This window comes from Silurus meridionalis, chromosome 7 (assembly GCF_014805685.1).
Source record: "Silurus meridionalis isolate SWU-2019-XX chromosome 7, ASM1480568v1, whole genome shotgun sequence".
NCBI lineage: Eukaryota > Metazoa > Chordata > Actinopteri > Siluriformes > Siluridae > Silurus > Silurus meridionalis.
The window spans coordinates 13,567,582-13,639,670 of NC_060890.1; the positions used below are offsets into that span (position 1 = coordinate 13,567,582).

Here is a 72,089-nt window from a genome sequence, read left to right on the forward strand (position 1 = left end):
TGGAAATCATTGGTGCTATGTCTGGAGCGCCCCTGCAAAGAAACTTGCCAGGGATGAGTTCCAGGTTTCGCTTTCCTTCCACCAAAGATTCTAGGAGCGACCCTTCCTGGCCATAGCTTTCCACACACTGAGAACTCTTCTTCTGGAGCAGATGTGGTGAATTCATTGTTTGTTGCTTCAGTTGGTGTTACATCTATAAGAAAATTAAGAATGTTGTTATAACTGGGTGTGTGGTTAGTAGAAGAGGGTGGACAGAAGGAAAAAAAAGGATGTGTACCTGGTTCAGGGCAGCGTGTGACATTACAGATGTCCCAGCTTAATGTGTTATTGTATCTGATGAAACACCAAGGCTGGCTCTCTCCATCTGGGTTTCTTTATTAAAGAATGTCCAATTATATAATTTAATGTCCAATTCATATACATTTACAGTGACAATGTACTCATCCACTAGAAATTTTCCACATTGTTTAAGGTTACAACCTGGTGCACATTTTTTTGCCATGGATCTACACCAAATACAGCATACTATTATATTAAAAAAGATATAAGTATAATCTAATAGTACATTAGCAGGGGGGGGTTGACTTTTAAAAATTAGATAAAATAAATTAATCTTTGTGATTGCATATGGATTAACTCACATGCTTTAAAAACCGCTAAATTAGATCTGGTGTAGCCATTTTCCTTTACAAGTCACATAATTACTTAAATAGAGTCAATTTGTTTGTAATTAAAGTGGCATCTATTCCTACATTAACTAAAATGTAAATTGACCAGGAAAGGAAAAGTTTAATAGATTTAATACTACCATAACTATAAAATAGTTGCCATTTAAAATTGCATTTGGAGTTTGCCCAAAGGATAAACAATGAGCCTCACTCTCTTTGTAAGGTCCTGCACGAATTGCAAGATGCACAAGCTAAATCCTGCAACGAATGAAAGGACTTCTAAAAAAGTAAATGTAAACTTCTATCATCACCTGCAGGTTTTCTCAAGGTAAGTTACATAATTGTGTAGAGGTGTAACTGGTGTAGAGCTGTCAGTGGCAGTTTTTGTTACTGTAATGTAGCCAGTGTTGGTCATTATGATTTGTGTAAGGGTTGGAGTTTTCTATGTTTCGTTTTGATTTATAATGCCATAATTATGACATGATGTTATAGCTTGTGCCATGTTTAATTTTTTATTATTAAATCACAACAAGTATGTTGACAAACAATATAGATTTTCTCCTTGTGTTTATACATGGATTATTCTGTTTAGATATAGCTTCCTATTAATGCTAGGAAGGAAATGTATCAGATTTACTACTTTTTTTTTTTCTTTTTTCTTATTTACACACATGCACATGCGCACACACACACACACACACACACACACACACACACACACACACACACATGCACATGCGCACACACACACACACACACACACACACACACACACACACACACATATCTGACCTGCAATAGTTATGTTGTCCTACTCCATCATCCTCCTCTTCTTCTTCTTCTTCTTCTTGCTCTGTATTAGCACTATCCTCAGAAATACCAGCTGCAATGAGGTGAGAGTTCCAATGCAGACAATCGTGTCCATCTTCTGTTTCACTGACAAAACCTCTGTAGGATGCCCCATCTCCCTCATAGCAATCATCAGGACCTTAGGCAAATACTGTTAATCAGCAGTGTATTGATAAAAAATATAGTAAATCAATTTTAAGAGCAATGAAATGTAAATAATAATATGATACATTACCAACTTGGCAGAACTTTCCTCTGTAGTTATCAGGACAACTGCAGTAGAAACTAGCCCTTGTACGACCCTTTACACATGTTCCACCATTCAAACAGGGATTAGGATTACATGCTGAGGCTGAAACAGAACAACATAAAGACTTTTACAAAACCAGAAAATAAACACAATTGTAAGCAGCAAAATTAATTTAGCTTTTTAGTTAAATATTTTAATGAATAAAAGTGAATTTAAAAAATATTAAATTAACTGTGTAAGCACTGTTATAAAAACTGCTTGTTTCCTGTCATTGAGGAACATTGTTCACACTTACGTCTCCTGCAGTTGGGAGGCTGGAAGGGGGCAAAACACTTGCACTCAAAAAATGGCTTATCGTCAATAATAACACATTCGCCACGGCCACATTTGGCATGCTTACACGCATTTATAACTAAAAAACAGAGAAACCCATAATAAACGAATGCACCAAGAACTTATAAAAAATGTTAATAGTAAGAAAATAGCCTCTAACCAGTTTGACAGCGTTTTCCCTTAAAAGGAAGGGGACATTCGCATTTGAAATCGCCTTCACCATCATTTGTACATACACCATTGTTGTAACAGGGATTTGGATCACATTCATCTGAATGACAGCAAGAGGGTGGGAGAAAAAGAGATAAAATACCATTATATTCTATATATCTTAATAAATAAGTGTTTTGCAGTGCATCATACGGTAGCCGAGAAGTGCAAAACACATTAACAATTCAGAAAACAAATTAACAAATTGGAAAACACTAACAAACCCGAAAACAAAATAACAAATGCAAACGCAAAATAACAAATCCAAAAACAAAATAACAAATCCGCAAACACATTAACATATCTGAAAACACAACGACAATTCAGACAAACCGGAAAAGGTAAGTACAGTTTGTGAATGGAACACTTACTGATCATTGGACAAGACACCTGTCATTCAAGATATACAGGAAATACAACAGCCTTTTTTGTTATATATATATTTTTATTAAGCAATTAGCCATATACAAACATCGTGTAATAACATTACAATACACAGAACAGGTGCATGAAAATACAAATATATACAGATAAATTTAGGGCAAAGAGGAAAAAATAGATAAATAAATACAATTAATAATAATTATTATTATTATAATTATAATAATAATAAATTAAAAATAATATAGAAATAAATAGGGCTATGGTTTATTCGATAAATTATACTTTTCTATAAAGGACAAAAGATTCATTGCATGTTTCTTTTGAATCACTTTAAGGGCTTTTGTGAAAGTAATAAACTCATTATTAAATTCTCATCAGAAGTATATTTTTAACAAGAAAATCGTCTTTGTTATTGTTCATTACGAGTTTTCCATTCACAAACTGTACCTACCTTTTCTGATTTGTCTGAATTGTCGTTACAAATGGCACAATAAGATCCTGCATATTTGTTACCTGTCTCTTCAATGAATTGATACAACCATTCGGAATTGTTATCAGTTTGATTATTAGTAGAAGTTTCTTCATAGTAGTCATCTAATGTATCATTAGCTGCTGGTGTTGGATCTAAAACAATTTCCAAAAAAGGTTTAGGTAAGAAAGGTACATAAGGACAATGGAATTAGATATAAAATAAATTAATAATAAACCTCACCTTCAGCTATAACATCTACAATCTTCAATACATGTCCCTGAAAGAATACATAATTTCAATATTCAACAGTTTCTTCTTTATTCATTAATTCATATTCAATTTATGTGTGAATAATTTTGGCTGATCCAAAGAAATACCAAAAGACTAAACCCAATATCGTATAGTGAGTGGTGTGGGTCAGTGTGTGATATAGCTGTAAGTGTCCTTTATATACATTAGTTAGCAATCCCTTAGTCAATTCTCAGAATTAGTTTTCTTCATTCTTTATTAACATCTGTTTAATGTACACTTACATTTTAGGAAAGTGTTTTAATATTTGCTACGTACCTCACTTTCTTCTGCTGCTGCCTGGGTAAGGGTTTGCAGGCTCAGCATTAGCAACAATATTCGAAGCATGGCACTGCCAGCACTGTCACCGGATTACAGGAGAGAGTTCACCACAGTCATGAAACAGTAGGCAAAAATCATTCAGACTCCTGGATGGAGGAATCATGCATACAGGTCTCTCCTCCCCACCTGGTAAACATTAGCTTAATGCATTGATTTTTTCATGGATTCATGTCCAACCTTGTGCCCCTTTACCATCACACACTCTTTTTAGTATGATTGTAGTCTTTAATGTACACTTGTACTTGTATATAGATAATATAAATCAGGTGTACATTTAGACATGGGTATTTTCTTATATTGTTCCCCTTGTGAGTTTACCCGATAATTTTTGGAAATCAATATAATATGTGCTATGAGAGACTTCTCTCTTGTAGGTCAACAGTCAGGACTACAGCTGTTTTAACTAATATTTGCTTTTTACATTAGATGCTATAGAACCCTCAATATCATTAATAAAACGTTGGTCAAAAAAATGAAGCTTAGTGATTAAAGAGGGTCTGTGTCTTATTATAATAAGATAATAATAAACATATCCTTCATAGTTATCACATCTAACCTTCAATAAAACTCCCTGAAAGACTGCACAACATTTGTTTCTACATTTATTCCAAATGGGCCTTAAGAAAAGACATTGAAAATAGCATGACAAAAACTGGATGATTTTTGGAAATATAACGGACTTCTATCCTGTAGGTCAAAGGCCAGGTTTACATTTGTGCATGTTTACTTAAAATCAGCCCTTTGAACTCTATTTTGCTTTTTACATCGACATGCTTAATAAATGCTTAAGTGCAAATGAAAAAAGAAGCTTGTGTATGAGTATCAGTGTTTAATGAGTTTTTTTTTTTTTTTAAATACGACAAGAAAACAATATATGTAAAAGTGTGATGTGGGGTAAAACTATATAATAACTACAATTTATTGAGCACTTTAAGCATTGGTCCTCTATTATTTGGCAATCTCAAAATAGACAAACTGCAAAATACATTTCCCAGAGGCATAAATAAATTCATTATGGAAAGCGATGAAAAGAGAAATGAAAAGAGAAGCTTGTGTTTAATGTTGCAGGCTGATACTACAATCATTCAAATTGAATTCGGTACCGTTCGTACGCTCTCTGACTCTGTGTTGTGCTCTGTTTACCTTAAAAAACATGATAGAGCTACTCCCGCTTCCGATTTGTGGTCCGTAGACTGACAGAAGGTCCAACCAATAACGAAAACGCAATCGCCTACCGCAATAGATCTGCAACCGAACTCCGCTTCGGATTTTACCTGGAAGCTTGCTGCCGCTTCTCGCGGATCATGCTCGCCGGCTCCGGAGCATGCAAGCGTGGCTGCGCTACGCCCCTCCGAGAGCCCAGTGGAATTCCTAGCTCGCGTCTCCGGTGAGATGGCCGAGTGGCGGAGATTCCTACGGAGTGTCGGCAGATACGTGGATGTGCAGTCATCCCAATTCCCCACCGAACAGGCCAAAATCGCCTTTTGTATTTCCCTCCTGTCTGGAGATGCTCTCTCTAGAGCCAGCAGGCCGTGGAGCGCTGAGGGAGGCAATTTTGGTTCTTACGCCGATTCCATCAGGCAACTCCTGGGGATGTTCGGGATGACAATGGCAGATCTCTGCGTCTGCACCTTCAGTTCCTCTGAGCGCTCCGCTCCGCTCCAGAGTCCCTCCAAGCACTCCTCTTAGTTTCAGTGTTCCTACGAGCGCTTCGCTCCGTGCCAGAGTTCCTACAAGCGCCGCTCTGTTTCAGAGTTCCGCCAAGGGCGCCGTTCAACTCCAGTGTTCCTCCGAGGGCGCCTCTCCTTTCCAGAGTTCCTACAAGCTCGCCGCTCGGTTCCAGAATTCCTCCGAGCGCGCCGCTCCAGTGTTCCGCCGAAAGCGCAGCTCCTCTTCAGAGTTCCACCAAGGGTGCCGCTCCGCTTCAGTGTTCCGCAGAGCGCGCCACTCCACTTCAGTGTTCCGCCGAGGGTGCCGCTCCGCTTCAGTGTTCCACTGAGGGTGCCGCGCTGCTTCAGTGTTCCGCCGAGGGTGCCGCTCAGCTCAAGTGTTCTGCCGAGGGTGCCACTCAGCTGCGAAAAAGGCTGCGAAAGGGACTTTGTACCGCCGTCTGGCTGCGAAGGGGACTTTGTACCGCCGCCTGGCCACGAAAAGGAACGCGTACTGCCGCCAAACCCCTCCGGATGGCCCGTCTCGCCTCCAAACCCCTCCGGATGGCCCGTCTCGCCTCCAAGTTCCCCAGAAGACGACGTCTTGCCTCCAAGTTCCCCAGAAGGCGACTTCACTTCCCCAAGTCCCTCTGACAGCAAAGTGTTGCCCCCAAGTCTCTCTGACAGCAACGTCTCGCCTCCAAGTCCCTATGATAGCGACGTCTTGCTTCCAAGTCTCTATGACGGCGATGTCTCGCCTCTAAGTCCCTCTGACGGCGACGTCTCACCTCCAAACTCCTCAAAGCGCGATGTCTCGCCTTCTAGTTATCTCTGAAGACGGAGTCACGTCTCCAAGTTCCCCTGAAGACAGAGTCACGTCTCCAAGTGCCTCGGAAGGCGATGTCACGTCCCCAAGTTCCTCTCAGGGCGACGTCACACCTCCAAGTTCCTCCGAGAGTGACAACGCAGTCCAAAGTACCCCCAGAAGCGCCGTCGCGCCTCAAAACTCCCTCCAAGGTGCCGAAGCACTCCAGAGTCCCGCTGTGGATGTCGTCACCCCCCTGAGTTTCTCTGAGGGCGTCGTTATGCCTCGAAGCCCTGCCGAAGACATCACTGTGTTCCTAAATCCGGCCGTCGGCGCAATAATACCCCAGGATATGCTTCAAACACCCACAGAGGACGTTGCTCTGCACCTGTCCTCCACAGAGGGCATCGCTCAGCTTCCGATCCACGCCGAGGGCTTCATCCTGCCCCAGACCTCTGCCGAGGGCGCCGCTCGGCCTCTGACCTCCGCCGAAGACGTTGCTCGGCCACTGACCTCCGCCGAGGATGTCGCTCGGCCTCTGAACTCCGCCGTGGGCATTGCATGCCCTCTGAACCTCGCCGTGGCTGTCGCACGGTCTCTGAACCTCGCAGTGGGCGTCTCTCGGCCTCTGGACCCGCTGTAGGCATTGCTCAGCCCCCGATTTCTGCCTCCGATCTCCGCCCATTCCGATTCGTGGTCCGTACCCTGACAAATATATATTATATATATATATATATATATATATATATATATATATATATATATATATATATATATATATACACAGTGGAACCCGGTTATGTCTATGTCCTAGGGGGTCGCCAAAAAGCATTGAGATAACCGATGATCAAGATAAACGAAAATCAATATGGCGGCGATATATTAACGTGCTTAAAATTTCTTTATGTACATGATAAATGAGAAAAAATAATAAATGAGAATGTGCATGCACGTGTTTTTGAAGGGGTTTTTACACAACAGCGTTGCCACGATTTGTTTGATGAAGGCATGCTATAAAAATCTACATACATGTTTGTTAACTGTCAGGAATCCACCTGCCACGCCCACTTTCTCTGAAGCTCCCGGTTTCAATCGCGCACATATGGTGGTCGTTTAGCAGCATCACCAGCTCCTATTTAAACTTTCACACTCTCACCGTCCGTTATTGTTGGTATATGTTGGTTCACGGCGGTCGTTGTTATCGCTCATGCGTATCCCGGTACGTGCCTTCCCACCGGCACTCTCTCAACGGCTGCGCTTTTCTTCCCAAAGCGCATCACGGATTCCCCCGATCCTGCCGTTGTTCATTCTATGCTTTTGCATCCCACGTTCTGCACCACGCTCCTACCAAGCACAGCTTTTGCATAACATTTAACAACAAAAGGCATATGTGCACTAACTAACAGCAGAGATTCACCAGTATACAATACATCACCTGTAGCATCTGTAAGGCATGATTTTTCCGCCACTTTCGCGAGTTCTTCTGCGGCTGCACCGAGATAACCGACATTAAATGGCAAATTTTTCCCCCCTTGTGCTCGAGATATTAGGGTTCGGCGACATAAAAAAGTCAACATAACCGATAAAAAATGCTTAGACAAAGCGAGAATTTGGCAGTTCCACTCCAAAAACGTCGACTTAATAGGGTTGTCGAGTTAACCAAGGTTGAGATAAGTGGGTTCCAGTGTATATATATTGTCACAGTGCGAATGAAACGGAGGCGGAAGGCGAAGTACAGCTCCACAAGCACACACGCACACGCACGCACGCACGCACGCACGCACGCACGCACGCACGCACGCACGCACGCACGCACGCACGCACGCACGCACGCACGCACATGGCAGTCCTTGGGTTGAGAGAGTCCGAGGTGTGCTTGGGGAGAAGTGTAGCTGATCTGAGATGCGCTGAAAGGAAAGTCCTGCATGAAACCATGAACCCATACAATAACGAACAAGGGAGTGAGTGTGAGTGAGGAGCTTATGTAGAAGCGGGGTGGAGTGATGATGAGCCCCAGGTGAGCGTGATTAAGCCTGGAGCTCCAGAGAGAGTGGAGGCATGAATGATGATGAGCACCAGGTGTGCGTGGTTAAGCCTGGAGCTCTAGGGAGAGCGGAGGCATAGAGAGCCACCAAAGGGGGCGTGGCAGGTGGATCCCTCCTATTTATACGTATATACGTGTATATATATATATATATATACATGTATATATATATATATATATATATATATATATATATATATATATATATATATATATATATTCTCTGTGCGTATATACATACATACATATACAGGGAGTGCAGAATTATTAGGCAAATGAGTATTTTGACCACATCATCCTCGTTATGCATGTTGTCTTACTCCAAGCTGTATAGGCTGGAAAGCCTACTACCAATTAAGCATATTAGGTGATGTGCATCTCTGTAATGAGAAGGGTGTGGTCTAATGACATCAACACCCTATATCAGGTGTGCATAATTATTAGGCAACTTCCTTTCCTTTGGCAAAATGGGTCAAAAGAAGGACTTGACAGGCTCAGAAAAGTCAAAAATAGTGAGATATATTGCAGAGGGATGCAGCAGTCTTAAAATAGCCAAGCTTCTGAAGCGTGATCATCGAACAATCAAGCGTTTCATTCAAAATAGTCGACAGGGTCGCAAGAAGCGTGTGGAAAAACCAAGGCGCAAAATAACTGCCCGTGAACTGAGAAAAGTCAAGCGTGCAGCTGCCAAGATGCCACTTGCCACCAGTTTGGCCATATTTCAGAGCTGCAACATCACTGAGTGCCCAAAAGCACAAGGTGTGCAATACTCAGAGACATGGCCAAGGTAAGAAAGGCAGAAAGTCGACCACCACTGAACAAGACACACAAGCTGAAACGTCAAGACTGGGCCAAGAAATATCTCAAGACTGATTTTTCTAAGGTTTTATGGACTGATGAAATGAGAGTGAGTCTTGATGGGCCAGATGGATGGGCCCGTGGCTGGATTGGTAAAGGGCAGAGAGCTCCAGTCCGACTCAGACGCCAGCAAGGTGGAGGTGGAGTACTGGTTTGGGCTGGTATCATCAAAGATGAGCTTGTGGGGCCTTTTCGGGTTGAGGATGGAGTCAAGCTGAACTCCCAGTCCTACTGCCAGTTTCTGGAAGACACCTTCTTCAAGCAGTGGTACAGGAAGAAGTCTGCATCCTTCAAGAAAAACATGATTTTCATGCAGGACAATGCTCCATCACACACGCCCAAGTACTCACAGCGTGGCTGGCAAGAAAGGGTATAAAAGAAGAAAATCTAATGATATGGCCTCCTTGTTCACCTGATCTGAACCCCATTGAGAACCTGTGGTCCATCATCAAATGTGCGATTTACAAGGAGGAAAACAGTACACCTCTCTGAACAGTGTCTGGGAGGTTGTGGTTGCTGCTGCACGCAATGTTGATGGTGAACAGATCAAAACACTGACAGAATCCATGGATGGCAGGCTTTTGAGTGTCCTTGCAAAGAAAGGTGGCTATATTGGTCACTGATTTGTTTTGTTTGGTTTTGAATGTCAGAAATGTATATTTGTGAATGTTGAGATGTTATATTGGTTTCACTGGTAAAAATAAATAATTGAAATGGGTATGAATTTGTTTTTTGTTAAGTTGCCTAATAATTATGCACAGTAATAGTCACCTGCACACACAGATATCCCCTAAAATAGCTAAAACTAAAACTACTTCCAAAAATATTCAGCTTTGATATTAATGAGTTTTTTGTGTTCATTGAGAACATGGTTGTTGTTCAAATTAAATCCTCAAATAAAATTAATCCTCAAAAATACAACTTGCCTAATAATTCTGCACTCCCTGTATATATATATATATATATATGTATGTATGTATGTATATACGCACAGAGAATATATATATATATATATATATATATATATATATATATATATATATATATATATATATATATATATATATATATATATATATGCACACACACACACACACACACACACACACTGAATTTGGGCCACTTAAATAACAATTTATAACCAATTGAACAATTCTGAAATAATGTCATTTTCACTGCTAAACAGTTGAAGGAGTTTTCATCCTGTCTATACCATGCTACCAGAACACCTTTTCCACAAAATAACTAAGGTATTTTAAAAAAACATTCTTTTGCAGAAAGCACACTGATCAACGGTTACAACAGTCAGCAATTAGTAGGAAGTGTAAGTGTGCTCTGAATGACTTCAGCACATCTGCGGCCACAGGACAGCACTAGTCTCTCACACTGCTCTGGTGTGAATTTGGTCCACTCTTCTTTCAGTCTCCTCCACAGTTCGGTGACTGTAGTGGGTTTCTTGGCCATAACTTTGTCGCCAAGGATTTTCCAGAGGTTCTCTATTGGGTTGAGATCAGGACTCTGGGCAGGCCATGTCATTATTTCAATGTTTTCAGTTTCATAGAACTGCTTTACCTGTTTTGCTGTGTGATATGGAGCGTTGTCCTGCATGAACACTGCAGTCTGATTGAGTGATGAACGCAGGGAAGGAACCATATGTTGTTAAAGAAGGTTCTGATAAACATTTGCATTCACTCTGCCATGTAGCTGTATAAGAGTCCCAACTCCTGCTGCAGAAAACATGCCCCAAACCATGACACTTCCTCCTCCACTTTTCACTGACTTCTTTACACACTTTGGGTTCAGTCTTTCTCCAGTTTGTACATAATGTTTCCCACTGGACCCAAATAAATTAAACTTGCTTTCATCCCTAAAGTGAACTTTGGACCAGTTCTCCTCTGTCCACACAACATGCTCCTCAGCAAAGCTTAGTCTAGCCTTTTGATTCTTTCTGCTAATGAGAGGTTTGGTCACTGCAGAGTGGGCTTTCAGTCCAAATGACACGGAGTCGAGACACTGTATGATGAGACAGATCCTTACCCTGTTCAGCGCTGAACTGGTGAGCAATTCCAGCTGCAGCATGGAAACGATTGCCCATTGAGATCCTCCGCAGTATCCTGTCTTCTCTTGTATTTGTCTTCCGTGGACGACCAGCCTTCTTGGCGGACTTGAATGAATTTGTGATGTTGTAAAGATTCAATATTCTTGAAATCACAGATTTGGAACGACCAACTTGTATGTGAAAAATAAAATCTGATTTGATTTGAGTCTTTTTGGGTAAGATGTAAAAAGCTTTGCACACCTGAATTGGGGATTTTCTGCCATTCCCTTGATGGACAGCCATTTTTAGGTCTCTCCAGAGATATTTAATAGGCTTCAAGTCAGGGCTCTGAATGAGCCATTCTAGGATTACATTATTAGGTTTTTAATAAAGATATTCTTGTACTTTGCTCAATTTAGCTTTACATCAACCCTGACCAGTTGGTCCTGACCAGTCCCTGTTGCAAAAATACACCCCCACAGCATCAGGCTGCTTATTTTTTCTAAGACCATTTGTAGGCAAAATATTTTAAGAGAAATGTTTAAATTGCTTAATTTTTTTTTTTTTTATAAAGATTGATCTCATTAAACATTGACTTTCAATTACGGGCTTATATTTTTATTGAATTTAAGCTCTACTTACGAATGTAATCGTTAATTTTTTTATCAATTAATAAAATAGAAAGAAAATGAAAACAGAAGTGAAATCCCAATCAAAGTAATATATACTGTGTGCAAGTGTACAAAGTGTGCAAAAGAAAAAAATTTAATGTGGACACACCATATTGATATATCTCTTCTGTTCATTTCCTTTCTATTTTGTAAATTAAGATATCAAATTATTAACACTTTATTTATTTTTTTGTATTGTTCCTTTTTGGCATTTTTTCACAACTGTTTAAAACTTTTGCACAGAACTGTTTGTAAAGATTGATGGATTGACAGGCAAACAGACAGACAGACAGACAGACAGACAGACAGACAGACAGAGTTGAACAAATTGCAAATGCCTATTTGCATTAATTTAATTGATTTTGTACTATTGTCTGCTGTTTTCTACATAATCAATTGTTTGTCATTTAATTCAAATATATTATATCAGTGCTCACTTGAATAGTCTTAACCAGCAAAACATCTAGGCATTAGTTCATTGCATAAGTCATTGAATGCAAAATGGTTAAAACCAGTTATCATAATTTTTCAAGCTTTTTTAGAATTTCTATTAAACCCTTTTTTGTAAATGTGTCTTACATTTCACTAATGAAAGGAAGCGTATGCATCAGATCAACCAATGATCAACTAGTTCTCTAAAATAGGTCAAAAGTAAATCTCGTGAACCTTCAATTGGCAAATATAGACAGAGCAAAACAGAATTATAATTTCTAAAAATGGATGTACAACCAGGAAGTAAACAAACACTAGGACAGTACAGAATAAGTGTGAATCCTGTCCAGTCTCTTGCAATCAATATTCCTTATAGAGTACCGGTAATGTGTACATTTGTGCTCCTAAAATGCATATATTCCATACAGAAGAAATTTAGCTTTGTGCATTTTCAATCACTGTAATCCAAATATGGAAATACTGAAACTGTACACTGTCATACTGACATGACCAAACATTTTGACTAACTTGTTTGTTAACAATGACAAAATGACTTTACATTCTGATCCCAATGATATAATTATTAATACAAATACTTACTTTCTAGAGGTAAAAGTAAGGTTTTTGAAAAATGTGCAGGCTTTTTATCCAATATGTTGTGCTGTTTGTACTAATTGTTTAAAGAAATTTATTGGTTTGCAAATATTAAGGATGATTCAAGAAATGCTCCAAACAAATGAGCAAGACAACTAACATATGTTTATGCATATACAAGAAGCCATGTGTGAATATATTTGAAGGCAAACACATAAGTTAAGGGGTTTATTATTGTATAGATTCATTCAATCATTACAGTAGTTTTTCCTAGATGTTTACTTCAAATAAAAAAAGAGTAGATTGTTTGTGACTGGAGTACACGTTTACTATACAGCATCAGAAATGAACATAGTAAAAGTCAACAATAGTTTGTTAAAGTGGTAATCATCAAAAGATCCAATAAGATCTCATGGTACCAGTGGATTAAATCACTACTTATGAAACTCCAAATGTGGTTCTGGCTCCCAAAGGCTCATGTAAAAGCTGCTGTGGGAAGCATTGCATTCAGAAAGTGAAAAAGTAAAAAATTATGGAACTGCATTTATTTCTATATACATACATACATACATATACAGTATATATATATATATATATATATATATATATATATATATATATATATATATATATATATATATATATATACACACACACACAATCACATTTTATTTGGACTCTTAAATATTGTTCAGCATATGCAGAGTCTTGTTCTAAATTATTTGAAAGATTTGCTAATGGTTTCACATACACAGTTTAATAAGGGGTGTGTCTGATTGTCTAACAAGGAAGTCTTTATGTCCCAGAACTCTCTCCCAGAGATCACTCTCTCCCAGAGACCATGTACCCATCCTTTATTATTACTTTACTTTCTGTAGTAATATTTCATGCCAGTGTTACGCTTACATAATCAACACAGGTTTTAACACTTCATTATAGTTCCTTTACCTCATGGCCTATTTTCTTTTAGCACACAACTAAAGTGCTAGCATAATTTTTGCACTTCCTAATGAGTAACTGGTATGCAGGCATTTATAAGTGATCAGACACCTGAACATATCCAAGGTTTTACAAATTTAACTACATTCTTTCTCCAAACTAAAAATGCAACTTGCTGATTAAAAATGGCAGATCAGACCAGAGGTAATGTCTATAAAAGAAAAATAAAGGAAACAGTCAGTTTTCACATTCACCACATCAGTCCATCTCTCACAAAGTAAAAGCAAAATACTGTCCTTTCTTCTATGTGTCTCTGAAGCTCAGCTTATCTGTCGTGGTTTGGGGTTGCTGGATATGTTTCTGCCTCGCTTACAATGATCATGCTCAGGTGTACTCGGACTTGCGGATGTAGTTGGAAGGCACGTAACCCCGCCGTCCTTTGGCCTCACCCAGCCACCACTCCTGGTTGCCATTCATGTCCTGAAACTCTAGGATTCGAACTCTCTGATTGGCTTCTATGCTAAGCTCATTTGCACAGCGTGCACTGAATGAGTAAAGAGCATAATATATCTGAAAAAGTCAAGCAAAACGGTAGAGGTTAGGAGTGAGAAAATTAAAATTAGACTATGTAGAGACATATTAAACAAAAGTCTGTTTTAATTAACCATGGTATACCTGATGGCCATCCAGCTCGTGGTCAGGCTCTATGTCCTCATTGGCAGTGTACTGAGGCCTCCTTTTTTGCAGTGAACCCTCGCCGTTCTGTCTCTGCTGTGGGCTGTTTGCTGTGTGCCTCTGAGATGCATCATGTCTAGAGCTCTTATTGGAGGAACCAAAGTCTGTCTCTGAAGAGTCTGAGTGGTCTCTGTAACTAGAGTCAGGAGAATCTCTGTAATTGCCAGTATTTTGGTACAAAGAATCTGAATAGTCCCTGTGATTGGCAGCATTATGAACAGTCTCAGTCAGTTCTTTCTGAATAGAAGAATTCCTGTAGGTGGAATCAAGGGTATCCCTCTGATTGTTGGGAGGGTAGTTTGGCAATGAATTATCGGTGAGGGGGCTCCTTTGGGAGGAGTTAGAGTCCTGAGACAGGCATAGTGATGCATGGCTTGGAGTGTGGGCTGAAGAGAAGCTGACAGTAGATGTCTCATGGTTAAATTTCAGTGTGCTGTTGCTGTTCTGCCGTGAGAAAACAGGGGAAGAGCCTCCATATCCTGATTCATTGGAAGACTGACTCTCAATAGAAACATCTGAATGACTCTGTCGTGGGTTATAGGGCTTTAAGAAGGAACTGTAAACAAAGCCCTTTGTGACTAGAGGGAAAACATAAATGACAGGAGTTATTACAAAAAGCTTAAACGTTAGGTACACAATGAACAAAATACAAAAAATAGTAAAAGCTTATTTTTACATATGGTTTAATTTTTTCTTTTTTTTTTTTTACAACCCCAATTCCAAACAAGTTGGGACAATGTGCAAAATGTAAATAAAACAGAAGGCAATGATTCACAAATCTTATATTCTATTCATATCCTGTATCAGACACATATGGAAAAACATCCTTCTCTCAAAACTTCAGCAACTGGTTTTCACAGTTCCCAGATGTATACAGGAGACATGATGCTACGCAGTGGTAAACATGGCCCTGTCCAAACATTTTTGAGACGTGTTGCAGCCATCAAATTCAAATTTACCTTATTGAGTTCCGTAAAATGGTAAATGTACTCAGTTTAAACATTTGATATGTTTTCTGTGTTCTATCATGAATAAAGTATGAGTTTATGAGATTTGCAAATCATTGCATTTTTTTTTATTTACATTTTAAAGTGTCCCAACGTTTTGGGAATTGGGAATGCAATTTAAATACTTACCACCATTATCTATAAGCCAGCGATTCTGACTGCCCATGGGGTCTTGCTGTTTGATGACTCCCACTATGTCTCCCTCCTGAATGGAAACATCCAGGTCCTGTGCAGCATTAAAATTCCTCTCAGCCTGGAAGAGTCTCTCCGGGCCATAGCTAACAAGTAGCCCTGTCCGATGCTCCGCTGTCTGTATTTTGCAGTTTGGCTGTACATATGGGGGAAAAGTGAGATTTAAATACTATTTTATACTTGGAGAGATTGTGGTTGAGTATTACAAATAAGTCAAACTCACAGGGTTTAGAAGCTGCTTCTTGGAAGTTGTTTTTTCCAGCGTTTTCTTATCATAGGCTTTGCGTGGTGTGGGCAGGTTTTCTGGGAAAAAGCTGAAGCTCTGTAAAAGCTGAAGCACTCTGTTGTGTTCTTCCTGAAATAGGGACACCAGGTTCCCCTCTGTGCCTCCTATACCCAAGCGCTATCAGAAGAGAGACATGTTATAGGATAATTTACTGTAACATCTTAACTTGTTAAATATACGATGTTTTGTAGGTATTGCATAGACATTGTCTAGCATCTGGCATATAATCTCACCAAAATTGTTTTGCTTGAAAACCATTTATTAACCTGTTTTCTTAGCGCTGCTGCCCTACACATGCCCTATTATCTTTAACCTATCCTCACCTGTAGGAGTGGAGTGAGCTCTTCCAGTGTACAAAACATGAAGTCTCTCTGTGCCTTGGAAAAGCCCAGCAGACAGTTGTTAAAGAGATCCTCTGCAACACGATTAAATTTGGGAAGCTCATCCAGAAGCTGGGCATTCAGGGCCTCATAAGTGTTCCTCGCTCTTTGCAGATCTTCCTGCACACGCTTCTCTTTGAACCTCTCAGCTCGTTCCTTACAGTTATCGTAGTCAAGCAGCTTGTCAAAGCGCTTCTGGATCAGCTTGTGAGGACCAGCAAACATGGAAAGCAGCTGGTTGAGGGGAGAGATGACCAAAGCCTCTGTTCTCTCCTTCTACTCACACACACAGACACACATCAAGATAATGTTTTTTGTAAAAAAAAAAGAAAATACACAGCTCTTTGTCACTGATGTACAATATAACTTAAAATGTATTGTTATTCTTATTATTAATAATAATAATTTACAACTGTACAATTATGTTAAGTGTTTTGATGTCATTTATTGGCCAGACTCACAAATTCAGTGAACTGCTTGTCACTGATGCAGCGATGGGCTCTCTGGAAGCGCTCAGGATCCAGCTGCTGTTGTCGTTCTGTGTAGATATCACAGAAGCTGATGGCTGACAGCACCTTCACAGAGGCTGACTCCTAGTAATTAACATTGGCAAGCATCAGGAAAAAGTCTAGTTCAAGAGTATCCAATTTTATTTGAAAATATCAGTTTTCATGCAACCAGGCAAGGACATATTTGATTCTGCATGTTTAATCAATTAAAATGAGTTTTGAGTTTTGAATGTGCTATTACTAGTTTTAGCTGAAGACGAATTCTTACCCGTATGTGTTGCAGATAAAGAGAGATATCCCTAATTAAACACTTGATTAATCTCTCCAGGAGTCTGAATCGCTTCTCTGCCTCATCAAAAGCTTCATCTTTGATCTAAAAGATCCAAAAATGAGTAAAACAAAGAAAGTCTGAAGCCCTAAGAAAGTCTTCCAATATGTGGATGTGAAGTTGATTATACCTGTGGTGCAATTCCAGTCAGGTGCTTGATGTGACTGCTCACTCTGTTTGACTTCTTGATGATGGAGTGCATGCTTAGTTTGGAGATCTTGTCAATGAATCTGTCCTCATCCACCTTGCGGTACTTTACCACTGAACCAGTAGAGGGCAGTCTAGCATTAATACTGAATGACCACATGCAAAATACTTGCACAAATATATCAGGAGCCCAGCCATTTAGGCTTCGAAACAAATGAACATACCTAGGTCCTTTCTTCTTTTGAACTCATTGATGTTGACATTGATTTCTTTGACAGACAACACTGCATCTGCAAGATGCTTCCTGTCATGGTGTGACTCTGGTGTGGCATTCAAAAGTTCCATGAGCAGCAGTGGATAACGCATGACCCTCTGCACAGGCTTTATCAGGAATGAACCCAGATTTATGTAATTAGTCTTCCCCCTGAGAAAAAAGTAAAGAAAGGAATTAAATAAGATTCTCAACAGTCAATGTACATTATCTATTTTCATTGTAATCTATTTACAATGGGTTCTTTTTCATACACCAATCTACACACCATAAATCAAAATTATAGATTAAAACTGAATAAATATGACTATAAATACGTCCAGTGTATGGCACCTTTCTCAGTTAAGGTTTCTGAGATTCGTCAGATTACGTGCATTTACTTGCCTGCTTGAATAAAAACAAGTTAGGCTAACTGGTTATACAAGTCTGAAAGAAGTGAGATTTATATCCCTTTAATATATTTGACTGGTAAAATAAAAAAAAAAAACCATGTCAAAGGTGTTAAAACTTTTGCATCTTAATGAATTTTCTATTCAGTGTTGGAAAAAAAAATGTTATGAAGAAAACAGACATGGCTTTCTGTTTTTTGAAGAAGCGTGTACAATTTGACACAGTTCTTCAAAGAAACAAAAATAAGTAGCAAAATGTGATAAATATATTCATTTGTGTTAATATTTCAATCATATCCCCACACAGCTTGATGTTAGTTTCCATTTAGTAAAAAAGCCAACAATTCACTTGGGAGTAAATTCTGATTTGACATATTATAAATGTAGACACATTCAATTTGCAACCCAAGGTTCTAAAATGTGCAGACTTCATGTCAGAATACAGCCAAATAAGAAATAAACAATATAAATATACAGTAAACAGAAAAATCACTTAGTAAATAATCCCCTTGGCAGCACACATATAAACAAACAAGTTATGAGGGTTAATAAATGTCACACATGCTGTCAGGCGTTTCACATGCAGAAGCTTGTTTAGACTTACCACCCATCGTAATTCTTTCTGTCAGGAGGAAGGTAGAAACAAAAAGAGAGAGACGGAACAAACAGATTATGCCGGGTTAAGGGACCTGCTTCTTTGTTTGCAAATATATATAACTACTAGCTAGACTAACTATCACAAAAGCATTAGATATTGCTTATTAAAATGTGAAATCACTTTAACAGTTAGTTGAACTTCCTGAAATAACATGACTGAAGAATCAAGCAACCATCAGAAATACAAAAAAAAAAAAATATATATATATATATATATATATATATATATATATATATATATATATATATATATATATTAAATAAGTTTAATAAACTTTCAGTTGCCAGGGCAGCCTGTAACCCACTTTAATTTAAAGGAGCGGTAAGGCACCCCTGGCCCCACAGGGATCCCCACTGAGTGAAAAAATTAAATGTCTGCTTCCTTTGGCCCTAAACTTTCACATGGCTCTCAAAAGAACACAGCAAGAGAGCCAAGTCCTGTTCTGACAGAAGCGCAGATAAAGCAATGCCCTGTCAGCTCAACTAAAAGACAAATAAATTAATGAAAAAATAAACATCACTGTGTAGGAAAAGAGTTAGACTTAAGTGCAAAAAAATTTACTACTCAATTCCTTTTCTGCTTGCCTGGTAAACCGTGTTTATAGGCAAACAATTATTTAAAAATAGAGGAAAATATTTTAGCTAGAAGCCTTACAAGTAGAGTTACATTAAGAGACTTACATTGTTCTCTAGTTATACATTTCTACATTTGCTTCATTCGTTTTGCTGGAAAAGGCAAAACCAAATGGCAAAAGTTTGGAACTCTTGGCCGTTACTCATATTCCTAAACTTGTTGAAAACATCAGGATTCACCACATCATTTGATAGGACCATATATTTGCTTTTATCAAGTAAACAGAAGATGACAAGGAACCCTTTCTGTATTTACACTGTATGAAAAAAAAATGGGCCAACTATATAAGGAAGAGCCCTGTGTGTGTACTTAGGATCATCAGTAACATCATTTGTTTTGGGGGAGTAGGCCTAAAAGATCACGAGTACTATCAGTGCACAGAGTCATTTACACAATGACTGGCCCTTTTTGTTTAACAACATCAATAAGAACATTAATCTCTAGACAAGTGGTTGTATAAACCCTGTGCAATGAGCTAACATATATGTATCTGCAAATCACAAATCTTTACTCCGACTAACCTGAGGTTCTCCAGGCACTCTAGCACCTGTTTCTGAATATTTTCATCTTTCTCATAGGTCTCCAGCAAGGCAATAGCATCGTCGTGATTCTGACAGTAAACCTTGTACACCTCTTCCAGTTCTGATTTAAAGTCCAGGAACACTTTTCCTAAGAAGCAAATGATACAGTCACCAATCAATTATTTCAGCAATGAAAACTTAGCAAATTGGATGTCTTTTTCTTACCTATTGAGTCAGTGTCCTTAAGAGCTTTTTCAAGACGTGTGGAAAGAACAAATACATCACAGATGTTGCCAAAGAGCCCTTCAAAGTCTATATTCTGGACCTTAATGTATAAGTATTGTGTTTAAACAAAAAAGAGAAGTAAACACAAAAAACAAAACAGTTAATTATATGCCTACCAATTGTTTAAACTAATTTCAAAAAGTCTGCACTGTCAAGGCATTTATAACGCTACACAGTGCTTTACTTGCCTTTTTCTCCTTTAGGGGGTCGATGATTTCATCATGACACATTTCCAGGGCTTTGATGTAATCTCTCTCGGTCTGAAGAAGCTCTTCTATGACCTTTGACCTCTTCTCTAGCATCCTTTGCTCTGGATCCTCGGTGGTGGCTGAAGAGGCTGGTGTTGGTTCTACAGATTTAGGCTGGTCTGACAGCAGAGCCATCTCTAAACAAAACAAAAATGTAAATCTAAGATTAAAACACATGGAAACCTAGTATATGTCACATTTCTCACTGTGGCATATCACACTGTAGTGATTATATGTCATTTAATGTAATTTACTACACTCTCCTTCAACTGTATATTTTTATTCCAACTTCTAAAAACAAATAAACTCAAATTACAACAGAAACAAACAAACGAACAAACAAACAAAAACATATATGACAACAACACCCTTCCGACTTCCATCATTTTAAGGGTAATTAGTAGCTGTGTTACTTAGGTTACTAAAAGTTGATCAACAAATATGACTACTTTCATGAAAAACAGAACTTTTGGGTAATTGGCAATTTGCAATGTGTGTGTGTGTGTGTGTGTGTGTGTGTGTGTGTGTGTGTGTGTGTGTGTGTGTCTACATTGCCAGAAATAAAAAGTACCAGCCATTACCTTAAATAACATGACATGCGAACTACAGGCTTTTGTCAACACAAGTTAAAAAAAAAAACAATTATGACTTTCATAGAAATGTCATTTTCTTCAAAAACTATAAAAAAATTGCATCTAAACAACCCAGAATTCTAAAATTATATGCATTGACTGAAGAAACTAGGCAGGGATGTTTTATCATTAAACACAGCATATTAAACCTTATAACTCCTGTCAAGAACAATTTTAGAGATCATAATAATAATTTGGGCTTGTTTTGCAGCCAGAAGACCTGTGACAAACAAAGATGAACTACACTTTATAAAGAAAAAAATCAAGCTGGTGGAATGGCGAAATCAAAATCCAGACTTTTTCTTTTTTTTTTTTTTTTCCTTTTCAGGTTTTAGAAACAAGACCCAATGAATCCAAATTGAATCAGATATTAAGCAACAATACACAGCAGGAATTGAAAATATCAGGGCTAAGGCATTGCAGAGTGTTTAGCTTTAATTGTTCCTATGTACCTTTACAGACTAGCTACACTGAATGGAATTAGAGTACCTCTTTAGGCTTAACTGTCCACACAACAGGCATGTGAAGCAAACTATTCAGTGCCTCCCAGATTAAATGAAACTCAAAATAAGATCATACTAATTTAAAGTTGTCATGCTGCTAATTCACAAAAAAAAAACAAATAAAGGATTTGCTTACTAACCAAATCCCACTTAATTTATCTGAAAACTTGCCTATAGATGGGTAAAGATGCTGTAATTTAATGCAGTCTATTATCTTACACCTTATAATACTGATTCCTAAAAAAAAACCCTTTAAATCATCATTTTGATTTCTAATGTATTAATATATATTGAACCTTAATACCAAACAATAATATTCTTAAAACAGCACATCCCACCATGTATATAAAAAATTATTAAACCACTGAAAACTGTCTTCATTATGTAAATATATCAAGGAATACATTATAAACTGTGCATTAAATGTGGGTGTGATCATACAGTGATCATACAGTTAACTGTTTGAGAAAGAAAATGCACAATAAATTATATTTTATTTACATAAGGACATTCAGTTTTTGCAGCTTGATTGCACCCAGATTTAAAAGATTTCCAGAACAGATTTCAGATTTCCCACTTGCAGCCTAAACCTCACTTGTTCATTTTATGTATATACGTATATATATATATATATATATATATATATATATATATATATATATATATATATATATATATATATATATTAGGGCTGTCAAAATTAATGTTAACATTTGCATTAACACAAATTTTATTGCCACTTATTTTATTAACGTGTAATTAAAGCATCACACATATTTATTTCACCATTTTTATTAAAAATATACATAAATTAATAGAAAAGAGGCTAAATTAAAAGCTTCGGTGCAAAACACCTTTATTCTCGACATAATTTCTTTACTCAGATATAAAAAAAATAAATATTTTTAATAACTCAACATTTGTTTTGCACCAAGTCTCAAATGCTCTGGCAATTAAAGCCATCCATGTGGAAACACAGCAAAAGTTCTGTTTGGTGTCCTGATGATTTTTCACTAATAATAAACATTCAGTACATTTGCATAAAGCAGCCATATTTGTCCATGCCCATGTTGATTAGGGTATTAAAAACTTAATTTAAAGCACATTTAGAACAGATGAAATATATATATGTTAGGGCTGTCAATCTATGAAAATATTAAATTTTATTTGATTAATCACATGGTTGTCATACGCTAACTCACAATATCATCTGTTTCAAATGTACTTTAAATTAAGTTTCGAATATTATTACTACTCATATGCTTGTATACTTAATTTTTTGCATATATCATTTAATTTTATTAATTATATGTTCTAGATGCTTATATATTCACAAAATGTCTGTGTAATTTTTTAAACATATATTGTCAAAACAATGATGTATTATATTTTATATTGACTATTTTAAGCATGTTTGTCAACTTGCCATCTGCAAAATACAATATAAATGTTGATTTACATAAATTGCTTCACCTTCCATACTCAAATGCATTTTTTTGTTTGGTTTTTACAGAAAGAAACAACCCATCATGAGTCAGTTTGTTCAAAGGAGAAATCCCCCATGCACTCTTCAACAAGCAGACACTATAAGTTTAAAATGTTGAACTCAATATGTGGCTTTTGCATTTTTTAAGTACACTTTTACAAAGAATGTGCTTGAGACTGAGAACTGAAACAGACCGGAAGTAAATTTTTAGTCATGACTCAACAAGTGTAATAAATGCAGTCAGCCAAACAACTCTGCTTAAACAATAAATGAGCTTGACAAACTGTTGAGAAATCAAGAGGTTAGTCATTGAAAAGCTCCCATTTAAACTGCAACTACCTAAACAGTCAAATCAGGCAATATTAAACCTAGGTATAAAGACCAAAATTAGTATTTCACTTTTAGTAAAAAGCTTCTTGACTCGACTTGACTTTCACTAGTAAAAAGAATTCACAATTTAACACAAGACGAGTAAGTGAAATTCAGTCAGTCATCTTTATTAATTGCTTTATCAATGTTATACTGTGTGGGAGTAGTAAATGGGACTATAGAACCCAGAGGAAAGTGTAAGCTTACAGTAAACATTTGTATGTGAAAGGAGTGGGTAATACCAGGCAAATATCCAAAATTCTCTTTCTTTATACCCTTCTTGCTCTGTTCTGTTGCTATCTTATATCTTTCCATGCTGCTGGTTCTGACAGTTTCTTCTGCAGCCCCCAACACACTCAGGGGTGTCTATACAGAAACTACCTGGGTTAAAGCCCTGACTTTGTAAACAGAGACCAAAACTAAAAAAAAAGAGAACATTGCATCAGTGCATGGACATGGGCGAAGGGGCGTTTTCCATGTTTGTTACATAAAAGTTTAAAAAAAAATTATAATTAATTAAACTTAGGTCCCCTGGTGGTCTAGTGGTTAGGATGCAGCGCTCTCACCAATGAAACTGAAAACTCAATAATGATAGTAACAATAATGTTACTCTAATCAAAAGAGATTGTAATTCTAGTGATCTCATACAGTACTTGCCCAGGTTTGCGAGAATAACTCTAAAGGCATTAATCATATAACTTCTGGTTTCGCCTACCTCTAGTCAACTCATAAACACGTCTTCCTGGCAACCTCAAACAAACACAAATGTGGCATAGTCATGAGCAGAGTGTTCTTCTAAAGCTGGTTGCTTAAAACTTGCCATGTATCTCTGAGCCATGGGCTTCATTATGAGACCGCATTAACATGTGAATGCATGGGAACCCGCAACCATTACACACAACTGAGTGAGCACACTCACTGATGTGCACATTCACAAAAGGCTAGAGCTGGAGTCTTGGGGCCAAAACACACACACACACACACACACACACACACACACACACACACACACACACACACACACACACACACACCCCAACTCCAATGTCAAGTGATTTTGGGAGGTCTGGTCCTGGTCTTGTCAGGATTTTGCAGTGATCAATCCCTTTCTAAAGTCCAACTCATCTAAATTCCATCAAGATCTTAAGGATCTCTCTGAATGAGGCCTCTCTGGATTCTAGTGCTCACTTACACTTTTGTTTACATACATATTAGCAAGCAGGTGAATGTTCCCTTTTCATGAGTCTGAATCCATATACTGTTCCTTAAATGTACATTTGTGGGAAATACCTAGAGTCTTAATACTGTGCCTCATACACAAAACAAAACAAAACAAAATCAGACTCTGGCAAAACACTGACCATTTTCTTGAAATACCATTTACAGAATTGAAAGCAATGACACAAGCGGTTAGTTTTGTTTGAAGCATGAAACTGGCGTGGTTTATGAGCCGACACCGCAAGTCCGCCCTCTGAGCTGTTTGACTATCACAGCAGTCTAAAGTCACACACTATCAGCACTGTGCACAAAGTTCACACAAGAATGCACAGTTGCCATAGTTACATGTGCTGGTAGAGCCGCTATTAAACTGAGACTAAATATGAGCAGGGGAGCTGGATCCTATGTTTAAACTAATACTGTATGTGAAAAAATCTGAGATTACTTGCTATTATTACAAAGGAAAACAAAGCTATAAACACAGGTTTGGCTTATACAACTTTACAACATCATTCCACAGTAAGTCTAAGGTAAACATTCCAATTGAAATAAGTACAAATCTTGCAGTTCAGGTCAGGGTACACATAGTATACAATACATTTAATAAAACATGTAAACAAATGTGTTCAACAAAAGTCTTCAATATCAGAGAGAAAATACATTCTGATACGCAACACACTTGACATTTTTGCTTAAAAGAAAGGCGCAGGTCTGTCTTGCTATTGTTCAAAAGCCAGTGGGGTCACATTCCAGCACTTCCTCTGGACTTAGTCAAACCTCTCATCAAATAGTTTGTGTAGGTTGTGAAGCCTGCACTATTACACAGCCAAAAGTATGTGAGCAGTCCTGAAACTAGTATGCATTCATGAAACGGGCTTGTCTGTTTCAGCATTTACATATTAATTACCATATATTTACTGCTGAATCACAGATGCCTAAATTGTATTCAAATTATGATTTACTGTGCAGCTCTAGAACAGAAACAAAACACCACAAGAGTATTTACAGAGTTCACTATTAGTCATTGTAACAAGCTCTGGTAGATATTTATGTCTACTAGTACTTTAAGCATTTCTTCTTTTCTGTGTTCTATGCATTTTTTAGACAATATCTAATAGAATTTCTAAACAACAACAACAACAACAAAAAAACATTAAGGATGGTTATTGTCATTACTTAGTTAACCAAAATATCATTTCATATCATTAGATAGTGAGTTCTTATAGTATTTCCTGCCAAACTGTGGCCAAACCTGCTGGACCTACAGAGATTTCAGTGCATATTTTGCGACTTTGAAATGAAAGCATCAAGCCTTTCACAATCTGACACACTATACAGTCATTCTTAGTCTGAAAGCAACCAATAGTGCTGCCTTGGCAATACTTTGTTAAAGTCTCCCTCCCCTTGTCTGTCTGATAAGGCTCCAAATCTAACCATGCAGTGTAAATGATTTGGGTGTATTTAATCCCCTGAAAACAGCCAGATTAGCATTACAAACATATGCTATAAATAAACACACATCTACTGCCTTTATCTGGGGCTCCAAGGAAACAAAGTAAGACATTCAAGGACAAAAGAGAAGAGTAAAATACAGCTAAAAGGTCTCATACAACAGTCAATCATAGAAGGTGTTTTACACTGGCATCATCTTTAGAGGGCTGCTATTGTGATGCTTCAGCAGTAAAGTGGGTGCCTGTAAGCAGACTGATAACTCACTACAATAGTTAGTGCTCTTCACACACATGGTCACACACATAGTTCTCTAAAATCTTGAAACTGACAAGTTACATACATTTATTATATTACACAGAATGTTTATGTTCAAAATATACCTGTATATTAAAATTCTATTTTATTAAGAAAATAAATAAATAAACAAACTATCAAACAGCCAGTAATGGCAATATGTAGTAAGATTTAGGCCTGATTTATCTTCTGTACTACAATAGTGAAGAGTCCTCTTGTGTGACCAGCATGTTTTGTGTAATGTGTGTCTGAGTAGCTGACCTACATTATTAATTAAATACTTCTTATTCCCAGGACATATTGTAGACTGTTCATGATGCTGCTCAGGCCTACAGGAGGCTTAATATTTTTTGAACGCTGTGTTAATGTTTCCTAAAGGTTTCTGTGTAATCCACCTTCAGACCATCCACATGGACAGCTGCACCAGGATTAATCCAGCATCATGAGTTTCGATAGACACATACTGCTGGATTAATGCTGTGAGTGAACTTGTGTTTATGTTAGTTAATGTACATAGCGAATTCTGCAGCAGAATGTATTTGTTACATGAAAAAGATACCTGAAACTGAGTAAGCCAAATAGACTTCTGATACTTAATCAACCTCTGCAATTTAAGATGAGTTTGATTGTTTGTGAGATTAAAATAATACATCTCTTAATTCATAAGAGCTCTGTGGCTAAATTACCTTTGCATCATATTTACAGAAAGAATCTATACTCTGGACAAAATAGAGACTTCTCCCAAAATTGTGGAGCTCAGACTATGAATATTTCAGAAGTGCCCTAGTCTCTCTAAAGTTTCAGCTCCTTTAGATTGCATAGAGGAGGGTCGCTGGTGCTAGGCACATCCTAGTCCCAGACAAGACTTCCAAGACTCACTCCTCCCCCAACGGGGGGTAATTATAGCCTTGCACTACAGAGGATTACCCAGGGCTCCCCAGGCCACCTGCTCTATGTCAGACACAACAGAGGTCAAATAAATCTTACTTCAAAATACCTTACAATACTATCCTCTTGCTACGTAGACAATGAACACAAACAGTTTACTAATAAAGGTCATCAAACTGAGGATAGTTCACATATGAGTAGGTAACACAAGTTACACTTTCAGAGGAACGGATATGACCCTCCTGGGCCTGACATGCATGCACACCTGAACCCAAGACAAAACATACATATTTTAACCAAAATATTTTGTCAAATTGACCTATTGACCCTCGACCCAGGATCAGGTCAACCTCCCAGACTGCATTCACTTGATGGGTAAGGACCAGCCCTACAATTCACTTGCTTTAACCACAGAACCTCACAGGATCTAGTCATGATTAAATGGTAAGAAAAAATTAAGCCGGGCCATTTTCTCCCCTGCAAGATGAAACAAGCCATTTTATTTTTATTTCGTAACTAATGTACTTTTCCCAGGCAGGGCACCCACATGTTCAGACAAAGTGATGTAAGATACTAGATTCTAGAAACAAAATACAAAGAACACAGAAAAGAAGAAAAAGAACATGCCAACAAAAACACAAAGCCACAAAACCTGCTTGACTAGTCTTTCTAGCCGACATGCCTTGCCTCGTATATCACCTTTCGTGAAGAATCAATGAAGAATCTACCCCATAATCAGAGTCAGTGCACCAATTGACACACATACACTGCTGGCTAATTACATTGGTGACAGTATCATCAGCACTTTTAGCATTTCCTGAAATTATCTGACACTGCACAAGGCAGAGACTGAAGGTCAGAGTCTGGCTACAAATAAAGGTGTTGTCTATGTGAAAAACTATATGGTGTTGGCAGGTTTACACATACAGAGTTACTCAGCTTTCCGTTTCATTCCTTAACAGCAATTTGTTCTTTATTTTTTGTGGTACTGTCTATATAGGAATATAAATGTTTACCTTGCTTCTCTTTCCTCTTGGTAGCAAACTCACATTTCCTAAGTGAACTTGGAGCTGTTCTTCTGTAGAAACTGTTTCTGTCCAATGAACCAACATAATGAGCTTTCTGCTTTTTTAAGTCTTGTTTTTCTATGCCCAGTCTTCCCGAGTCTGGGTCAAAGCGTGCCCCACTCTTGGTGTCCTCATATTCGGGTTGGTTGTAAATGACAGGATCTTCGTAGCTACTCACATACTTCTCTCTAACTGTTTGTGCATGGTAAACATCTCGATTCCATTCCTTAATACGTCTCCATCTATCACAGTCACTGCTGTACCCCTCTGTAGGAATTTTGCCATAGCGCCTGTGTTTCTGCTCATACTGATCATACTCCCACTCCCTCTCCTCAAAATAGTTATCTACCTTATCATAGCAGTCATCAGTTCGATTTTCTCTCTTACTCTTGTCTCTAAAATAATAGCGATCAGCATCTTTGTGGTAGTGGTCCTTTTTCCTCCAACTGTCTTGTCTTGTTCCATGCTCCATGTGTTCATAGTGACCCTTTTCCCTATGATCATACTGAGCTTTCTCATCAAGTCTGTACCTGGCATCTTTCCTAGAGCTATATGTTTCCTTCTCCATAAAGTCAGGTTGGTCATCACCCTGACAGGCATAGTGGTCTTTTTCTTTATATGCAACATCTGGATATTCCCTGCATTTGTAAAAATCTACTTTTCGACAGTCATCAATATCTTTCTCCCTATATTTTGAGCAAGCCTCTTTTCTTTGCTCATACTGGTCATTGTCTCTTTGATCATTGCTGTCTTTTTCTCTATATGCGTAGCGATTTAATTTCTTTCGCTCTTGCTCATCTTCTATACTGTAAATTCGTTCAACTCTCTTATGATTGTATTGGTCCTTCTGTTTACGTTCATAGCGATCCGCATCTCTGAGATCATGGAACTCCCTTTCTTTATGTCCAAAGCGTTCTGTATCCCTATACACATCCCTACATTTGTTTCTTTGCCGCGTATCAGGGTAATCCCTTGGCAAGCTGTCCTTGCGGTCATAGTAGTCATAATTATCAGAGACTTTCTCATTATATCGGTCATATTTATCGAGCTCTTTATGATCATAGTAATCACTGCCTCTACGATTATAATAGTCCCTTTCTCTGTAATTGCCTCTCTTTTTATCATAATAATCCTTTTTGTCTCGGTCATAGTAGGCATCTTGAGACCGTCTGCTATAAGTCTCTCGTTCATCATAATACTCATCCCTATCCCAATAGCCAAGCCTGTCCTGGTTGACATCGCTAGGATTTTCCTTTGTTTGTAAACTCCGGACATGGTCTCTATTCCCTCTGTGATCAGTAAAGTTTACATCTTCTTCAGGCTCATAAAAGCAATGGTTGCCAGTCCACTTCTGTGGCACAGCCTCAGGTGTGTTGTAGAAGAATGGCTTGCTCCTTTGTGGAAGACCTTCTCTGTATGGGATCTTATCACAGTCCTCATATTCCCAGCACGTTTGGTGCATACCACTGGCTTGTTTGAGGTGAGCTTTGTTTTCAAAATAGCCTGGTGCAGGCCCAATATCCTGTGGGTATATTACTGGCTGTTGTAGCTGCTGCTGTTGCTGAAAGTGCATATGCATTTGGATGTACCTCTCTCTCTCCCAGCTGTCACTCACCAACTCCTCCACACTTTGTCCTCTCCGAGGAGGAGCTCTGTTAAAATCCCAGGGAACTGGGGCGAACCCCATGGGGTGTCCAACTGCTATCTGTCCATTCATTCCTCCGGAAAAATCACTGCTTCACCAAAACCAGCTGTGTTAGTTCCTCCAATAGTCACTGTTTATGTCCAAAGAGACAGGAGTCCACCTGTCAGACATGGTCACGGCCAAACGCACACTCTCTCTTTCTCTAACTTTCAGTCTCCCACAGCTGCTAGAGCTAGACTGTGTGGCTGAGTTGTGAGAAACTCAATCCTTCACTCCCTTTACCTTTCCAGCCAATAGCAATGTGGCATAGCATGAAAGAAAAGGAGGGAGGAATGGGGGAGGAACGAAGTGTAATTATTCAGTGAAGTCACATGGGTGAAGGATTACAGGAATTCTGTGATTGGCTGCGAGTCTCTGTTTGCAGAAAAACAAAGGCTGGTTTTCACAGAAATTCCCTGACACCAGAGAGAGACTCCTTTTCTGCAGAAACCTCTATAAGGTGTTTTCAGACATGACATTGTCAACCAGAATTGCATCTTCTGCTTTTTTAGAAACATTCTACTTTTTTTTTTTTTTCAACTAAACTTTATTTAATAAAATGCTACTTTGCAACACTGCTTTAGCTAATCATAAAGCTGCATGTTTAACAGACGTTTAATCAGTATGGAACACTGTGATAAAACTCTTTTAAAAAAAAAAAAAAAAAAAAAAAAAAACCCTAGCTGTTTTTCCCCCCGTCAAGCTGCTGGATGTCATTATTTCCTTTTTTTGACATGATTAGCATTCACATTCACATAACACATAACACATTTACTCAGTGCTCAATGGTATATAAGCAGCATACAGATATTTGTGTGACCAACCTTTGCTTGATTCCTATGATTTTATAAAATTTTCTTTCATGTTTCAGTGGCATGACTTGGGAAAGTTTGGATGCAACCTGGTGATTTTAGAGGCTACTATGTAGTTTAAAGTGCCTGTACACTTCACAATGGGCTATTGTTAAGAGCCGTCCTGATCTGTGGCATGTTTTAGTGTGAGAGAGAAAAATAATAGCTATTCATGTCCTCAAGGGTAGAATATCTCCTGCTTTTGAACCAAGTAAAGGAGCAATTATTAGGAATGTTTTTTTTTTCTGAAGCAGTTGCAATGTTGCAGAACAGATACCTAGGGAAAACAAATGTAAAAAATTAGAGCGCATAAAAAGTCCCTGTACTTTTTTTTTTTTTGGATAATTGTGTTAGTACTGCTAGCTCTTAAAAGTTAACAGAAACTAAACATTTTAAAGTGTGCAGTTAATTCTCTTATATTAAACTTCAGGTGTATTTAGCATTGAGGACCTTGTGTTACAGAAACTTTAGGAAAGGTCAGGTGCAGCATTCCTGCTGTGTAATGGCAGGTGGAAAACAATTTATCCATCTATACGTGGCCCTTTAACACCAACACATTACACACTATTTTAACCAAATAACCTTAGTTTCCTTACAAGTGAGCAATTCTATAACTGTAACAATGAATATCAGAAGTAGATAAGAGTTTGTGTTTATAAGAATAAAATTTCTGCAGATTGAAACATTATAACGTTCAAGGACAGAAAATGATTGCACCTTAAACTTAGACTGCAAGAAATTTTCCATGTTTTCCATAATTACAGGTTTAACTGTTATTATTCTTGAATTAGCTCTAATATTATACCTGCTTATGCATTTTAATATAGCTAATTCTTAACAACAGAGCACAAAGCTGCCAAACACATCAGTAGCTAGGGAGAAGTCATTAATGAGATTCTCTTGGGTTTCACAAAGGCATGATACTCAGTGCTGGTTAAAGGGGGCCTCTATTGAACCCAAAGGGGTGTCATCTGGACAACAGGAACAGAAAATGTGGGAGTACTAGATCAGAAGCAAGATAAGCATTTACATTTTATTAGTGACCAAGCAAGTTCCAAGTAAATAACAAGGATGTTAAAGAGGCAGCTATAGTAGAACATGGACACAACCACACACACACACACACACACACACACACACACACAGTCAGAATTCTACCCCATGATAAAGCTGCTTGCTCTAAGATGTGAATTAGCAGAAAGAATGCCTTGCTCAAAAACACAAGTCTACAGATCACACGAAAGCTTTTGATTAAACTCCATGACGAGCTACTTTTTGTTCTTAGTTTCTATTCCATGAACGCCCCTCCTCCTGTGTCTGTTGTCATCCTTTTCTCCCACGCCCCTTTCCCTTGGTATGTTTTCATGAACTACTAAACTTTTTCTCATTATCCATGCTTATTATCTATCTAGCTTTTTCTTTCTGTTTGCTTTCACCAGCTTACTGTCTTTCACTAACACTTTAAGTCTCTTTCCATCAACAGTTCAAGAATTTAGATGAGATTCTCTGAACACTACCACTCTGTACTTGAACAATAAGCTTTCATTACATTCCCTCCCACACTGAGAAACACACCCTGATACAACATGAATAAAAATCACACACAGAAACTCACACTTACACTCACACAAGAAACCTGCCATCTAACACATGTATTCATTACAATTACATTAAAAGATTTAGTGTTATAAATCAGTATAAGTAAGAGGTATAAATAAAATCTAAAAAAACCCGTCAAATAATATTCCCTAAAATGGCTTCTATTAAATGGTTGCAGTGTGTAATTGGTTCTGAATGGGCAAGCAATAAGCCACATTTATCAAACAGAGTGTTAAAAGAGCACAGTATACTAAAAACAGCCACTATTACAACAAAATAAATCAAAGCTCAAAGCTCATATTGTATAAAAGAAAAATTTGAAAAACAGACAGAACCTTCAGAGCATTTCCCCGTACTTGCAAACAATCTTCCTTTGTCCTACCTGGCCCAAGTGTGGCCCTGCTCCACAGAACATGGCTAAAAAGAGCTGTGAGATGGATAACATGTTGCACAAAAGAGCTCCAAATTTGTCGACGGATCCCTAGCTGAGCCATGGTCTTCTCACAGCCCTAACAACACTAATATAATCCCTATCCATATGAAAGAGAAAACGAGAGGGGCACTCATACTGTGTATATGTGTGAAAGGTTTGTGATTCTGCACCCTAGTAACATGTGCACATATGCTTGCTGAAAGCAATCAATAAATAATTCAAATTTATTATACTTATCTGTTAACCCTGCTGACTTTGGCCACAATAATTCAAGTCATATACTAAATTCCTGTAAAATGCAGATTAGACTTTTTATTCTGATTTTGCTTCAGGACCACAACACCAAAAGTCTTTGGGCAAATAAAAAATTTTAAACTCTTATTTTTGCTCTTTGAGAAAGCTCTGGCATTTCTTGACCTGCATTTAAATGACTTTATGATTTTCACTGCTTGCTGGATAATTTCATGATCAAACAGGTGAACAGGTGTTTATACAAAAGGTGATCCAATTAAATTTAGTAAATTTGATGCTTTTATTTTACCATTTTTATCATAACAAAAATATCTTTTTTCCAATAACCTCAGCCTTAAACACCTCTAACTCTACATCACTGAAATGTATTTGTGTGTATTCTTGGGCATGTGGAATTAAGACTTGTAATAAGGAAATGTAAATTATTTTTAGGCTGAATTAGGGCGAGTGGAATAAATTTGGTATACAGGGATGAGCCTGTTTCAGCATATGATGAGTCATCATATGCTCACATTATCAATAGTTTTAAGGTTATGTGGCATATGTTTCATCAGCAGACACAGATTTATTTACAGTGAATTCTGTCCACTCAAATCTGCCCTGGTTTTCGAGCAACTTGATAAATAAGGGCTGATTTTGCACTGCTTTTTCAAAATACAAAGTAGAGGGTATGCAAGTAAGCTAAAACATGCAAATGGATTCCTTTTCCTTATTGACACTTCCTGACAATGAAAGTTGCAGTCTTTTGCAATTTAGTTTGAAATTCAGCTTTCAAGTTAATCACTTGAGAAATTAAAAAATGTTTAATAAATAAAGATTTTTCTTTTCTCCTGTACGCAAAAATTGAAAGTTGGATATTTATTAAATCAAATTACCTTGCAACTGCTGCTGCTCCAGTGTCAGAGTCTCCACAGTGTAGCTGCAAAACTCCAAATTCTCCAGGGCCTGCTGGCGAGCCAATTCATCCTCCTCTCCCTCTTCCTCTAGCATGGCATTCAACTCCTGTGCTGTGTGTGTGTACATTTCAATTTCTCTTTCAACTTCCTCTAGTCTCAAGAGAAGTCTATATTGCTTCTGCTCTCTTTCCCTCTCTTGTTCAATCTCTGTCTCCCGCTCTAGAGCATCTTCAGCTTTTTCCAACTTTTCCTCCTGAGTACTCTCCTCTTCCTCTGTTGAGACCAAGATCGGGGGTCTGGGACAAGGTGGAGGTGGCCGTGGAGCTTGTCGCATTGGCTTGTAGGGTTGCTGTGGAACTTGATTGTTGCTAAAAGAAGAGTGACTATGAGAAGTATGAGGTGCTGGTGGTCTAAGAATCCTGGGACGAGGAGGAGGAGGGCGCAATGTTTTCCGCCTTTCTAACGAGGAGCTAGGACTAGACGGAGGTGAATCATGGAGCAGGGATTGGTGAGATCCTTTGATGATGTCACTCTCGCTATTGTAGTCCATAATAGAAAAATGTCGAGAAAACGTGTCTCTACACTGATCGTTTCTAATGGACTCACTTTCTGTGCACCTGCCTGGAAGGCTCCTCTCAAACTCTAGCAGCTGCTGGGTCAGCTTGGAATCCAGGTCACCAGACAAACAGCCTAATGTGTGAGAGGTAGGCAGCCCATTACTACCCTGCTCCTGATACATAAGATTATGCTCACCATGCCTATAATATTCAAGGTCAGCATTGCTGATACTTGCATGACGGGTCACCAACTTCTGTCTACTCTTTACTTGACTAGCTGTCCTTCTGCTGTCATGGGAAGCATAGCAGCCTTTGTTCCTGGTCCAGGAAGAACTGCTCTGAAGTCTTAAAGAAGTTCTAATAGGTTGGATAAGGCTGGTGTTCCTTGTGTTGGGAACAGGTGATGGCTCAGAAGGGCTGCTATGATTGCTAGTGTTGTTCTGTCTGTTGAAAAGTCTAGGTCGAGGAGGCAGCTGTGGTCTGGGAGGAATCAGGTTTCTTGAGTTGGTTCTCTGGTGTGGCCTGGGGCCTGATTTGCCTGTTTTAATTGTATGGACAATTGGTGGTGGTGGCCTCTCTTGTCTCCTGGGACCTGGCTGATTCAAAGGCAGGCTCTGAACTCTTGTTTGGTCATGACAGCTAATTTCTGATTGTGTGTCTCTCAAACAGGTCTCTTTGCACTCTTCTTTTCTCTCAAAGTAGTCCAGATCCCACACGGTGTAATCCTCATGGCTTTTTTCATCTTGATCATGTGCTTTTAAAGCCTGGCTGTCTTGTCCATAATTATAGTCAGAAGCATAACTGTTTATTTCCTTTTTATCAGAGGTGCCATTTGTGTCACTAATAGTTTGTAAATCTTTATCCTCTAACTGTTCCTCCAGCTTAACAAAGCGATGAGGGAAAATACCCCTTTTGCCCCGCAATTCTCCCTCAAGCCAGCCATCCTCTAGTGTGTTGAGTATTTGTATCCTGTCCCCAACATCAAAGTCTAGCTCCCCAGGCTCCAGAGCCCGAAACTCATACTGTGCAATTCCATGCACACCACCTTCCTCTTTATCTTCTTCTTGGATCTGCATTTCTGAAGTGTCCTTTAGTCTCTCCTCTCCTTCTTCATCTTCCTCCTCCTCCTCCTTTTCCTCCTCTTCCATCATTCTGCAGTGGGAATACTGACCCTGTACAAGGTTGATAGGCCTGGCTGGCTGGAGTGTGCGCAAAGGTGCAAGCAATTCTACAAAACCTTCTGGAAAGATTCCTGTCCTACCTTCCAGCTCACCCTGAAACCAACCTGGCTCAGGCATGCCCACTATAGTGATGATATCACCTTCACGAAAGTCAAGTTCTTCATCCAACTGTGCGTGCAGGTTCATGAGAGCACGACCCTGACCCAGAGCATAAGAAGGCAGCTCAGAGACCTGGGCAGCTGCACTGCGCTCGCTTAGCTGCCTAGAGCGGCCTGATAGCTCCAGCTCCTTTACACAGGATAAAGGAAAATGTCCACATGAGCCCCAGGCATTCCGGCCCAAGTGCCAAACTGCATCTATGTTGCCCTCACCAGCCACCAAATCACCTGCAGCAGGGGGTCACAGCACAATGATATTAGATTAATGGTTTAAATATTACACAATCATACTACTTTATTAGTTCAACCATATATGGAGATACAAATGACTAGTGAATGGGCAGCTGACACAATTACTTTTCAGGTCACTGATGTCAAATTCCACACAGAAATGCTCCACCTCCTATTGTGTGCAGAGTATAAACTAAAGCACTTAGCAGTCATGGACAGGAAATGTAATTCGTGACATGACACTGTCACAGGAAAACAACTACAGGAATTGGAGTTTCCACTAAGACAATGATTCAATTCTGAGAGTTAAATATCCTAAGATAAGACTATTACATACATCACATGAACTAAACCATTAAACAAAACAATGCTATATTAGTAATATAAATGTGGAAAATCTGTTACAGAATAATACATACAAAACATTTTCATAGACATTCTTTTCACAAGGATAAGAAAACATAAATACAAAACTAGTGACATCTAGTGGCTACTTAATTCAGCACTACTTTCAACAGCAGGGATTCCCAAACTAAGGGTTGTGACCTCTCATGGTGTCACTTAATTTACAAATGGGTACTTTTTTAAATAAAATAACATTGCCAACACTGAAAATCAATTTTGTGTGCAATATTTGTAAATATTACTAGGTGTCACATTTGGACAAACCATGACTATTCAAAACAATAATTTTTCACCATACTGACTGAGATCGACCAATAGTGGATTTTACCGATACCGATAGCTAGGTTGGACTGTACTTGCCAATAACCGGTGCACCCCCCACCCCACCAAAAAAAAAAAATAGTATGCTGCATGTAAAATAGTACTAAAATGTATAAAAAAAATGTTTTAAACAGTACACAATTATTCAAATGTGCAAAGTAAAATAAATATTAATATATTACTTATATTAATAAATATTGAGGAAAATAAAAGACATGCATTCAAACTAAAACAAAAACTACCACTCCAAATAAATAAAAATAGTTCCATCAAAATTAATAAAAAAGAGACTTAAACAAACAGCACATGGTATCAGTGATTTGCCTCTGGAGGCCGCTCTCGTATGTATAATGACAGTGGACCTTCTCAGCCACTCCAGCAAAAGACACAACCTGGAAAACTTAAGGTATGTAATTTTTGCGGAAATTCAATAGATCCAGAAACCAACTATTGGTAATGATTAATTAGAAAAACTGATAAATCAATTGACCCCTAATACTGACAATGTGAATAGGTCAAATTTCTCCACCTTTTGCTAAATAAACTTTACTCTTCCAGACCTATTTAGTGCCGAAAACAAACATTTTTGGTTAATCACTTTCAAACCTATTGAAATAAGTATAAATAGACTATCTTGTATACCAGTCTTGTTGATTTAATAGATTAGAAAATACTGGTGAATCGAGGCCAGAGATTTTGATTTTGAGAAAAGCCATGACAAGAATTATGATGGCAGTCAAACGATTTAAAGGGACACATCTTGTCTGTGTATCTAAAAGCATTGTAAAATTATTGTGCAAGTAAAAAGTCTTTATTTGTGGGCATAATCACATCATGCCAGCAAATATTATTTACTTATAACATAACACTTTCCACAAGACTGGAAAGGTAATGAAGGGTCAGTCCTTTTTTTCAGTTACTAAGGTTAGTCACATACATATGTTATAGGCATAAAATGTTCAAATGTTACAGAAGAATACTGTAAATCACTAGTCATTTGCTCCAGAAGTTTGGGAACTTCTGGCCTAGTGTTGATCTTACTAATGCATGCAGTCTGAGGTAACCCACAATCACAGTTTAAACATTTCAATATTTTATACAATACCTTTACATCCAAGTATAGGGGATTCTAAAGATATTAAGAATTTGTCAGAGAAATATGTTACTACAAGAATGGCCTACAATATGACTAAACCAAAATGTTACCTCTTACATAGAACATTACAGCTTTCTGACTGAGTATACTTTATGCTGACAAGAGAGAGAGGGACAAATAACATACAGGAAAAGAACAGATCATTAAAAAATGTCTAGCACCACACATCACTCATTTGCTGCAAAGATCAGTAAGAGACAGCACAGGTTTCCAATTTGGCCTAGTGAAGGATTTACCTCTCTTTAGGGGTAAGTTGCCTGGCTCAGAAGAGTTGAAGTCACTGATACACACATAGAGTTGCTCTCCTGCCTTCGTAGGGGGAACAGTGACAGATTCAACAAAAGTGCTGGGAAACTGACCTGAGAAACAATAGATAAGCTGAAGTAAGTCTGAGGAAAATGTGCTATCACTTCACAACATTTTAATGATGATAGTTTACAAAAAAAAAAAAAAAAAAAAAAAAAAATATATATATATACAGAGAAAAAGTTCAGTGGCATATGGTCCTACTGAGAGAGAGAGAGATAGCACACTCTGTATGTGTGGTGTGTGTGTGTGTGTGTGTGTGTGTGTGTGTGTGTGTGTGTGTGTGTGTGTGTGTCCATAAACATAAATGTTTGTGCAGACATGGGTTGATCAAGCAGTAGAATGATTACCCTCTATATATATATATATATATATATATATATATATATATATATATATATATATATATATGTCCTTGCATATACATGACTAATAAAGTAAGGTCATGATTCACAACAGGGACATTTACCTGTGACTCCATCTTTGATCCCAAGCAACCAAAACTCATCCACTACACTAAGGACTTCCACAACATCACCAGCAAAGAGTGGAAGCTCCTCTGAGACACTGGGCAGGAACTCAAACACAGCACGCACCACAGAGCCTGCCTCCATTTTCACTCAGCACCTGAGAGAAGAGCAAGACAGAGTGATGAGCACAAATAAATCTTCCTTCAGGGAAGACTGTATGTTTGTATTCCGCCACTAGATGTCTCCCACTAACAACACACGTTCCACATGATCTAGAGATGACAGTGAAACAGCTGAGAGATACAAACAATTGGGTAAAAATCCAACAAAAAAAAATAAATTCAGAATTCATTTTAATCAAATAAACTTTCAAGTTGGGAAAGCAGAGGTTAGTTCTTACAGGCTTTTCCATCTGGTAAAGCAAGTCCATAAATTATCTAAAATGTATTTAATTATTCAGACCTTCTTAACTGGGTGGACCATGGAAGAGAGACATTGGCTGAGTCACACAACTCAGGGTGAGGTTCTGTTTATACACACACACACACACACACACACACACACCCACACACACACCACACAGAGATAGAGAGAGAGAGAGAGAGAGAGAGAGAGAGAGAGAGTGTGTGTGTGTGTGTGTGTGTGTGTGTGTGTGTGTGCATTTGTGTAAGCATCTGAGAGTGTTTATGGAAGACATTTCTTGGCCAGTATGAATAAGTTGTTCCAGTCTCTTCAAATGTAACCGTGTGGAAGTACATACTGCTTTAATGACAAAAAGTGCATAATTACTTACTTCATTGGACCTATGTAAAGTGAATAGAAAATAAATAATAGCATGCAAGCATGAGAAAAGTAGGGTTTAAGAGTGATAAAGAATGAAAGGAGAGAACGGAAGGCACATGTTTCACAGACTCAAAGGCCTCTCTGTCTGGTGTGTGTGTGTGTGTGTGTGTGTGTGTGTGTGTGTGTGTGTGTGTGTGTGTTTGTCTTAGAGGACTGCCTCGGAGAAAAAAAACCCAGGCATCTGGTCATTGGATGACAGGTGAGCCCTCTGAGTGGGCCAAAGTCACCTTTAACAACCATAAGGTGCATCAATTTCTGTTAGACTAAACTGCACAAATGTTTCTGCATTCTGGTAGAACAGTTTACAAAGCTAAACTGCCTTTTTATGAAAAACACCTATTCCACTGTTACACAGAAACCTACAGAATGATTATTAAGCAGCTTAAATAATAATAAAAAAAGGGTTTCTATTTACAAGCTAAAAATAAACCTTCCAGATAGGCAGCTGAAGTGGCAACACTTCTAGCTCAAAAGTTTGTTAATACAGGAATGCTGACTGTTACAACAGGTTGTGGGCATGTACCAACTCTTTACATAGCAGATGTAATTTATTGTCACTGCATACAATAGCACACACTAAAGCCATTAAAGTAACGAGGAAGGAATTAAGTTATTTACAAATATCAAGCAATGTTTGTCAAAGTTTCAGAAAGAGGTTTTTTAAATATTCAACACTGTTCCATCAATAGTTAGCATGTTCTGTCAATCTACAAATGTAGCTAGTAACAACAACTAGCTAGTAGTTAAAAAAAACTTGGTTTTGTGAATTATTGCAGCATTGTTCTAACAAAAATGTAAAACAAATACAATAATAATAAGATTAAATAAACACAAACCTTAAACCTGATTAATTAAAAGTCAAAAAGTTCCAGGTGAGTTTTCTAGTGAAAAAAAAAAGTACTAGCAAGGTAGCAAACATCTAACCATGGTGTCTAATGCAACCAGCGGGTTTCTCTCAGTGAATGAATTAAAACAAAAAAAAAATAGAATCAAAGCAAAAACATAGCAGGTGATTCTGGGTTTTTCTGATATTTTATCAAATAACTTGTATTTTCTATTTAATATACTAGCATAATCTGAGTTGTATAGAATATGTAATGGTTTGTTGTTATCATTTATATATATTTATATTTTTTAAAATTCCTGTTAATAACCAAACATATATCCTTGCACTTTCTGTTTTCTAAAATACTATAACAGAGTTACTATTACAGGATCTAATGCATTTGATTTGAATAAAAATGTAGATAAAGATCATTATACATACTAAAGAATAAAAAATTTTAACCATCTCTCTCATAGATAGTTAGATGTTATACCATAACTTAATGATTCATTGTTACACTTAAAATATGCATACTGCATGAGCCACATTTTAAGCACACAAAGCCCTATTTGATTAACTCATTAGCTGTCTAAAGTTATACTTAAATAGAAGGCTGGAAGTAAGGGGCTTAATCCTGTTGCATCTTCAATGCCCCAAAATACAGAGCAAGCTTCTTGAAGACAAGTTTTGCCAAGGTTGAAGTAGAAGAACTAAAGTGTCCTGCACAAAGCTGTGACCAACTGAACACCTTAATTTCCTGGATAAACTGGAAACTTGACTGTATCCCAGACCTTCTCACCTAACATAAATGTTCCCAATCTCACTGATGTGCTTGTGGCTAAATGGACAAATCCAAACAGCCATGCTCCAAGACATAGTGGAAAGCCTTCCCAGAAGGGTAGAGGTTATTATACATGCAAAGTTAGAGTTAAATTTTCAATAAGCACATGTACTTATACTTTTGGCCATTTAGTGTACAGTAATTTAGAGAGACAGTGATATTCTGAATATGTGTATAATATATAGTAAGATAAACAGAAAGAGGTGTCAAGACTACTCAGCTACTGCATGCAGTTAGTATTTTCAATCATTAATTCAGTTTCCTAATTTCATTTTGAGCCCAATATTAGTGTATATGTGAAGATAGCCTTTGTAAACAATGCCTTGTTTATGCTCCACTCGTCAAGAGGAGAGAGTGAAGGACAAAGATACAGAATCCTTACAGAGAAAAAGCTCAGTGGCATATGGTCCTACTGAGAGAGAGAGAGATAGCACACTCTGTATGTGTGTGTGTGTGTGTGTGTGTGTGTGTGTGTGTGTGTGTGTGTCCATAAACATAAATGTTTGTGCAGACATGGGTTGATCAAGCAGTAGAATGATTACCCTCTATATATATATATATATATATAAAGTAATTACAGAAGGTGAAAAAGTTTACAAAAAGCGTAATCCAGAATAAATGTGTATTGAAGAACACTAGTGAATACACCAGGAGACGAGGAAGCTTTTGTCAACAGACACCTGCATGAAGGTAAGACAACAGGTAGCAAGCCTGAGAGAGAGGGAGGAAAAGAAAGCAATCTTTACCCTCGAGTAAATCAAGTAGTGTATTACAAGTAACATTAAACTCTGGGGTGACAGGTGAAAGGGAAGAAATTGGTGGCTTATTGGGGGGCAATGGTAGTTTAGTGGACTACTGAGCGGAAGGCTTGGTGTTGAAATCCCAGTGATGCCAAGCTGCCCCTGCTCGTCAACTATTCAGCTGTAACTGTTTCTGTAACTCAGAGACAAATAATGAGTCTGTTTGTCTCTTGCTACTTGGCAGCAGGGTGAAAGTGTCACTAGAATGATAGACAGCTTTACAAACACAGACCTTATACTCTCTCAACCAGTGTGTCTATTATGAGAGTTATCAGTGTGCACATACACACACAAAAACAAAGACACAGCTGAGCTGTCAGTGATGCCTCGATCCCCCAAGCAGTGTGTGATGTTATATAACTGAAGGCAGGGATCTGGATATCAATCTGGATATTTTATTTGTGTAAAAAAAAAAAAAAAATTAACAACTTTATGTCTAGATAAAGATTTGTCCATTTTCCATTTCCAACAGTTCATTGGGATTTTAAAAGTAGACATTAAGTTTTTAGATTATTAGATTAGATTTTGCAAAAGAAAAAAATTCTCTAATTATCGAAATTATTTTGTAACAGACATATAATGTACTCTTTTTTCCTTATGCACAAATGATACATCCAGGATCTATAATCCAGGAAATCCTTTTTTTCCCCCAGAAATTGAAATTATGCCTCCCTCCTTATTTAATTGATTTTTTATTTTTATTTTTTTATTCTGCACTTTACTTCTTTAAGGACATCAATATTAGCATGATAATACAATTTTGCCAGGATAAAAAAAAAAAAAAAAAAGTATATATGTTGTGCACATCAAATTAAAAAATTAACTTATTTTATTTTCTTTAAATTGTACATTTCCTCAGGTTCAACATTTTCTATGTTATATTGTTAGTTACAAATTATGTGTTTTTGAGATTTGCAATTTAAATAATTTAATACTGTTTTTATTTGCATTTTACAGCATTTTAAATGTTTTTGGGTTATAACATTTGAATGTCTACAGAGCCAGTCTACATAACAGATCCAGTCAGTACTGACTTTAACAACATAGCTGGTGCATTCATTTGCATAATGTGAGTGCATGAATAGTTAGATTTGCATCTGGTTATGTGCTAAAGTCTACATTAAAGCACACATATTTTAACTCTTTTCTTCTTTACTGTTAAATGTTAAGTTTTCTAGCCCTGGGGAAATGGTAACTTAAAATAATAGCAATGGTTTTTTTGGTTCATTGGCCAAATACACATCTACCTCCATATCTCTATTTAGATTTCTTTTAATCTTCCCATTGCTTGTTCTCTCTTTATCCCTCATTCTCCAGCTCTATCTCTGTTCTGCAGGAAGCATTGTGGCACACAGGCCTGAAATTTGATCTGCTGACTGCCTGCTTTTATTTATTGAAGAGGACCGATTGCTTACCAACAATGAGAGACACTCACACTGCACTTCTCTATTACATTCAGCAGTGAGCATGTATTCAGAGCTGGAATTGTCTTTATTGTTGTTGTTTTTTGTTTGATTACCTCTCATTGTTTACTGTTTAGTTATTGTGCTTTGTGACTACACAGTGAAGCCTAGGAATGATGCCTCCGGGAAAGTGCTGACATTTTAAATAAACAAGTTCTAGCAGGTGAGGCAGTAAATAACTCAGTAAGATCAGTAAACAAATGTATCCTTTTTTTTTTCGTTTCTGCACATAACTTATGGTGGAAGAAGGCAACAGCTGGTTTAAATAACACTTCACCTTTTAAGTTTTAAAAACAAGAACAGCAAAGAAGCAAATCGGCTGATATTTGCTACTTCCAGAAATACACGATAAGTGGATAAAATGTCAGTTTCATAAATCTAAGATTTAAAACATATCTAAACACATTAGGACCACGTCATACATAGTTTAACATCGTTAACATGGCAGTGCTCAGATCTTGAATAAGGCAACGCTCAGATTTTATCATGTACAATATAGAGGCTCAGAGCCACTGACTGGAGCTGGTAAAAAAAAGTAAAATGAGCTGGTAAAAAAGAAAATCCTCAATAAATCTTTACCAAAGCTCAGTCATATCTCTCACTTCTCCTTTTATTTTGTTCTGTTCTCTTTCTTGTATCTTTTTTTAATGCCACACAGCTGTTTTTTAAAACCTGAAAAACACACTTTATAACTGGAAAGATTCCTGTAGTTATCTCTCTTCCTCAAAAAGCTTTTTACTCACTCATTCCACAATTCCTCACTAACATGCTAAGACTCTGTACTGACATCATTCAGATGGGAAAGGGGAGTTGTTCAGGGAAATCCACAGCACATGAGCAGAGGGGTGGAGTGTCTCCCCAGTGCAATTTTTCTGACAGCGGACTGAGTGGTATTCGGAAAGCTGTGCAAGCAAGTTTCAGAGGTCTCATAAATCTTATACAAAATCTTTATGAATTATAATGAACTTGTGCATTTTTTGTAATAAGAAACATAATGATTGCTAATCATCCTGACTCACAAATCTGTAATCATAAGAGCCTGTTGTCTTCACTAGCTCTGTATGTAAATAAATAATATAAATAATGTCATACAGCCATAGTTTTCTGTTATTCTGGTATAGTGTTTTCCAGTGTTCATAAACCCCTAGTCTCGGTTGTAATTAGAATTCTACTCAGTCAGGGGTGGTCAGAAAAAGAACCAACCCAATACAGAACTAACTGGAAGGCAACAGCAGTGCAGATGTTCTGGAACAGCACACATCTACACAATGGCCAAGAGGAGAGAACACTCTTTGTAGTGATGTGTTGCAATGACAGAAGCCAGATATTCCACTCATATGTAGACCAGGGTTATGCTATTTAGCTTCCAGTTTAGACGAAGGGGCTCACAAAGCCAAAATGTGTGCTCTTAAGGAAAATGGCAAATAGAGACATCTTCAAAAAAGTTGTGGTGTTACAATCCTGGCAGGGAGACAGGATTCACAATGCTATGACACAATATACATACTTTCACATGAATCATTTGTAGGAGGAATAGTACTCTAGGAATTATACAGTGGGCTGGATTCATTAATGAAATGATGACACGTGGATACCATTTATTTCCACCTAAAAGTGCATTAGATATTTATACTAAGGCTTCTTGTATTCATACCACAGCCTATCCATTCTGACCCTGTGGACTGACTTGAAAAATGAAGAGGATGATATGTAATAGCTCTGCAGGTGATGTAGTGGCCATTTTAGAAAACATTCAAACATATAGAGTGAAAGATCTAGTTAAGAGACAACAAACGCCAAACTGATTTAAAAAAAAAAAAAAAAAGTAGTTACATAAGCTCGTAAAATTCCACATCAAACTGAGACAGAAGGAAAATACAAACTAACATCAGATCAATGAAAATAAGCGATAAAACAAATACTCTATTACATCTGCTATATATACATTGAAAATCATTTAAAACAAGCACAGGTCATGTCATGATAGAATAAAATATATATTCAAAATAAAATGAGATTATCATTTACTTTAGTCCAGAGATGCCCAAATGGGGAATGCCACTTGTCAAACCTAAGGCATAAAATATGGAGCAGCTTATTTATTTAAAATATTTTTGCTGCTTGAATTAAATAACTCTTTTCTACACTGTATGTCACAATGCAAAAGACAAGTGCACGAGGAACAAGAGGAAGTTACATGAGGTGTTATTCAAGGCAGACTGATGTCAATAAAGAACTAAGAGGAAGAGGGTTAAAAGCACCAAGCATGTTCCTTACAGAGAATATGGGCTTTCTTACATGGAACAAGGGAATATTCATATACTTTACATTAATCCATCATTCAACATCACGACAAAATTACAGAAACTTATTCTATAGTATGAAAGAGCTGTTATAAAGTTATAAATGTTATAAAGTAAAAACAGAAATTGTCATAGATGTAAATTTGAGTGAAAATCAGGATATGCAACCTGAAAACAAGTTACAAGACATTGTAACATTCTGTAATTCTTAATTCCATTTCAGATGTCAAATAACTCAAATATTATTTCTAATAACTTTGTGAGTAACATTGTGTGGCATTTTGACAAAATCACCTTAGCATTAGAAACTGCACAGCAGGTATACTATAAGTTAGTATGTACAATACAAGACAGTATTTTATGTGTCCATTATTTTTATGCCACAACCCAAATATGTCATACCTTTTCTCTATACATAACGTTTCCGTTATGAGCTCATAATCAGATGCACAAAACTGTCAGCCCTCACCTGCTCAACTCAGATCAAACCACAGAATAAATCAAAATGAAAATTGTGCCATAATTTCTCACTACTCTCATGACTATGGACCTGGATACCACAGATCTTAATACTGATATTGTAACACAGTCCTCTCAGCAAACACATCAAGTGTCGAATCAACTGTCACCAGCTGCCATTTGGCAGGTGAGCAACAATGACATCTGACCACCACTCTCTCTCTCTCTCTCTCTCTCTCTCTCTCTCTTACACTTACACACTCTCTCTCTCCTACACTTACACACTCTCTCTCTCTCTCTCTCTCTCTCCTACACTTACACTCTCTCTCTACACTTACTCTCTCTCTCTCTCTTACACTTACACTCTCTCTCCTACACTTACACTCTCTCTCTCTCTACACTTACACTCTCTCTCTCTCTCTCTCTCTCTCTCTCTCCTACACTTACACTCTCTCTCTCTCTCTCTCTCTCTCTCTCTCTCTCTCTCTCTCCTACACTTACTCCTCTAGCTCTCTCTCCTACACTTACACTCTCTCTCCTACACTTACATTCTCTCTCTCTCCTACAATTACTCTCTCTCCTACACTTACACACTCTCTCTCCTACACTTACACACCTCTCTCTCTCTCTCTCTCTCTCTCTATCCTCTCTCCTACACTTACTCCCTCTAGCTCTCTCTCCTACACTTACACTCTCTCCTACACTTACTCTCTCTCCTACACTTACATTCTCTCTCTCTCCTACAATTACTCTCTCTCTCCTACACTTACACTCTCTCTCTCCTACACTTACACTCTCTCTCTCCTACACTTACACACTCTCTCTCCTCTCTCTCTCTCTTTCTCTCCTACACTTACTCTCTCTCTCTCTCTCTCTCCTCTCTCCTACACTTACTCTCTCTAGCTCTCTCTCCTACAATTACTCTCTCTCTCCTACACTTACACACTCTCTCTCTCCTCTCTCTCTCTCTTTCTCTCCTACACTTACTCTCTCTCTCTCTCTCTCTCTCTCTCTCTTACACTCTCTCTCTCTCTCTCTCTCTCTCTCTATCTATATATCTGTTTCTCTCTCACACTCTCACACACACACACACACACACACACACACACACACACACACTCACACAGAGAGAGAGAGAGAGAGAGAGAGAGAGAGAGAGAAAGAGAAAGAGAAAGAGAATAAAACAGTGCTCTTTCAATAGCGTGTGATAAAAAAACGAGCAGCTGCGGCAGAGGTTTCCCAAGTTAAAAACTCCTGCAGTGCTCATGTTGGGTTTTGGATGCAGTCAGGATGATGTTTAGGGTTAAACCCAGACTGCTGAAATGTTCCTTTCCTCCGAGTCTTATCAGAAAAACAGACAGGAGTGATTGAAATGCAGATCGCGTTACTACAAGTGAAGGCAGAGATTTCAAGTGGTGACAAGGCAGTTCATGACACCAGCTACTCAGTGTACGTGTTTATACAGTCTATAAATCTGACTGTAAACAAATATTTAAAAAGATATGGGGGGAAAACAGTGCAATAGAAATTGTTATCAAAGTCTGATAGCTGTTAGCTGTGGACACAGAGATGTGCGCAAACACGGAGCTCTAACGGTCCTGTGTGTTTACAGAGTCACATAGGAAATCAGTATGGAAGAGGTCATTATTAAAGCTCAGGTAATCACACATACATTGTCGATTCAGGAGTGTTTATTTACACGTACCTGTGTGATCTGTAAGGAGCTGGCTGGAGACAGGCTGTTTCCTTATAGATACCTATTTACACTTTGATCGCTTTGCCGCTCCCTGCCATTCATAAACCTAATCTCGAGCATTTAGATAATGGAAAGCCCTGCAGTCGTGTCAGCTCAGTGTTCACCCTGTAGGATGATCCCTTGTGTTTGGCATCTGCGCGGAAAACGGATCAGCTGTCATTCCGATCCTACAGGCTCATCCCCTGCTCCTGCTCCTGCTCCCCATGCTCACATCACCACCCTACAGCACGCTTCGTTTCCCACCCGTTTCTGTCCCCCCAACATACGACACCTCCAAAACTAGTGGTAACTCATTACATGGACTAGGATTGGAGTAGGCAGGAACTCCTCCTACAAACTGTCAGGACCGACCAGTATCAAGCTGCAATCCTAGCACAAGGCGCTGGGCTTTACGGAATACGGGTGGATCAAAAAACTGTGCCTCCCCCGTGGGTCTTTCATAAAAGGCTGTCTTACACATTGCCTGCAGCAAAATACACAGGGTTTCTGCTTTTAATAGGGTACAAGTTTTGCTAGAAGATTTCAGGGAAAGTGGAACCTTTGAAAAGTGTCTTTATGGAGGAAAAATCGAAGCAAACAAACAAACAAAAGCAATAGATCAACATGACTGGATATTGGATTGTGCTGCCTATGAACATATTTCAATGCTGTATCTAATCAGACACTGGCAGATGAGGTTTACTGTATGAGTACTTTGGTTTCTATCTGCCATTTTCAAGCAAATAAGAATGTATTTAACATTAACATTTAAAAGTGACACAAGGGGACTGTCTGAAGTGAAACATGTAGTACAATGAGAAACAATCAAAGTTTTTGTACAATACAGCTCAATGCTTAATACAGCAATTCAGAGACTTCTAATGAGAATCATGAAGCTGCTCCTTATTTTATGCCTTAGGATTTCCAAGTGGCATTCCTCATTTGGGAATCTCAAATTGAATAAAGTCAATTATGATCTCATTTTATTTTGAATATATATATATATTTTATTCTATAATGACATGACCTGTGTTTGTTTTATGATCTTCAATGTATACAGCAGATATCTGTTGTAGAATATTAACACATTTTTATTCTTTCTAAAATGTGATCTTTATTTCCCATATTTTCAAGTTTTTCGCATAAGTCCAAATGGATTTCAATGCACTCAAACAGTGAGGGGCAGGCAATTTTTTACCTGTTATCAAATACTTTTAATTATGCTTTATTTAACAAAATCACAAAGAAAGCAATCATTTCCACATAGCCCTGATGATATATGATGATATTTAATTTAACGTGTAAACACATGGTCTTTATCTGAGAGTAGGTAATGATAGCTTTAGGTAATTTTACTCTTTTTCACTACTGATGATTTCATACAATACAAACATATGAACTTCTATTTCTGCTTTAAATCTCACCCTATATGACTTAAATAAGTTATAAAACAGTTTTGTTGTGTGTCAGCATTTACTCAGCTCCCTGAACAGAAACAATAGAAGGAAATCATTTTCAAACTGGGAAAGACATACCATGTCATGAGACACTAAGCAAGCAAATTATTTTTAGTTGCACAAACAGATTGTTTGCTACACTCATTATAGTTTACTAATACATCACATATTTATTTGTTTATTTATTTATTTGCTTAATAAGTCCTGTGTACACCAGCTGTTACGGCATGCAACAAGCATCTTTTTCCAACTGAGTTCAAATGTCAACTGAGTCAAAACTTAGTCACTAGGTGACAGTGTAAGACATGATTGTATTATTCATTGTAGCTCAGACTACACTAATGTATTCAGCTACACTAATGTATTCAGCTACACTAATGTATTCATTCTCCTGAAACTAGACTACCCACTGCATCTGAGAGAATATCCTAGACCAGTCCATACAGAGTGCATGAAAGCTTGTTTTATGTCCACTCCTACACTCCTTTTCATTTAGTGAGATCATGTGAGGGTTTAGCTCTCTGTTGCCCTTCTCTTTTGTTTTTTGATCATTTGTTCACTTTCACAATTAGGTGAGTTGTATTGAAAGAATGTTTTGATATGCTGTGGTATTTCGTGGCTTGTGTTACTTTCTTTGACAGTCAAAATGGATACATATTAATAATATTTACCTGGAAAAAGCATATTTAGACATATTTAAATATACTGATTGTATGCAATAAATGGACAAACTGGTAACTTTTATGTTAAAAGGTAAAGTTATTTATTAAAAACTCAGAAATATAGACAATAATCAATAGATAGATAAATGATAGATCAAATGTATATACTTGTAATACTTCAAATAAACAAAGTAATATCTGCTCATTACTGTTGTTTACTTACATTTTTAAATGGATGCAAAAAAAGCACTTGATTAAAAAAAAAATGTAAATGCATTAAAAATTTCACTGATATCAAGCACATAACATTTTATAGTTTTACTAAATTAATCAGTTTTCTGTTAGAGTTTGAAAACAACTTTCCTGAGTCTATATTATTCTCCTTTAATTAATACATGTTTCGTCATTGGAAATCTATTTAAGAATGTGCGTTTGTACGAAGCTGCATTAAAAACAGGATTGTGTGTTATTATCAACATGTGATGACCTGTTCCTGCAGTTTCTAGTTTTAGGGCACATGTCCAGTGTTCAGGACATTCCTTTAGCGAGTTTTTCCTTTTCCTGTACGTCAAACGATGGCTGTTTCTCTGGCTGTTTGTCATCCATAGGAAAATAGTTGAAAACTCACTGGCTTTTGCACAGCTACATATAAATATATAGGTGAACAAGAAGATCATTGTGTGTTAAGAGTTTAGGGTAAAATGATTTATTTTAACTCATTTACAATACAGTGAATTATAGAATAGTTCGTATAGGGGAAAATAGACATTCAATCAAACAATAGTTGTTCCAAACCAGCCATGTACACATATTTTCAGTGGACGACAGCGACCTCTGGTGAACAAATGTACAACAACAGGTATCCAACACTTTTTAAAATATTTTTTTCATTAAGTATTTGTATTCTAACTTTCTGAATTTTGTAGTTTCTGTATTTTACTTACAAAAGACTTTTGCGTAGTATTTATGATCTTTTGCTTTACTCTAATCGTAAATTTCTCAAATCTAAATAAATCCTTAATTGCCTAAAATCATAAAGAAGATAAACAGGATATTGAAATGGTCTATACAGTTTTGTAAATATTCAGTGCTATACAGTATTCCTACTGATACTGAAACAGTTTTGACAGATGTAAAAAGCTTAAATATAACCATGATATCATGATAATTCTTGGTTAAATTAATATGTACTCAAGATATCTCAAGACAACCCTGACTAGGAAATGTTGATTAGGAGATTCTCTGTAAGTGCTGATGTACAACATTTGTAACACATCATAACATCTCCTTATTATTAAAATTATTTTCAGAATTATATGCTGATTGAATCTGACATTATTTAATACATGCATAATACATTCTTAAGTGTTATATGAGTGTGAATTAATTTTCAGTAGATAAAACTGTGTGAAAAACATATTGTTTAGGATCCAAGAAAGACTAAGGTCTGAGCAAGTATGTTTCAGTGACAGCAATACTTTAAACTTCCTTTGGCAACTTTTTTAAGGAAGGTTATTGATGCTTTTTATTTATTTATTTTTTATCTTGGACCGAGGTTGGCTGGAGGAACTTTGAATGCTGACAAGCTTTTCTTATCCTGATGGTCTCTCACATTCATGTTCTTCACTTTTGGAGCTGGTTTCAAATAGAAGTGTAACTGAAAGCAGAAGGCATATATTCATATTTGTGCACACATTCTTTTGTTTAATTAGAATAAATGTGGATGTATTGCTTTGATTGTATTTATTTTATTCTGACCTGTATGGCCTCTGCAGGTCCGACTGTCACTGTACTGGTGGAAGGCCGGTAGCCTGCTGCAATGGCAGTTACAGTGTAGGTTCCTGGCAAAAGTAGACGGAAGTAATCGCCATCTGCACCTAGGACATTAGACAAAGATGCAATTAGTATTAGACACTACATACAAGGTATTTATTAAATCATTGAATCTTGTTTATGTATCCATATAGTGAAGATTTACTTACCACTGGTTATGTCATGGTTTATTCCTGCCACTGAGATGACTGCATTGCTGATCAGGTTGTTATTCTCATCATAGACCATTCCCTTAATGCCATGGTGAACCTGGGAACAAATTATGCAGCAGTCTTGACTTGTTTTTGACAGTTACAGGCTAATACAATGGTACAACACTGGGTTGTTATCTCTCTTTTATCACATCTCGTCTAAAATACTACAGTATGTCTTTTAAATTCCCATTTCATTATGAGACAATGCACTTTTATCCAGTGCATGCTTTTCCCAGGAAGTTAACTTCTAAGTGTATCACTGTAGTGACCCAAGTTCTGGGATGGGTGACTCACCTGTTCCAAGTAAGACACCAGAGCTTCCCTGTTGGCTAGCCATTCTCGGGCCAGAGTGGCTGCTGGGGGAAATTTATCACAGCTCAACTCCAAAGTGATCTCAAAGCAGTTGGTATACAGGTAGTTAAAGTCCTGCATTCCTGCGAATACAAAATTATGTTTAACAAGTTCTGTAAATCAACCTTTGTTTATTTAGCTATATTACAAGGTGTAATCCAATAAAAACATTCACTGACCCTTAGATAGAGTGTACCAGCTGGCTCCATTGGTTATCCCATCCTCAAAGTATTCTCCACAGTTATATCCTTTATGCATCCAGCTGTGAGCATAAGAATAAGTCTTTGCCAGCTACACACACACACACACACACACACACACACACACACACACAAACAAACAAACGAAGAATATTATAAACAAATTAAGTACATTTTTCTAGAAGTTAAATATTCGCTTATTCATTACATTATTACTTACATTTTTGAAGAGCTTGTCATCTGCAGTGGCAGAATACATAGACCTGCCTCTTATACGAGGTTCTCTGGATTTGTCAAAAGGGTAGTTTGCCACCACTGCTCCTCCATGCAGATTTGCTGAGAGAACAAAGTTGTAACTTTGCATCCATTTAATCACCGCAAGAGTCTCTGGTTCAACCTAGAGCCATAAAAATCACAGAAGGAAAACTGTGTACTTTAATGTACTCTACACTTATTTAACACACATCATGACTGCATAGACTGTCTCTGGGAGAAATTATTAACTGTCCCATCTAACATCTCATAATACATCCCATTAAAGCAATAAGGAAAATAAACACTTGTCTGAATTAAACTGGGTCAGATCAGCACTACAGATTGTTGTAGTAGAAGATTACCGTCTAAGCTCTTTTTGGGGAAAGTTAATATGAGTGATTTATGGATCTATGCTTCTTATTAAAAGAAGCCTGGCTGTCAGCAAAGATCTTAGATTCATGGAAAAAGTCGGTGCCCAGCACTGTGTGTTAACACTTTTATGGCATGCAATAATGTCAGAGACTTGTGTCAGTCTTGCTTAGCTCTTACCTAAAAAATATGTGCCATATGTGAAATTTAAATTTCTGTTCTGAAGTTGTAATTTATATAAAGGTGTTACATTAAGATGTCTTTGCATAGATACTATTAATTAGCTGTACTCTTTTGTAAAATCATTATGCCAAGCTGCAGTCTGTTTTGAATTACACGTCACACATTTTTCAGCTTTCACTACCCAGCGGTTTCACTGAAATGTATGAGAAGATTATTCGGGTGAGTGATCTTGTTAAAAAAAGGTGGTTCCCGCAGAGGCTGTTTTTTTTTATAAACTGAAAGGTTTGATTGTCAGTGCCTGATACAGGCCAGGCTAGTGCGCTAAGCTCTTGGATGGATATTTATCTGGTAAATGATGGATAGATTATACTGTAAAAACAATATAATTTTTTTATTTTGCTGTGCCATATGTAGCAATTCAACATTTGTTTTTGAAACAGGTAAATGATTCAAATGAATCAAAATAAAAAAACACAACATGTAGAGTCTCAGTAGTTTGTACTATGTTTCAGAAGTTTGAGGTCTTTTTCAAATGAGAATTGTATTTCGTTTATTACACTGTTTGACTACATGTCATCTTGGTATCCATACTGCAAAAAATCTAAATGCAGCCTTTGAAGAATATCAGTTATTTTATTCTTTATTTTTATTCTTATTACCTGGTGCTCCCAGTTGTCTGGAAGGGGCAAATGGTGATTCTGTCCATTGTTCTTCTCATTGTAATACAAGAGGGCATTTAGGTCAGGGAAATTGCGATTTAGGTCCACATCTCTGGAATTCCCACGGCCCACAAGGTAACCATTAAACTCTGGACCCTGAAAGACAGACAAATAATTTTTACAGAATAGTAGGCATGCATTTCCTTTCTAAATGCATTACATAGTAGAAAAAGTCATTAAATTACATCTGGCAGAACTTGTCATATACTGAATTGTGGTGCACATGTAAAAAATGTAGTGTGGTGTCCTTTGGTACAGGCCAGATGGTTTGTGATGTATGAAATGGTAAGAAAAATGTATTTGAAAACTATTTGTTGCTGGTCATTGAGTTTATCCTGGTTATTCAAGCAGAAGCATCTTTGATAATACATGAATCCAAACCTCTGCACATGTTGACTGATAAATCTTGAAAATGCATGAGTTTGTCTGTATCACTCTAAGGGTATAAATGACTAAGCTTTTAATATTTGATACATGAGACTGAAAGCATGAAATGTATAAAATACCTGCCTAGCTGCCACTTCATAGCCATCTGGATTCATGGAGGGCAGAATGTGAATGCGTGTGTTAAGGATAAGCTCTGTAACCCGTTGGTTTCCTGCTAGGTACTCATCACACAAAAACTGAGAAAGCTGGATGAGTAGCTCACGACCCAGCACCTCGTTTCCATGCATATTCCCCACATACTTGAACTCCGGTTCCACTAGAAAACACATGCCAAATAAAACCTTTCAGGAAGACAGAAGAAACATGTCATGCATAAGTGATAACAGCAGTGTTTTAATTTGTACTTTGCTATAGAAAAACTGCAAAGTAAGTTGGTTTCCAGCTTCCAGTATATTGAATAGTAACACACTGTGTTATGCTAAAAAGACATTCAGTGCCACCCTGATGAGGATGGGTTTCCTTTTAAGTCTGGTTCCACTCAAGATTTATTCCTGATGCCATCTAATAGAGTTTTCCCTAGCCATGGTTGCCATTGGCTTGCTATTTAGGGATACACTTACAATTATAAGGAACAGCTTGAATGCATTAAACGCATACATTCTTTTATAGAAATGTATAACTGTTTTATTTCTGTAAAGTTGCTTTAAGACAATGTCCATTGTTTAATACATAAAATAATTTAATGGAAATAAATTGTACTTAAAATTGCTTACATTCCCAAATGGTGTTCTTCTTTAATGTGCCACAGGTTTTACTAGTTGTAATTTCACAATCAAGATAACGCATAAAAAAAAAAAAAATCATTTCACTCTCTGTTGTAAACGAGTAGAAAAATCTAATTGGCATGGTGACTGAGACAGGGTGTTATTTACAATGATTGGATCACTGGAAGTGTGAGAGCAACTAAGAGATTTACTGAATTACATTGGTTTCTTTCTGTTTTACCAATTCATCAGACTACAATAAATATCCTACAAATTTTCTCATATATACAGTCACAAGCACACCGCTTAAGTGGAGTCATAGTCTGCTGACGGGCTGTTGGCGAGGTTCCTGTTTTTGTGCTTTTCAACTTATTGTGGAGCATGCATACATCCTCCAATTCTACTGAAGGAAGCCCATACATCAGCAAAAAATCCCTCCTGGATCAGGCTTAAACCAGTCAGACAATATCTGTGGCTAGCATGACATCTGTAAAGAAAGTGTAAAGTCAAAAAGTGTCATATATGGTAACACACAGGCAATCCCAAATGTTTATAACATTTTAGGATGTTGTCCTCAGTCTATTGCAAAAGGAAACACCTTTCACAGCATGTCTTCCTTGTAAAATGCATATGCTCTTTGCATACAGGCCATTTACTGTATGTGTACCCTAGCTGTTGACAGACATTTTACATTCTTTTAGCAGCTGATTGACACAGTGTCATCTGGCCTCATCAGATTTTAAATCAGAAGTCTACATTCTCTGAAGGACATGAAGTAGTCTAAATGATATAATGTGCCATCTACAAAACTAAATAGACAAGAAATGGCTTCTATTTTCAGTGCAATTAAATTTTCTTACATTAGAATAACATTGGCTGACTCAATTACATAATACATCATGTCTTTTTAGAATAAGTAGGTCTTAAGTGTGTAAAAACACTCACATGCTTCATGGATGCCTGGATTATCGCTGAACTCCAGGGCATAAAGGTGGCGTCCCTCCACACTGCGGCCAATGCTGTAGACGCGGGTGATGTATGGGCACTGGCTCTGGATGGAGAACAGTGTGCGCACCATCTCCTCATATCCATGGTGTTGGAATTCATCAGCCCTAGTCTTCGGAGCCCCAAGTCCCAGGAGCAATATTCCAACCCAAACTACACAACTGCCAGACACCATGGTCCTGTTCTGCTCCACAAACAGCAAGCTGTTCCCTCTCCCTCACTCACTCTTTCCCTCTCCCAGTCCCTCCTTTTCTCCTTCCACTCATCCGGTCTGTCTCCTCCCTCAAACTCATATACAGGAGAAAGTAAGCACAACTCCTCCTTCTTTATCTTACATGTATAAGGTTTCCTCACCATGTTTCATCATGTATGTGACAGTTACTTTATTGGCGTGACAAATGTGTTATAATGTGTGAGCAACAGATATATTCTGCCTGTGGCGTGGTGTGGGGTACTCGGTATAGTGTGTCTCATGCATTTGACCTTTGAGCTGACTTAGCTTTGTCATTTGCATTGCTCTTTATCTGAAAATGTCCTGGCAATTTCTTTTTTTAAATGTTTTTAGTTGTTGATCTGGGGTTTGTCTCTAAAACGTATTTCAAGAAGGGAAGTAGAAAGCAAAGTAAGCAAAAAAACAAGACAGAGAACATTTTTCATTCCCTCTTTGTATATCTACATCAACACTGGTTCATTCATTAACATTGGGTAAACACATTGGCAAGGCCAGAGGCTATGCTTTTTCTTTTTCTAAAGCTGTGCTGAGATTCCTGGAGAACTTCCCCCTCAGCACAATGTCCTTAACCCCCCAGGAGCTGCTGTCAAACATCCTGGCCATTTAAGAGCTGTAGGTGTCAATCACTGTGTGTGTGTGAATGCGTGCATGCGTGTGTGCGTGTGTGTGTGTGTGTGTGTGTGTGTGTGTGTGAGAGACCTGCACCTGGAATAGCTTGTCATTTCCTGTATGTACAATTGAGCACACAATGAGCAGACATTTTCCAAGAACTCTACAGTAGAAGCCTATAGTATTATACAAACATATTGGCTCATTCTCAATTTTCTCTTTTTACTGCAAATATTTGACAGTGTATTTAACCAAAATCCACTGTTTCTTCAAGCCATATGCAGTTTTCACACCACATTTCAATAAATAAACAGTTATCAAACTACAACTAACCCTGTATAAAAAAGCAACTCATTCCTTGCTGAATTAGGTTTATGAACTACAGAGTGTTTAATCATACATAGGCAACATTGATTCCACACAGCTCTGCACTGTTTATACCTAACTTTTACTTCTTTTTTTTTGACAAAGTTGCAAGAATACATTTTCAATAATCATATTAATCAACGATCAAAAAACGTTTAACAGAATACCAAATGTAAAGGAATTTCTGTCAAGAAACCACAGATACTACCCACAAACCTTCTAATCAGTCTTTTCATGTAATGATCAAGGGTTATTTAAAGGTATTGAAGTCTGTTTTTTAATCTTTATTTTAAAAAAAGTCTTATCAAAAAGGAAGAAAAACTTGATTGCATTAGGACTCTGAAACAATATCTATCACCACTAAGTGAGCTGTAGCCATTTTACCAACGATAAAAAGGGAATTTTTCTTTCTATGGGTGGAGACTTTTCTTATTATGAGTGGCACACCACTGTATTTACATGGGGTGTACATCTAAGGCTTGCACCAGAAAAAACAACTAATGATCACTAGAAGTAGAAGATATCCATCTGAAAAAAAGTATAATGGAACTGTTATTTTAAATGTGAGTTTAGTTAAGGACTAATTACAGTTAGTCTAATTGCCCAGTGACTGGCATACCTCCCCGAGATATGGTCCCAGATGTTGACTTGCTCATTGGAGGTGGGGTAGTAGTATAGCTGATTCGGAATTCTTCCTTGCAGCTTAAACCTAACATGTAATTTGTTATTAATTAGTATTTATAAATATTAAATAAATGAATCAGACAGTGAAAATTAATCAAAAGTAGATTAAACTCACTTTTTTGATCTCGAGCACATGTTTGATTCTCTGTAAAGGAGATATGTTATTCAGATAATAACTCATAATAACTAATACAATAACTAATAATTATAAATATGGCTAATATTATTATAATTAAGGTATAATTATTATTATAATTATAATTAAGGTCTGACCCAATTCTTTTTGGCTTGTTTTACTACCATTAACAAAAGGTTCCCTCTTTATATTCCAAATATTCCGTAATATCATATTCCAAATATATAAAGCATAAGTGTTTGCGACAGGCTACTTACCAATTGTAACAGATTTAAGATCTACATGATCTACGCAGGTCAGATCACCTTTAAACCACTTGATGCACATCAGTCCATTACTTTTTTCAATTATGCAGTTTCGATGCTCCATGTCACATGGTGTCTTTCCCTTCATTGTACTAAAGCAGGTAACATTTTTCTTTTGTAGAATTGCCACTTTGTAATTGCAACTTTCTGTTAAGTAGACAGTAGATATTTCATATTATATAAATAAATAATTTCACATGTAAAAGTTTGGTAAATCAAAGCACTTAGCACTTAAGCACAAAGCAGGTTAAGGAAAAACTGCAGCTAATCTAGTGAGACCTTTTTGAGATCAAATGCAGTTCTACATTATTAGTATTTGTGCTGAATTATTTTAAACATAAAATGAGAAAGTATTTTGAAACAGTCAATGGAAATTAATAGGCAGTATTTATGTATAGAGAAATACTGTACAGTACATTTAGTACTAGAGAACACCACAAAGCACATGTAGAAGAAAATGCTTTTATGGTAGGTGGTTGTTTCAGACTAAAAGAACACTAAGTAAAATTTTACCCATATTTGTGGCAAGACCAAGTAGCACAACAGTATTTAAATAATAAAGAGATTTTTACTTTGTGATTACTTATAGCTTATTTTACTTTTTACCTTGTTGGCAAATGCTGTCACTACAGAGTAAAATACACAGCACCACATGGAACCTTTTCAGCATCTGTAATATTAAGAGATCTTTTTAAGTTTAAGGGTTATTGTTTTGAAAAAAAAAAAAGTTCATCATACACTTCTACATGATGACATGAGTATTCGACAAAGTGCACAATATACCAACCCGCAATATATCAGTATGATGAGTTAAAGTTATGTTTCTGAAAAACATCATTTTAAATTATACTTACATTAATTATACAATAAGATAAGATAAGATAAGATAAGATAAGATAAGATAAGATAAGATAAACCTTTATTCGTCCCACAATGGGGAAATTTCTTTGTTACAGCAATAAAAAATAAAAAATAAATGCAAATATATAAAAGAATAGACGAATAGACATACTATAGTATACAATTATATATACAACACAATGTATAAATACAAATTTATACAATAATTACAATGAATTAATCAAAATTAATAAAGAGACATTTTAAACATTATAAACACACTTACCATGGCGGTGAATGGCATGAATGAAGACTCAATCAATACTGTACCAGAGAAAAAGTCCCCCTGATGTCTTTTCAACGACATGCCCCACCTCACACCCTTCGTATTATCACCATTATGAATTATTGTTTTTTTAGGTTAAGAAAAAATACCAATGTCAGTTCTTTATCAATATACCCAATTTAAATTAGCTTTACATTTTATAGAAACTGTAGTAAACTTTTTAAAGGCATTTCGTTGCTTGGAGGTTTCAGTTTCTGGTATGATGTAATCGCGCTGGGCAATAAAAAAGAAGAACAAGCAGCAGCATCAAAACATTGGGTGAGTTTTACTGAAACTAATGAAGTAGTGCAAAAAAAAAAAAAAAAAAACCGACTGAGGCTAGGTTTTATAACGTTTTACACAAACTTCCCAGAATTCCGTTATAAACACAGTCATAATTGCTAAAGAAGGCAATGAGCCACAAGAGGGCGTGTGTTGTCAGAAAGATGCGGAGAATCAAATGCACAGGATCAAATCTACAGCTCTATTTATACACAATGCTTTTACACGATGATGACAACATTTTATATATATATATGTATATATATATTATATATAAAGATTTAGGGATTGACGAACAAAACAATAAAATCAACTGTAATGCAACTATAATGTAATTTATTTGTTTTATTTTATCTTGCTTGAAACCTGAAGCCTACTCAGACAGGTTTTTAAAAAAAAATAAAAAATCCGCCGAAAGAATTGCCTGGTTTCGCATTACTACTCACCCGAGCGTTATACAGGTTCAGTGTGAGCTGTATGAATTTATAAATAATCATTCTAATAAAATAATATTATACAAATGTATATTTTTATTTACTAATAAAATAAAAAAATTATTTCGTTACAATGTATACCTTTATTAACGATGAATTCCAAGATGTGGAGCACATGTGTGACGATACAGTGTGACTGTACTGAAAGGGTGGTAGGTTTCTTATATGTTTGTGTAGGGGTGGGAAAGAGAAAGAAAGAAAGAAAGAAAGAAAGAAAGAAAGAAAGAAAGAAAGAAAGAAAGAAAGAAACTTTTTTGTACATTAGAGTACAGTAGTACTTTGTGTATGCACACTATTAGTGTGTTCATTAGTGTACTTTAATGCTTGGTATATTAGTGTTTTGTGTAATATTGTGTACATTAGTGTACATTAGTACTTTCTGTAATATTGTGTACATTAGTACTTTGTGTAATATTGTGTATATTAGTGTACATTAGTACTTTGCGTAATATTTGTACATTAGTGTATATAAGTATTTTGTGTAATATTGTGTACATTAGTGTACATGAGTACTTTTTGTATTTTAGTGTGTACGTTAGTGTACGTTAGTACTTTGTGTATGTTAGTGTGTGCATAAGTATACATTAGTATTTTGTGTAATAGTGTGTACATTAAAATAGAATAGAATAGAATAGAATAGCCTTTATTTGTCACATATACATTACAGCACAGTGAAATTTGTTCTTTGCATATCCTAGCTTGCTGATGGGGTATATCGGTAGGAGAATGCTGAGGATGTAGCCATCTGGAAGGAGGAAAAGAGTTAGGCCATGGAGGCGGTTTATGGATGTGGTGAGGGAAGACATGCAGGTAGCTGGCTTAAAAGAGGCAGATGTAGAGGACAGAGGGGTATGAAGACAGATGATCCGCTGTGGTGACCCCTAATCGAAGAAGCCGAAAGAAGAAGTATATCCTAGCTTGCTTAGGAGCCGGGGTAAGAGTGCAGGGTCGCATGGCGCCCCTGGAGCACAGAGGGTTAGGGCCTTGCTCAAGGGCCCAAGAGTGGCAGCTTGGCGATACCGGGGCTTGGAAATACCGGGGCTTCCCCCAACCTCTCTATCAGTAACCCATCACCTTAACCATTGAGCTACCACTTCCCTAATAGCAGTGTTGTGTTAGTTACTAAGAAATAGTAACTAGTTACAGTTACTAGTTACTTCAACTCAATTACTTTGTGGATTACTTACACCAAAAATTAATGCGTTACTGTTAAGTAACTTTTTTGTTACTTTCTTAAAGAACGTTTTTTAATGTTCCCATTAATGCATTATGCGTTATGGACCAGCACAAACTGAATATATCACAAGGATTTCTAAAATAAATAACAAAACAAGCTGAATAATATATTCAGAATTAAAAACTAAAGTGGCCTCTGCATCATAAAAGCTGTTGTGTTGAGCTCTTTAAAAATGTTCCTTTCACAGCTTAAGTATGAAAACTATTAACAATGTACAATAACATTAGCTTCTAGCTTCGTCGAGGCATGGAGTTTCTGGAGGTGCTTCGACAGATTGGAGTTGCTGCTATCGCAGTAGATATGACCTTTAAACCAGAAAGACACAGCTTACATTTGACTAAAAAGTTTTTGTCTTTATGCTCAACTAAATTGAAATAATGAGCATATTTCCACTTTGAGAAACTTTACGGTACCATACGGTAACGGTAAAGGAGTTACTTCATTTAATAAAACAAAATTAACTGTTACTAGTAACGTGTTATTGCCCAACACTGCCTATTAGTATACATTAGTACTTTGTGTAGGTTAGTGTGTACATTAGTGTACATTAAAGCCTTTGTGTATTCTAGTGTATACATTAGTGTACATTAATGTACATTAGTACTTTTAGTGTACATTAGTATTTAATCACAGTGCTAGATCATTAAAATATAAAGTCTTCTTGTTCATGTTTATCTGTCAGTTGTGTGCTGACATGTTCTTCAGGAGATTTGTTTGAAAGATTCAAATTTACATTCTCCTCGTACTGGTTTAAAGAAGGATTGCAAGCTCTCCACCTTAAGACCTAAACACACACACACACACACACACACACACACACACACACACACACTGAAGGGTGTAAAATTAAACCGTTACAAAGGGAAATGAGCAGTTTCAGGCCCTTTTAAAATGAATGTGCTGTCCCTAACCATAGTAACATATTGTATAGGTAAACAACATTTAACAAAAACCCACCCATTCATTATCTCAAAAAATAAGAATATGGTGACAGCTAATCAACTCAAAACACCAGCAAAAATTTCCTGAGCTTTCAAAATGGTCTCTTAGTTTATAATAAACACTTTTAATACACACCTGTTTCATCTCAATTGTAAAATCTATAAAAAAAAAAAAAAAAAAAAGATTTTAAGTTAAATATATACATTACAGCACATCCTACCTTAGTTTTGCTGATACCTTCAATTTGCCAGTCATTGTAAGTTACAGTATACATAGTGCTATTGCAGATTTTGGCCTCTCACCTGTCCACTGAGACAGCGTCACTAATGGAGGCCCATCTACTGACACACCCTCAAGGAGTTCCTTCAAATGTATGATCTCCTCGGGGTCATCAACAAGCATCTCTTCTGGCTCATCAACACAGAGCTCAATCTCATCTAAATTAGTTAAATCTGTCAGATTAATGGGGAGACAAAGAGCACTAGTTTAACCCTCTTTAAAACTCAGACCTCAGAGGCAGAATGTCAGAGGCAGTGATGCATTCAGAGAATGAAGTAGGAATTGTATTTGTACTCTACTGTACTCTAATCAAAGTTTTTTAGCCATGATGAAAGTGGAAAGGGCAAGACATAGCCAAAATACTCATTATGTGTTATCATATGCACAAGTTTCTGCAGTAATGCATTGATATTGGTTAGCTTGTTTTACTTTGTCTTTGTTCTTGAAAAAAGAACATACCTCTGATTGTGATAGTTGCTTGATTTTGCCTGGTCTTGTCCAGATAACACTTTATGGATGGAAGCTCATTCTCACTTTCCTCTGAATCTGGATCAGTACTGTCTTTGATATACATTTCCATTTGCTGCCTTCTCTCTGTGCCAAAGAAAAGAAGTGTGTCACCATTTAATCCTAACAGTTTTAAAAGGTGTAATATATTTTGTAAACCAGTGAGTAAATTTAAGACAGTTGTGTAAAGGCAGTTGTGTAGGCATTAACCTTCTCTCTGAAGCTGTTTGATTGAGTGTTTTGTGTTAAGGTGCACATGATGGGTGTTGCTCATGTGTTTTAGCAGATGTCGGGAGTGCAGCACTGACTGAGTGTACATCACCAAAACTTCTCCAGCCAGAGAATCTGCCCTTATCTCAAACCTTCGACCCTGTATATATGTATTCAGAAATGTACATATTCAGAAATTTATTCAAAAATTATTCCGACCCCCTTCACTTTTTTCAATGTTGTAACGTTGTCATCTGATACTACAATTGTTACATTTATTTATATATTTTTTCAATAATCTACATGCTACCCATAATGACAAAGTAGAAAGAGAATTTTTTAAAAATCTGTAAATGAATATACAGTTATGTTTTTACTTTGTAATTATGTGGTGCTGAGTAGAGATAATGAGAAAAATTTGAAATTTGAACGATTTATTATCAGACTGCATTACAACAAATTGGAAAAATGGTAAGGTGGTCTAAATACTGAACTCAAGATATATACTCAAGATAAATGTCTTCTTCTTTCGGCTGCTCTCATTAGGGGTCGCCACAGGGGATCATCCGTCTTTATACTACTCTGTCCTCTAAATCTGCCTCTTTCAAACCAACTGCCTGCATGTCTTCCCTCACCACAACCATAAACCTCCTCCTTGGTCTTCCTCTTTTCCTTCTTCCTGGTGGCTCCATCCTCAGCATTCTCCTACCGATGCACCCTATGTCCCTCCTCTGCACATGTCCAAACCATCTCAATCGGGTTTTTCTCACTTTGTCCACAAAACATCCTACATGCGCTGTCCATCTAATAAACTCATTTTTAATCCTGTTCTTCCTCATCACTCCCTATGAAAATCTCAACATCTGCTACCTCCAGCTACCGCCACTGTCTCTAAACCATACAACATTGCAGGTCTCACCACAGTCCTATGAACTTTCCCATTCACTCTTGCAGATACCCTTCTATCACAAAACACTCCTGCCACTTTTCTCCACACACTCCACCCTGCCTGTACTCTTTTCTACACTTCTCTAACACACTCTCCATTACTTTGCACCGTTGACTCCAGGTACCTGAACTCCTCCACCTTCTCCACCTCTTCTCCCTGCAACCGCACCACCCTCCCGCTCATTCGCACACATGTACTCTGTCTTACTCCTACTGACTTTCATTCCCCTTCTCTCCAGCGCATACCTCCAGCTCTCCAGGCTCTTCTCAACCTGCTCCCTACTCTAACAACAAATAACAATATCATCCGCAAACATCATAGTCCACGGAGACTCCTGTCTGACCTCATCTGTCAACCTGTCCATCACCACTGCAAACAAGAAAGTGCTCAGAGCCGATCCTTGATAAAGTCCAACCTCCACCTTGAACCAGGCTGTCGTTCCTACTGCACACTTCTCTGCTGTCACAATGTCCTCATACATGTCTCGCATCACCCTCACTTACTTACTTCTCTGACACACCTGACTTCATACAATACCACAACTCCTGTTTCGATACTCCTGTCGTACGCTTTCTCTAAATCCACAAACACACAATGCAACTCCTTTTGACCTGCTCTATACTTCTCCATCAACATTCTCAAAGCAAATAATGCATCTGTAGTGCTCTCCTCGGCATAAAACCATACTGTTACTCACATATGGTCACCTTTTTCCCATAACTTCATGGTGTGACTGATCAACTTAATTCCCCTGTAGTTACTGCAGGTCTGCACATCCCCCATGTTCTTAAAGATCGGTACCAGCACACTTCTTTCCCATTCCTCAGGCATCCTCTCACCTTCCAAAATCCTGTTAAACAATCTTGTTAAAAACTCCACGGCCATTTCACCTAAACATCTCCATGCTTCTACTGGTATGTCATCTGTTCCAACTGACTTTCCACTCTTCATCCTCTTAATTGCTCCTCTCACTTCCTGCTTACTAATCCTATACACTTCCTGCTTCACCACCTCCACATCATCCACCCTTCTCTCTCTTTCATTTTCCTCATTCACCAGCTGCTCCCTCCACCTTCTTAACACACTCTCCTCACTAGTCAACACATTTCCATCTCCATCCTTTATTGCTCTAACTTGTAGCACATCCTTCCCAGCTTCACTCCCTCTGCCTGGCCAATCGGTACAAATCCTTTTCTTCTTCCTTAGTGTCCAACTTCTCATACAGCTCCTCATATACCTTTTCCTAGCCTTTTGCCACATCTCTCTTTACCTGCTGCCACATCTCCTTGTACTCCTCTCTACTTTTCTCATCACTCTGCCAATCCCAATTCTGTTTTGCCAACCTCTTTCCCCTTATGCTTTCCTGCATTTCCTCATTCCACCACCATGTCTCTTTGTTTTCCTTTGTATTTCCAAATGTCACACCAAATACATTTCTAGCTGTCTCCCTTATCACTTCTGCTCAATCATTCAGCACCTCTTCACCACAACCAAGCCCCTGTCTGGCCTCTTCCCTAAACATTACACTACAGTCTTCCTCAGGTGGACTATGTTCTATGTAGGAGATGCAACCTGAAGGAGATTGGAGACTGTAAGGTGTTGTTGGCAGGGGACAGTGTAGTTGGACAGAATCGGATGGTGATCTGTAGGATGGCTTTGAAGGTGAAGAAAAAGAAGTAGAGGAGGAGTAAGGAGTGAGGAGTGAAAGAAGAATACGATTGTGGAAACTGAAGGAGCAAGACTGTAGTGTGAGATTCAGGGAAGAGGTCAGACAGGGGCTCAGTAGTGGTGAAAAGGTGCTGGATGATTGGGCAACTACTATATATATATATATATATATATATATATATATATATATATATATATATATATATATATATATATATGATGGAGAACTATTGAGAAGGTCAGAAGAAGTTGATTTGTGTGTTTGTGGATTTATAGAAAGCGTATGACAGGAAGTCAGGTGTGTCAGAGAAGTGAGGGTGGTTCAGGACATGTATGAGGACAGTGTGACAGCAGTAAAGTGTTCAGTAGGAACGACAGAATGGTTCAAATTGGAGGTGGAATTGCATCAAGGATCGGCTCTGAGCCCTTTCCTGTTTGCAGTAGTGATTGACAGGTTGACAGACAAGGTCAGACAGGAGTCTCCGTGGACTATGATGTTTGCGGATGATATTGTTATTTGTTGTTAGAGTAGGGAGCAGGTTGAGAAGAGCCTGGAGAGCTGGAGGTATGCGCTGGAGAGAAGGGGAATGAAAGTCAGTAGGAGTAAGACAGAGTACATGTGTGCGAATGAGCGGGAGGGTGGTGCGGTTGCAGGGAGAAGAGGTGGAGAAGGTGGAGGAGTTCAGGTATCTGGGGTCAACAATGCAGTAAAGGAGAGTGTGCTAGAAAAGTAAAGAAAAGAGTGCAGGCAGGGTGGAGTGTGTGGAGAAGAGTGATAGCAGGAGTGATTTGTGATAGAAGGGTATCTGCAAGAGTGAAAGGGAAAGTTTATAGGACTGTGGTGAGACCTGCGATGTTGTATGATTTAAAGACAGTGGCACTGACTAAAAGACAGGAGGGGAGCTGGAGGTAGCAGAGCTGAAGATGTTGAGATTTTAATTTGGAGTGACAAGGATGGACAGGATTAGTTTATTAGATTGACCGCACATGTAGGACATTTTGGAGACAAGGTGAGGGAGGCTAGATTGAGATGGTTTGAACATGTGCAGAGGAGAGACATGGGGTATATTGGTAGAAGAATGCTGAGGAGCCGCCAAGAAGGAGGAAAAGAGGAACTGGATGTGGTGAGGGAAGACATGCAGGACATACAGATGTAGAGGATAAGGGGGTATGGAGATGGATGATCTGCTGTGGATCAGTCCAAACATTTGATATATTTTGTAATAGATATTGTACAATACAACTTACCACTTCTTTTTTTAACCTAGTCTTATGTAAAAACAAGATTTACCTGAAATTTAAGACACTCTATGCTTGACCAGGCAAATTCATGTGAAAGTTGATATTCTCCACTGGCTCTCTGGAGAGGAAAGAAACTATGATAATACTTTAACCTTAATATGCATACTCAAGCATATTCAAGCTTTCAAGAGTACTTGTGTACCTTTTTGTCATATATGTGTAGTCCTGTCAAAGCCAGGCCTATCAGCAAACTCATTTTTTTGTCCTTTTTACCCTTTAAAAAAGCAGAAGAAAACAGATATACTTCTGAGTTGGTTAAAATCAGTTTAATTGAAGGTGTTTCCTGTTCACCCCTTAAGTTTGGGCCCTGACCTTGCTCATGCTGTAGAACGTGAGTGGCACATCGCTCAGGATATAGGCCTCGTCAATAAACAGCAGAGAAGCATCGTGTGCAGACATCCCTTTCAGTTCTCTGTGCAAGTCTGGAGTGTGCTGCACCACATAGTCACATCCACGCCTTATCAAAATCTAATAATTTAGAATTATATTCATTTATAAAAGTAACTATATGTATACAAAGTGCAATATTTAAATGAAGAAAGTAAAAAGAATAATATTCCAGAATGTTTCCAAGCCATATAAAAATCTTGCTTTATGGTAGTGTCTGAAAACCCTTCTTATGTTCAATTAATACCTTTTCAACTTAATATATTTCTAAATACAACCTGATTTGCCAATCAGAAATGTTTCACCTCTTTGCACATATCTTAAACAGATGAACAATTCTAGCATTTTAGAGGTAAAGCATTCTAAAAAAAATCTCACTTCCTTTTGCATTTATAGAAAATGAGCTAATGGAAAATTTGGTCTCCTCACCTGAGGGAAATCATGAATGGCATTATAATAACTGGTGCTTTGTCATCTCTAAACTGATTTATAGTCAAGCAAACCTCAGTGGGGAAATTCAAAATCCAGAAACTGGAAAATCCACCGGAACCCCACAGGAACATTGTGCGTACACAATTGTAATAAAAAATATACCACAACATTATGTCCCACCCAAGTAGGAAAATAGTCCTGGGGAGAAAAGTATGGTCCCACTCCCTCTTTCCAGTCGCCCAAGTCTGCCTGTAAGGCGTATGCAGCCAGCTGAAAGTATAGACCTTCCTGCTCGTAACACTGAGAGCTCAAAACTTTGTTTTTCAGATCAGCACAGTACAGACTGCAAACGTTTTCATCTCTGATGAAAGAGCAAATAAATAAGGAACAGAAACAACAGCAACTATAATACAGGAAACCAAAGCTGTTAAACTACTTGTATTTGTATTTTAAAGCAAAGAGCTCATTTTTACTTACACAATTTGATGAATATTTCTTATGTAGTACTGAATTCTTAGATAAAGAACAATCCTGTCCTGTAAAAACCAAAATAAAATGTTGTGAAATAAAAGAAACTCCTTTTATTTTCTAAAATGTTCTAATAACATTTAATCATCTTTGACTATTACCGGCAATGTTGTCTGCTTGCAGGTTTTAGGGAAGTATGCAGTTAGTTTTTTATCCAGGTCAAGGAACAGCTGGTCCTTATCTAAGCCGAACCAGGCACAGTGAGCCAATGTACTTGTAAAGTATATATATATTATATTTGTAAATTATTGAAAAGGTTTTGCATCTGCACCATATTGTAATTAATCTTTGCACAAAGACAGGGTGGAACTTAACTGTCTGATGCATTTTCCACTGTTAAAAATACTTAATCAGCAGAAAAGTCCCCAGCCTAAACAAAATCATGTACACACAAAGTCGCCCGCCTACTTACCTTTTTGAAAACTCAAGCCAAAAAGATGCAGATCATTTATTCCAAGTATCTGTGACAGATGACTGATTACTTCGCGTCCCCTACACTTTAACTAAAGTACAAAAATGCGCACACACACACACACACACACACACACACACACACACACACACACACACACTTAGGGCCAAAACACAAAGGCCATTTTATGAGTAACAATTTTTAGTTCATAGTTAAATTAAGGTCAATCACACGTCACCTTAAATCTGTGCAGCATATTCCTCAAGGTTAACATACATTTTTAAGCAAAGCAAACATCATTCCAAATGTTATGGTATTTACTGTAAAAGGTAAAATTATGAACTTACCCCAACAGTAATGTGGATCTCCATCTTGTTGGGTAAAACCACCACACACAAAACTCTGATCTGTTGTGAGTTTTTTCCTTTGTTCAGCATTATGTGCAAGTATCCACTAATCTCTTGATTTGTTTCTGACTGACACTGCTACGACTGTCTCCTTTCTCACTCCCTACAGCTCTCATTATCTCCCTCCTCCATACTGGACTCCCTACAAAATGATGTGTCCATTAGATTATTGCTTTTTTTTTTTTTAAACATATTACTGTTTAAATGTGTTTTACCCTGGTTCTTAAAATATATATTTTTAATCAAAACGAACACTCGAGTACTCGAATCCGTTGGTTAGAGTACTTTAGAGTACATTTAAATGTACGAAATGTATTTCGATGTTTGCAGAAATAAGGATCTATTATAAGGATCTATTTTTGTAATCAAAACGAACACTCGAGTACTCGAATCCGTTGGTTAGAGTACTTTAGAGTACATTTAAATGTACGAAATGTATTTCGATGTTTGCAGAAATAAGGATCTATTATAAGGATCTATTTTTGTAATCAGCGAACACTGAGTACTGAATCCGTTGGTTAGAGTACTTTAGAGTACATTTAAATGTACTCTAAAGTACTCTAACCAACGGATTCGAGTACTCGAGTGTTCGTTTTGATTACAAAAATAAATCCTTATAATAGATCCTTATTTCTGGCAGACTGTAAAAAAGGGTAGAAACATGGGGGGAAAAAGCTATTGTACATTAAAACAAAAATATCAAGGTCTAAAAATATGTATGACAGATGTTGGTAATTTATTTAAAACCATATATACATTTAGCAAATTATTAACCTGAATTTGTAAGCTAGCTAGTCCAACTATGGGGCAAAGTGACACAAATGCCATGGAGTGAAATGAGCCAATAAAAATGCAGTCCCTCCCATGTTTATCTTCCTAAGAATAAGATACAAAGATATTTAATGACATGAAATCGGTACCAGATGTTGGTAACAGCCCACACATTCAAAGAAATCAAATCGTCCATGAATTATGTGTAATAATGTGACATGACACAGGGAAAAAATATTGAACACAATGTATTTTATACTTCATACAAAAGCCTGGTAATGACAACTTCAAGACGCCTCCTTTACGGAGAAACTAGTTGTACGCATTGCTCAGGTGTGATTTTTGGCCCATTCTTCTACACACACGGTCATCAAATCTTGAAGGTTCTGTGGCCTATTCTATGAACTCTGATCGTTAGTTCTTTCGATAGATTTTTTAATGGGATTCAAGTCAGGTGATTGGCTGGACCATTCTAGCAGCGTTATTTTCTTTCTCTGAAACCAATTTAGAGTTTCCTTGGCTGTGTGTTTGGGATCATTGTCTTGCTGAAATGCCCACCATATTTTATCTTCATCATCCTGGTAGATGGCAGCAGATTTTTTATCAAGAATGTCTCGGTACATTTTTCCATTCATACTTCCTTCTATTATATGAAGTGTGTCAGTATCGTATGCTAAAAACAGCCCCACACCATAATGTTCCCACCTCCAAACTTCACTGTTGGTATGGTGTTTCTGGGGTGATGTGCAGTGCCATCTTTCCTATTAACATGGTGCATATTATGGCATCCAAAGAGTTCAATTTTCGTCTCATTTGACCAGACTATATTCTCCCAGTATTTCACAGGCTTGTTCAAATGTATTGCAGCAAACTTTAAATGAGTTCAACATACTTTTTCTTCAGCAGTGGAGTTTTGCCTGATGAGTGTGCACACAGGTCATGGCGGTTAAAAGTTTATCGTTTACACTTATCGTTTTCTTTGAAATAATTGTACCTGCTAATTCCAGGTCTTTCTATAGCTCTCCACAAGTGGTCTTTTAGCTCTTGGACAACTCTTATTCTTTTCTGATATTCTTTTTACTCCTCTGTCAGAAATCTTGTGAGGAGCACCAGGTCATGGCCGGTTTATGGTGAAATGTTCTTTCCATTTCTGGATTATGGCCCCTACAGTGCTCACTGGAACATGCAGAAGTTTAGAAATCCTTCCAGAACCAAAGCCATCAGTATGTTTTGCAACAATAAGGTTGCTAAACACTTATTCAAAAGCTCTTTGCTTTTACCTATCATGAGATATTTCTTGTGTGACTCCTTG

The 72,089-nt window shown here is 37.5% G+C and overlaps 4 protein-coding genes across 7 annotated transcripts in view; all 4 read right to left on the reverse strand.

Moving 5' to 3' along the window:
- Positions 1 to 3,876, reverse strand: part of LOC124388454 (hyaluronan-binding protein 2-like) — a 5,947-nt gene extending 2,071 nt beyond the window's left edge. Inside the window, exons 1-9 of the mRNA XM_046853068.1 lie at positions 3,734 to 3,876; positions 3,407 to 3,443; positions 3,208 to 3,318; positions 2,261 to 2,371; positions 2,063 to 2,179; positions 1,753 to 1,869; positions 1,461 to 1,656; positions 278 to 372; positions 1 to 193 (exon numbers count right to left, since the gene is read on the reverse strand). The exon at positions 1 to 193 is cut by the window's left edge and continues 60 nt beyond it. Coding sequence (XP_046709024.1) covers positions 1 to 193; positions 278 to 372; positions 1,461 to 1,656; positions 1,753 to 1,869; positions 2,063 to 2,179; positions 2,261 to 2,371; positions 3,208 to 3,318; positions 3,407 to 3,443; positions 3,734 to 3,802 — 1,046 coding nt within the window. The 5' untranslated portion in view covers positions 3,803 to 3,876. The remainder of the gene's footprint in view (positions 194 to 277; positions 373 to 1,460; positions 1,657 to 1,752; positions 1,870 to 2,062; positions 2,180 to 2,260; positions 2,372 to 3,207; positions 3,319 to 3,406; positions 3,444 to 3,733) is intronic.
- A 9,226-nt stretch (positions 3,877 to 13,102) lies between these two features.
- On the reverse strand, positions 13,103 to 48,450 carry LOC124388717 (dynamin binding protein). Of its 3 annotated transcripts, XM_046853684.1 has the most exons (17): positions 48,065 to 48,448; positions 38,824 to 38,981; positions 38,285 to 38,407; positions 34,019 to 36,163; positions 20,356 to 20,552; positions 20,108 to 20,207; positions 19,883 to 20,030; positions 18,675 to 18,692; positions 17,635 to 17,834; positions 17,394 to 17,524; positions 17,204 to 17,308; positions 16,888 to 17,019; positions 16,370 to 16,702; positions 15,984 to 16,163; positions 15,698 to 15,896; positions 14,502 to 15,139; positions 13,103 to 14,396 (listed from the first exon to the last, which is right to left on the reverse strand). In XM_046853684.1, the coding sequence occupies exons 2-17, from the start codon at positions 38,966 to 38,968 to the stop codon at positions 14,211 to 14,213; spliced, it is 4,980 nt and encodes a 1,659-aa protein (XP_046709640.1). In that variant the 5' UTR covers positions 38,969 to 38,981; positions 48,065 to 48,448; the 3' UTR covers positions 13,103 to 14,210. The 3 variants fall into 3 exon arrangements, with proteins under 3 accessions (XP_046709640.1, XP_046709641.1, XP_046709642.1); XM_046853685.1 differs by lacking the exon at positions 18,675 to 18,692 and having other exon boundaries at positions 48,065 to 48,450; XM_046853686.1 differs by lacking the exons at positions 34,019 to 36,163; positions 38,285 to 38,407; positions 38,824 to 38,981; positions 48,065 to 48,448 and adding an exon at positions 28,274 to 30,232.
- Positions 48,451 to 50,903: 2,453 nt separating this feature from the next.
- Positions 50,904 to 56,716, reverse strand: cpn1 (carboxypeptidase N, polypeptide 1). Its single transcript, XM_046854596.1, has 9 exons — positions 56,414 to 56,716; positions 54,824 to 55,020; positions 54,258 to 54,413; positions 53,012 to 53,188; positions 52,771 to 52,882; positions 52,535 to 52,674; positions 52,196 to 52,295; positions 51,972 to 52,090; positions 50,904 to 51,870 (listed from the first exon to the last, which is right to left on the reverse strand). Exons 1-9 carry the CDS (start codon positions 56,646 to 56,648, stop codon positions 51,754 to 51,756), a joined length of 1,353 nt encoding a protein of 450 aa, XP_046710552.1. The 5' UTR covers positions 56,649 to 56,716; the 3' UTR covers positions 50,904 to 51,753.
- Positions 56,717 to 62,360: 5,644 nt separating this feature from the next.
- LOC124388558 (FERM domain-containing protein 6) lies at positions 62,361 to 70,076 on the reverse strand. Of its 2 annotated transcripts, none has more exons than XM_046853326.1 (13): positions 69,947 to 70,076; positions 69,600 to 69,690; positions 69,289 to 69,368; positions 69,137 to 69,195; positions 68,840 to 69,020; positions 68,153 to 68,272; positions 67,983 to 68,054; positions 67,830 to 67,898; positions 63,922 to 64,081; positions 63,664 to 63,798; positions 63,228 to 63,377; positions 63,061 to 63,083; positions 62,361 to 62,767 (listed from the first exon to the last, which is right to left on the reverse strand). In XM_046853326.1, exons 1-13 carry the CDS (start codon positions 70,034 to 70,036, stop codon positions 62,627 to 62,629), a joined length of 1,371 nt encoding a protein of 456 aa, XP_046709282.1. In that variant the 5' UTR covers positions 70,037 to 70,076; the 3' UTR covers positions 62,361 to 62,626. The 2 variants fall into 2 exon arrangements, with proteins under 2 accessions (XP_046709282.1, XP_046709281.1); XM_046853325.1 differs by having other exon boundaries at positions 68,153 to 68,308.
- Between the last annotated feature and the right edge of the window lie 2,013 nt (positions 70,077 to 72,089).

Excerpts from the sequence above, each read along its gene's own strand:
- LOC124388717 (XM_046853684.1), bottom strand. The coding sequence starts at position 38,968 with ATGGAGGCAGGCTCTGTGGTGCGTGCTGTGTTTGAGTTCCTGCCCAGT. Across the intron at positions 20,208-20,355 it reads ACCCCCTAAAGGAGAAAAAG|GTCCAGAATATAGACTTTGA; the intron begins GCAAGTAAAGCA and ends TTATACATTAAG. Across the intron at positions 15,897-15,983 it reads AGAAGCAGCTTCTAAACCCT|CCAAACTGCAAAATACAGAC; the intron begins GTGAGTTTGACT and ends CCATATGTACAG.
- cpn1 (XM_046854596.1), bottom strand. The coding sequence starts at position 56,648 with ATGGTGTCTGGCAGTTGTGTAGTTTGGGTTGGAATATTGCTCCTGGGA. Across the intron at positions 54,414-54,823 it reads ATGAAGTGGCAGCTAGGCAG|GGTCCAGAGTTTAATGGTTA; the intron begins GTATTTTATACA and ends TCTGTCTTTCAG. Across the intron at positions 53,189-54,257 it reads CAGACAACTGGGAGCACCAG|GTTGAACCAGAGACTCTTGC; the intron begins GTAATAAGAATA and ends TTATGGCTCTAG.
- LOC124388558 (XM_046853325.1), bottom strand. The coding sequence starts at position 70,036 with ATGCTGAACAAAGGAAAAAACTCACAACAGATCAGAGTTTTGTGTGTG. Across the intron at positions 69,691-69,946 it reads AGATCCACATTACTGTTGGG|TTAAAGTGTAGGGGACGCGA; the intron begins GTAAGTTCATAA and ends TTTGTACTTTAG. Across the intron at positions 62,768-63,060 it reads TTACAATTGAGATGAAACAG|GTCTTAAGGTGGAGAGCTTG; the intron begins GTGTGTATTAAA and ends GTGTGTGTTTAG.